The sequence below is a fragment of the Lemur catta genome, chromosome 11 (genome assembly GCF_020740605.2).
Source record: "Lemur catta isolate mLemCat1 chromosome 11, mLemCat1.pri, whole genome shotgun sequence".
In the NCBI taxonomy this organism is placed as follows: domain Eukaryota; kingdom Metazoa; phylum Chordata; class Mammalia; order Primates; family Lemuridae; genus Lemur; species Lemur catta.
The window spans coordinates 16,143,241-16,203,703 of NC_059138.1; the positions used below are offsets into that span (position 1 = coordinate 16,143,241).

The following is a 60,463-nucleotide window of genomic DNA, read 5'->3' on the forward strand; positions in this document are numbered from 1 at the left end:
CCTTTACCTCTAGATAGGAATGGGTGGTAAAAAGAGAATTGCAGCTGGAGGCTTGCACAAAGGACCTGTGTAATGCAGCAGCAGCAGCTGTTGGAGCTGCGGCCTGGTGCTGGGGAGCAGTAGGTATTTCTTGGTGCAGAGGAACATTCCTGCCCTCCCTCACAGTTCAGCTGTCCATGTCAGCACAGTCCATTTGGTAACTGGGATTTGCTTTGAATTAACATACAAGAAAAGAGAAAGAAGTCGGCCAGATCTGAGCCTAGAATCAGTGGAGAAGACATTCAGAGTTCCATGGTAAGGGAGCACGGATGGATACAGGGGAGGAGAAGAGTTTGTGGCCATTCCTGCAATCTACCAGACCATTGCCACTGGGCTAGAAGCAGCAGATGTCCCAGCATGAGGGCAGTGTCTGTGCTCGGTGGCAGGGGCATTGAGTCCTTGCTGGAACAATCCCACGTGTGGTCTGAGTCTTGTTCTCCGCTGATTGGCCTTCCGAGCTTAACTCTCTGGACTTCCCAAAGACTGTGTGAGCTACCTAATATCCTTTAACAAATTCCTCTTCTGTTTAGACGAGCTGGAGTGGTTTCTACAGTTTCTAGCAAACGGCCCTGACACTGATGGTTTTATAAGGCTGGAGCTCTGTGACTTTAAATACTCCGTGCTGAAGAAAGTACAACTTTTTAAAAATTTTTTTGCAAGTAAAACGTCTTGTTCACCTATTCTATGTATGTATTTATATAATTCAGTTGGGCTTGAATACACAGGCTCTGAACTCTCCAAATATCAAAGCAGATGGTTTGAGAAAAAGAGGAAAGCAAACTCCTATTTCTCCCACTAAGAAAAGCATACACTTAAATTTTGTGTGAAAAAAATCTAAGCTCTCTAGCTCCACTCAGTGTCCTGTTGAACTGGAGTGGCAACATATTAATAAATGAAACTTGCTTGCTGTAGCTTCATTGGACAACTTTATTCTTTCACCAGTTTTGAATGGATATCAATTTAAAATGTTTTTCAAACTAAAAACAGTATGGGATAGTGGCCTGGGCTTTGGAGTTAGATCAGCCTGGATTCCAGTTGTGCTGCAGCTATATACTAGCTTTGTAACTTTGGCTTGTCACTCAGCTGTTCTGAGTCTCCTCTGTAAGATGAGGATAATGAAAGTGTTCACCTTACAATATTATTGTGGGATTAAGCAAGATCCAAGACCTGGCTTAATTTGCCATTAGAAAACAACCCATAGGAGTTAATTAAATATACCAGAATGATAAAATTTAAAATCAAGAAATAAGTATTTTCAGAAGTGGTGCATTTTAGAAGAATCAAAGTCTCCCTCTTAATCTCTTTTTAAATATGATAGGAATTGCAATTCTCATGGGGATTATATTTCACAATAATGGAATGTAAATGTTGCCTTGGAGAGATTGTGTGCTCAAACGGTTGAAGCTCTTCAGTGGCAATAAGGGCTTGGACTACCGGGCTATTCCTCTGTTTAGTCCTTTTGTATTTCCATACATCCCACCATGGGCCCAGGCTGGCTTCTGCCGACCTCTCCAAATCCCATCGCCCGCCACTTCAGCCCTCATTACTGTGTTCAAGCCACACTGATCTTATCCGTTATCTGTTATATCCTAAACACCCTTTCCTGTGACAGGGCTATTGTATTTGTAATTTCTTCAGCCTGGAGCACATGCACACATGCACACATGCACAAACACATCCACACACACATACCAATCATTCAAAGTTTAGTATATATGAAACCTCCTCAGAGAAGTCTATCATAACCATCCTTGATAATATTTGATAGTTCTTAGCTGTACAAAATGGCTTTAGATATTTTGAAATCTTTTTTGTTATGAAGGTATATTTTTCAAGATATAGGAAATTCATAAAATATATTTTATATAGCAGTTTGTTAGCTTGAATGATATTTTAAAATATTTAAGTATTCCTTATAGCATTGAAAGCACCTAATTTTTTTTCCCTATCGGACATTTAAGTTCCATCCAAATGATGGAACTTAGGATGGTAAGATTAGGGAATCTTTTCCACTTATTTTAAAAACATTTATACTGTTACACTTAACTCTACAATTTGAATGGAAACAAAGGTTACTCCGTAAGTAACCTGTTTCCACACCATTGTAACAGCTGCCCAAGGAGAAAGGCTCTGACTGACAGCTTACCCTGCCTCACCTGCCTTCCTGCCCACCAGCAGCAGGGTTTCCATCTCTGCCTCATGCATTGGCTTAGTGGGAAGACAGCCACAAAGTACAGGTGGGTTAAAATCAAATGCTGGCTACGAGAAATATTTTAAAGAACAAATCTACAAAAATGAGCAGTTTAGCATGCAAGGTCGATGAAACCGGGGAATTCAGGAGAGTAAATCTGCATTACCTTGTCCGGCATCCAGACTTGCATTCATTGAGTTCCTCCGTGAACAAGTGAGATCCAGGGAAGGTGATCACAGGACTCCAGAGGCACCGACCAGCCCTGAAGGATGAGCAGGTATTCGGCAGGTAATGAAAGGAGGGCAAGGGGGAGCGGGTGATGGGGGATAGTTCCACACCAAGGAGACAGCGGGTACAAAGGCAGAGCCTAGAGCAGATGCTGGTGCCTCCCAAAGTCTGCGGGAGGTTCTGGGGGCAGAGCTTTGGAGAAGTCACCATGACAACGTTGGGAGAGGGTTAGAGGAATGGGAGACAGGGGATCAGCTACAGGCTGTTTAAATGTTTAAAGAGAGAAAAGACGAGGGCTTGCCTCAAGGCAGAGCTCTGTGGATGAATCTGAAAGGTAAGAGGAAATACACTTATATCACATTATGGGATATATGGAGGTTTTTAAAAATTTGACTTTATATAGAATGAAATTGATAGGCCAAGAAATGAACCTATAAATCAGCAAGATGCCACACTAATCAGAAGGAAAGCCAAGGCTGACAGCCACCCACTGGCTGAGCACCATGCGCACTGGTGGGGCCAGTTGCCAGACACGTCTCCAGAAACCAATGAGGACTCGGTATTAGTTTACATAGTATATGGAAAACCGCCTGTCTCTTTCCCAGGTTACAATCCATGGGGATCTGCGATGTTTATATTTACATTTTATGGTTACATATGTTGAGCTCTATAGTTACATAATCAGAGAAAGAAATCCCATCGGGGAGGAATTCCAGGCCTCTTTAGGCCTGACCTTTTGTAGTAAATAGCCAGAGGCATTTATGAATAAATACTGACCCCCAGTGTCCAGGTGCAGAAATAAAAGATTTTTTTTTTTTTTATAAAGTTGATAAAATAACAAAACTCCTGGGAGAGTCCCTGGAATTCCGGCTGCAAATAACATTCCCTGTAATCCCAATCCTAGCATCCTGGGGTGCTTCAGAAATAAAAATACTGCCTAGTCAACCTATGGCTAGCGGCAGCCTGGGAACTCCAGTGAGTGTTCTACAGAATGACTGTCAGGGTGGATTAAATGGCCTCAGTCATGGGCACAGGGCTATGTGCTGGCCTCTGCCCTCTCTGCTTCAGAAGTTACATATGTCAAGGTCTAGGTTCCACTACCCTAAAGAGTCTTCCCACTGAAAGGGTAGATTTTATGCAATTGATCTGACTAATACAAACTCCAGCTCTGTCTGATTTCCCCCCTAGTTCAACATGACATCCAGTGAAGTTTCCTCTCAAGCAGACACGGGGTAGCGTGTTTGAGCACTTCCCCTTTTCAATAGCTGTAGGGTTAGAGTAAATTCGTGAGACATTATTGAGTAAGCTCTCTGTGGGAAAATAACTCCTTCAGTTGGAGTGGCTTTATCATGAGAGAGAAAGTCACCATCCAACATCTTGGCCAAGAATTGCTGTCATTGCTAACAGATGTCTTCTATTTTATGAAGACTAGAACCTAGGCACTGGCTCTTTGGAAATATAATTATGTCACATTCTGGGATATATGGAGGTTTTAAAAAAATTAGCTTTATATACAATTGAGTTTACAGGTCAAGCAATGGGGCTGTCTTGAAAAGGTAGAACCTCCTTCAGGAAAATAAGATTTTTCTCTTTTAAAGCGAGAATAGACTTAGGTTTATATGGCCAACTACAACAAAAGGCAAATCTTAACGCCAACAGAATCCATTTGACTTCTGTGGGCCATTCATTACAGGCCACTGACCTTGGCAGTCTCCATCAAAGGGTGCATGGAGGAGCAGTAGAAACAATGGCTTTGGTCACATGGATTCAAGCTAGACCATGACACTGAGCTGAGTGATCCAGGGACACTTGGGAGGTGGCTGCTACAGGGAGCTAAAATTCAAAGAAATGAAGTCCCAAAGAGTAAGTAGAGTTTAGGAGCCAAATGATTGCACCAAGAAGGGATGCCACCTAAAGGTACAAGGGAGAATAAAATAGGTTTTTGATTCCATTACTATTTGTTAATGGCCAGGTGATGGCAGTCATAACCCTGTTTCTGGTTTGGTGTATTAGCAGACAAGCTAATTGTTAGTCTCATGCATAGTTGTAGCCTCTAAGATAATAGAAATGAGTGTATGATTTGTTTCTTGACAATTTAATAAAGACTTAAGAAGTTTTTTTCTTACCTAATAAGGACTGAGGTTTCAAGAATTGAAAAGTACAGAAACCGGGCACCTTTATCCAGTCACTTCATATAACACGTTTTAATGATTGTACTTAACAAAATTGATATACTTGTTCTTTGTAATGTCTTCTCCTGTCACTTTATTTTTCCCAGTTTTATTTTTAAAAATTTAAAACTTACAGAAAAGCTGAAAGAATAGTACAACATTAAAAACCATCTCCTCAATTTACCAATTAAGACATTTACTACAGTCATTTGTCAAATAATGGTATTTTGGTCAACAAAGAACCACATATGTGACAGTGGCCCCATAAAATTACGATGAAGCTCAGAAATTCATGATTTCATTGCTGACAATATGACCTTATATCTAGAAAACCCCAAAGATTCTGCCAAGAGATTACTGGAACTAATAAATAAATTCAGCAAAATCTCAGGTTATAAAATCAATGTACACAAATCAGTAGCTTGCATATATGGCAACAACAGTCAAGCTGAGAATCAAATCAAAGACTCAAAACCTTCCACAATAGCAATAAAGAAAAGAAAATACCTAGGAATATATTTAACTAAGGAGAGGAAAGACCTCTACAGGGAGAACTATGAAACATTGAGGAAGGAAATAGCAGAGGACATAAACAGATGGAAAACCATACCATGCTCATGGATCGGCAGACTCAACATTATTAAAATGTCTATAACTACCTAAAGTGATCTACAGATTCAATGCAATCCCTATTAAAATACCAACATTATTTTTTGCATATCTAGAAAAAATAATTCTCTGCTTTGTATGGAATCAGAGAAGAGCCCGTACAGCCAAAGCAACCTTAAGGAATAAGAACAAATAAGGAGGCATCAATTTATTAGACTTCAAGCTATACTACAAGGCTATAGTAACCAAACAGCATGGTACTGGGACAAGAACAGAGACACAGACCAATGGAACAGAATAGAGAACCCAGATATACAACCATCCTCATATTGTCGTCTGATCTTTGACAAAGAAGACAAAACACACACTGAGGGAAAGAATCCCTATTCAATAAATGGTGCTGGGAAAATTGGATAGCCTCATGTAGAAGACTGAAACAGGATCCATACCTCTCACCTCTCACAAATACCAACTCATGAATTGATAACAGACTTAAACCTAAGGCATGAAGCCATAATAATTTTAGAAGAAAATGTTGAAAAAACTCTTATAGACATCGGTCTAGGCAAAGAATTTATGAAGAAGACCCCAAAAGCTATCACGACAACAAAAATAAATAAATAGGACCTGATCAAATTAAAAAGCTTCTACACAGCCAAGAGCGAATAGACAATCTACAGAATATATAAATAAGTCAGGGAAATCAGCAAGAAAAAATCAAACTCCATTAAAAATTGGGTAAAGGACACGAACAGAAACTTTGCAAAAGAAGACATACTAATGGCCAACAAACATATGAAAAAATGCTCAACATCTCTAATCATCAGGGAAATGCCAATCAAAACCACAATGAGATATCACTTAACTCCAGCGAGAATGGCTTTTATCAAAAAGTCCCAAAACAACAAATGTTGGCATGGATGTGATGAGATAGGAACACTTATACACTGTTGTTGGGGTTACAAACTAGTACAATCTCTATGGAAAGTATTATGGAGACAACTCAACTAAAACTATCCTTTGATCCAGCAATCCCACTACTGGGTATTTACCTAAAGGCTAAAAAGACATTCTATGAAAAAAAAGATATCTGCACTTGAATGTTTACAGCAGCACAATTCACAATTGCAAAGATGTGGAAACAACCCAAGTGCCCATCAATACATGAGTGGATTAATAAAATGTGGTATAAGTATACCATGGAGTATTACTCACCTATAGGAAATAATGGAGATATAGAATCTCTTATGTTCTCCTGGATAGAGTTGGAACCCATTCTACTAAGTGAAGTATCACAAGAATGGAAAAATAAGCACCGCATATACATATTGGTTTCACTGATCATCACCTAAGAGCACATTCAGGAATAACATTAATTGGGTGTCGGGCAGATGTGGGGGGGGGAGAGGATGGGTGTATACATACATAATGAGTACAATGTGCACTGTCTAGGGGATGGACATGTTTGAAACTCTGACTCGGGGGCAGGGGGGAGCAAGGGCAATATACGTAACCTAAACTTATGTACCCCCACAATATGCTGAAATAATAATAAATAAATAAATAAAAAACAACCTGTGAGAAACCCTTTCCAGGTGAGAGGGAAGGTGAACTTTGAAGAAACTCTTACATGTTAATTGTAAAAGCATAAACATGAATTAAAAATGACACAGGGTGTAACAAATCTTCTGTCTAGTAAAGCTGTTTCCTCCACTATATTTTGTCAAAAATAGCCAAGTACTAGGAAAATAAAGAACTGCAATAACACGGTAGGAAGGCAGGGAAAACTACTTGCTCTCTTAACTTTGTCTTTCCTGGTGGGTGGCAACATGACCAGAAGGAGGATTTCTGTTTTCAGCCACCAAGCTGACCAATTGCAGTTCAATAGGAATTGGTTCTAATACACTCATACTGTGACCAGAAAAAGCATTCTCCCCAAAGCTATAGGGCATGGGAAGGCTTCCCAGGCTAGAAGACAAATAACCACTGCTATTAATATGCATACTGGGAATTGCATTTTAATAAAAGTAGTCATGAGCCAAGATGAGAGATAATTTGCAAATGTTATGCAAAAGACTCTAGCTGAGCTTGGAAATGGATCACATTAATCTTCCTTGCACACCTTATCAAAGAAAAATACATTAGACATAATATATTCTAACCAAGGATAATTTAATTCAGTGCCCAAACTGGTACTAGACAATACAAAACCCTTCATTTTCTGAGGCAGAGCTGTTCTTTTAAAAAAAAAAAAAAAAAAAAAACAGTTCTCAGTGAACTGGGGTACATTACTAGTGTGAGATATTTAACAGTTAAAACCCTGAGAGCCTCTCTTCTTGCTACGGCCTTTATCTTGCCACACTGGACCTATATACTGGGACAACCATTTCAGCCGGGGCAGAGGGGACATGTCCACCTTGTCCCAGGGCAAGCCTAAACTGGCAGCAAGATAGGCTGCCCAAGGACCAAATTCCTAGACAGTCTGTCTTCCTTTTCTTTAGGACAATTTCTGTCCTAGCCTCAGATAGAACAGAAGGATGCCAAGATTAGGATGCAGGTTAGGCAGCCTTCACGATTCCTACATCAGAAATTCTGGATAACCTGTTAACGATGCAAAGAAAATACGTCCAGTAGGTGGTCCTAAGGTTGAAGTGCTAGAGTTAAGACTAATTTATTTTTATTTTTATTTTTTTTATTCAGGATATTATGGGGGTACAAACATTTTGGTTACATGTAATGTGTTTGCCCCACCTAAGCCAGGGCTACAAGTGTGTCCCTCACCCATACAGTGTATTCTGCTCCCATTAGTTGGAGGTTTACCACCCCCAGCCCCGACCAGCACCCAATGAATATTACTACTATTTGAACACATTAGTGTTGGTCACTTAGTACCAATTTGATGGTGAATACATGTGGCGCATGTTTTTCCATCCTTGTGATACCTCATTGCGAAGGATGGGCTCAATCTCTATCCAGGATAATATAACAGGTGCTAGATCACCATTGTTTTTTGCAGTTGAGCAGTATTCCATGGTATACATACATACACCACATTTTATTAATTTACTCACGTATTGATGGGCACTTGGGTTGTTTCCACATCTTTGCAATTGTGAATTGTGCTGCTATAAACATTCGAGTGCAAATGTTTTTATTAGAGAATGTCTTTTTTTCCTTTGGATAGATGCCTAGTGGGATTGCTGGATCAAATGGTATTTCTATTTTTAACTCTTTGAGGTATCTCCGTATTACTTTCCCCAGGAGTTGTACTAATTTGCAGTCCCACCAGCAGTGTAAGAGTGTTCTGATCTCTCCACATCCATGCCAGCATTTGTTGTTTTGGGACTTTTTGATAAGGGCCATTCTCACTGGAGTTAGGTGATATCTCATTGTAGTTTTGATTTGCATTTCCCTAATGATTAGAGATGTTGAGCATTTTTTTATGTTTGCTGGCCATTAGTCTGTCTTCTTTTGAAAAGTTTCTATTCATGTCTTTTGCCCATTTATTGATGGGGTTGTTTCATCTTTTCTTGTTGATTTTCTTAAGTTCTATATAGATTCTTGTTATCAACCCTTTATCAGATGTGTAGAAAGAGTATGTGAAGTTCTTACAAATGTCTCTTCTGTTCACATTTACTTTAGCCAAGATCTCAAAAACACTAAGACTAAATTATATCAGAAAGTACTGTTACCAGCAAAAATCATCCCTATCTTGGGAAACCTGCAAGATTCCAAAGTGATTGGATATGATCGTTGCTTTGTATGCAGAAGCACATCATGCTGCCAGAGGGTCCCCTGGAAGCTGACACCTAGATGCAGGACAACGGAAGAATCCAACTCTAGGATCTTGAGCTGCATTAAGACTCGGGCACTAACCAGGCTGGAAAACTCAGAGGCTAATTCCAGAGTTGAAGTTATTCAAAAATGACCTGAATTACAGTGTAGCCATAGGTTTGGAATTCTAGGAAGATCTGGTAGTTGCATTCTTGACCCTGCTCTTTGAATTCTAGAGTATTAGTTTGTTAACCGAGAAAACTAAAATAAAAGGGCTACAACAGAGAAACCAGTAGTCAGTAATAAATGTAAGGCATCTACATTCCATGTCCTTATGCATCACAGATGTGGCCAGCTGTGAGCAAACCAGGTTTACCTCTTCTTCTCAGCCATCTTCTTCAACTAATTTCTAAGAGTCCTGAATTACGGATCAAATGCAGACCAAGCTGTAGCAGATAATTAGTCCTTCAAATGCCAATTTTACTGTAAAATAGATATAAATAATCTACTAATTAGAAACTCATGAAACAATGGTAAATATCTGTAACACCTATCATAGCTGCAAATGTTTTACATGACTTTATCACTGAAATATATGTGACTTGCTTTGAAATAGAGTCAACAGCTTAAAGGAATGATGACTCACATACCCCCAGCATCTAAAAACATACTGTGCAAAAGAGTATCATTAAGATGAATAAGTAATGAATTGTATCCATGGCCTAGCCTGACTACTCTATGCTACATACTAATGTAGCCCTCCACTAATGAACGACAGATATATGTGTCAAGCCCCAATATGCCATTCCCCTGCTCATGTTTATAAAATTACATGCACTATATTCTACCTTACTTGCCCTGAACTTCAATTTTTAGAAAATCATGAGTGTCTGTGTGCTGAAATAAGTGCAACTCTTTGAGTGATACAGGAAGATATGAGGCAAAGACTAGTTCAGAGGCCCACCTAAAATTCATCAAACACGTGGAGACACTTTGGGGATGTCATTTTCAGTCACAGAACTTTATTTTTAAACTAATTGTAAGTACCCAGAGATTAAAGTTCAAAAACAAAAACAAAACAAAAAGAGAACCTAAACAGCCATAGTTGTCCATATGCTGCTTTTCTAGTGGCCAAAGAGGATTTTTACTAAATGTCAGTCAAAGGATGTCTCTGGACCAGAAAACAAGTTTAAGGGCCTTGTTGTTGTTTGTGTTGTTGTGAGGTGGTTGTTGGCTTTCTTGGAGGAACAAATCTGTGACTTTCCCATTTAATGGGCCTCTAGTTTTAACTATCAAAATATCCCTTTTCCTACAGGAAAAGATTAGTAATAAATACTTACAGTGTATTATTTAATATTCATTACTATCATCCCAGAAAATCTTATTAAATATAAAAGTGAACTACTTATTGGAATAGTACCTGTCAGTGGTGACTCAATAATGACTTACTGAATGATAGATACCTTTAACTTCATCTCTACTTGTTACTCTCCTGTTTCAGAAAATTATTACTTTGATTAAACCCCACTGGTTACTAGTTTGGTGACTAACTCAGACAGGACTAGCAGGAAAGCTAACTCATAAGACTTAAGACATACACACTCAGGTATCCAAAAGCCTTATCTGGGCCAAGTTACCTAGTTACCTACACAAACTCTATCCCATGGCCTAGCTCTGAAAAATCTGGAAAATCAGGGGAAAAAAATAGTTTAGTACCACGTAACACATTGCATGCCACTCCTTTTGCATCTATTCCTAGCCAGCACTTGGGAAAGACTTTATTTTTTAGCTTTTTTTCACTTTTCCTTGATCCTCTACTTTCTTAATGGCTGCTTGGATAGCCTCCTGGTCACCAAGGAACTGGTGAGGCCCAACAGCACGCAGGTTTTCATCCAGTTCCAGAAGAATGGGGACTCCAGTAGGAAGAGTAATGTTGATAATGTCTTCATCTGAGATTCCTGTTGATCCGAAGAGAAAGAGACAAGGTGTTAAAGACAACTCAGGAGGAAGTTCTGTTTAATTATTTAACTGCACATTCATTTAATACCATTGAACTCTGTGCCTGAAAACATGCCAGGTACTGTGAGCGATTCCAGCCACAATTCCTGGAAGCCAAGAACCTTCCAGAAATCTCAAAAACAAACAAACAAACAAACAAAAAGGTTTAGAGATTCACACCAAGTGCTAAATCTTAGGACAGAATTCTTTTCTTTTGGGGCAACCCGTTCCTCGCTGTTTTCTATCTAAATTGGGAGGGAACAACAATTATTTTCTCCATGCCCACATTTATATATTTCCTTTTCCACAGGAATCATTTAATCTTGAAAAATCAGAAAGTGAACCAGGAGCATTTTCTGTGTTTTTCCTTTTATATGTTTTCGCCACGCTGGTACTAAAATTAGGACTTTAATCTCTAAATCTAGTTTATTTTATTAGAATATAATTTATTTTCCAACACTGAGTAAGTTTGGAATACCCTGGGCTAGATCCAGTCAAGCAGAATGCTTTCCTAGATGCTTAGGGAGCAGAATCAAGGAGAATCAGGAAAAGGTTTTACAGTAAACAGCCCTTATTTACAGGCCTTGTAAATGGTCCTCATTCTCCTACTGTCCCTTAACATCCCCAGAGAGGAAGGTATACATAATAGTCAAATCAACTTTAATCCTTTTTAAAATACAACTGATTACAGGTAATTCAACTTTGACCAGAAGAGCTGTAGTTGTAGTAGTAGCAGTGGTAGTAATACAATTTTCATTATTAGAACTACTTTTAACAAAAGACAGCTAATATGTCCTGAGTACATACTTTATGCCAGGTACTCTTCTAAGCATTTTATATGCATTAACTCATTTAATCATCTTTGCAATCCTATGAGGATGTGAGCGATTAATTCTCCATGGAACAAGTTCTGACAGACAGGTTAAGTAAACAACTCAAGAACACATAGATAATAAATGGCAGAGCCTAGATTCAAACTCAGGGGGTCTGTACCTACTGCATAACGTAATACCTCTCAAGTTTCTCTGAGTTCAAAATGGGCAAGGAGAAGGCAAAGAGATGGAGTCAGCAAATTCAAAGGCAACTGAAAGTATTCAAATTATCTATTTTAAAAACATACCTTTATTAATTATATAGACTTCTAAATTCTAACCATATGCTTCTGTTCTTTAACAGGAAAGACCTAGGTGAAGCAAGTTCTGAGGAGAGCCAGGGTTTGTCTTTACTTGATGGGGGCACAATAAGTTGTCACCAGTTAGTTACCAATGCACTTTGTCATTCTAATTAACCATTGGTCCTAACTTTGAGCACCAGCCAAGAGTCACAGAATCATGGCACTGGATCCTTACCACTGGGGTGGTTCTTTATTACAATTTCATGTCTAGGTGCAGAGGAGCTACTTAGTAACTCTTATACACAAACTTACGTACTCAAACAGCTACAAAACAATGGAAAGCATCCTAACTTGGAAGATGGTGTCTCTTCCAAGTGTGCTGCCCCATCGCCTCTCTCATCTGTCCCACCTCAGTATGGTAACTATCTAACTGTAGTGAAGTAACCTCTCTGGACCTCCAATCTCCTGGCCAAGTTAAAAAAAGAAACACACTCTTCCTTTTCCAGTATTATAAAAGATGCAGGATAGGAGGGGTGATTTAAAAGAGAACATACATGAAAAAGCATAGCACAGTCAGTCTTTCTTCTTTCCCTACTAGGAATTCCCTTCTAGGTAAAAGATTTAAAGGGAAAGCTGTGAAGACACTACTTTGCCCTGCTGAGCCTCCACCCCTACACTGAGACCTTACACAAGATTATCATCACCAACTACAGCTGGCAAGAGGAGGTCAATTCAGACCAGGCAACAAGCTGTTTAGCAGGAAGATGACTGCCCTAGATTCTAAGAGCCCTCTCAGGTCAGAAATGTCAGCTGGCTGCGCCAGATCCCTCAGGAACAGCAGGAGTGGAATTAAATGGCATGTTGGTTTGAGCTAGGTGGCTGCTGAGGCTTTAGAATCCAACAATTCTCACTCCCAACTCCAGGGGAAGCTCTGAAGGTCCCCGAGCCTAAAGGGTCTTTTATATGCATAATACTCTGGGCAAGGACATGTATAATCCTGGCCAGGATTTTGCATCCAATGATCTATGTCTTCATTTATAAAATGAGAGAAGACAATCCTTTCTAGAACCGAAGTTCCTCTATTTTATTCTTAATGGTTAAGAAAAAGTAGTGGCACAAGAAACATGGAAACACTGAGTACTCAATACAGTCTATTGTGAAAGGATTATGTTTGATCTGTTTCCAGTCTGTGAGCACATTGCTCATTGAATTGGAGAGAAAGATGGATTTTACAGATTTCTCCAATTAATCTAAATTTTCACTGTAAAAATTGATTTGTTAGGACATGACTAGTAAAAATGACCATGTTTGCCTAAAGTTTATCAGAAGTAAAAACTATGAGTGCAGCTATCTATCGGCATCTTAGATTCATCACTCATAGACCTGTGACTTTACAATGTCATCAACTATTAAGGACCTAGGACTTTAATTTAAAATGACTAAAGATTCTACTTCCATTCAACATTGTATTGGAGGTTCTAGCCAGGACAACTAGGCAAGAAAACAAAATAAAAGGCATCCAGATTGGAAAGGAAGTAAAACTACCTCTACTTATAGAAGACATGATCCTACCAACAAACTATTAGAACTAATAAATGAGTTTAGCAAGGCTGCAGGACACAAGATCAATACAGAAAATTCAGTTGTATTTTTTATACAGTAGCAATGAGCAATATGAAAGTGAAATTAAGTAAACAATTCATTTATAATAAGATCAAAAATAATAAAATACTAAGAATAAATTTAACTAAAGAACCACAAAACTTATATACTCTGAACACTATTAAACACATTCAAATTAAAGAAGATCTAAATATATGGAAAGATATCCTATGTTTATGGATTGGAAGAATTCATATTATTAAAATGATAATATTCCCTAAATTAACATCAATGCAATGCAATTCCTATCAAAAATCTCAGCTGACATTTTTGCAGAAATTGACAAGCTGGTATTAAAAATCATATGGAAATCCAAGGCACCCAGAACAGCCAAAACAATCTTGAAAGTTTCTGATTTCAACCTTACTACAAAGCTACAGTAATAAATATAGTGTGGTACTTGCATGTGGTATGTGGCACTCACAGAAGGATAGACCTAGATTAATGGGATAGAATTGACAGTCCAAAATAAACTCTCACATTTTTGATCAACTGATTTCCAACAAGTGTGCCAAGATAATTAAATGTAGAAATAATAGTCATTTCAACAAATAGTTCTGGGATAACTGCCTATCCACATGCAAAAGAATTAAGCTGGACCCCTACACTTCATATCTGATATAAAAAGTAACTCAAAATGGATCAAAGATTTAGATGTAAGAGCTAAAACTATAAAAGTCATATAAGAAAACATAGGAATAAGTCTTTATGGCCTTGAATTCAACAGTGGTTTCTTAAATATGATACCAAAAACATAAGCCATAAAAGAGAAAATAAACTAGGCATATAAAAATTTAAAATGTTGTGTTTCAAAGAACACCACTGAGAACATGAAAATACAACCCAGATATTGGGAGAAAATTTTTGCAAATTATATATCTGATAAGGAACTTTTATCTAGCATATATAACTATTGTACTTCAATAATGAAAAGATAAATGACCAAATTAAAAAGTAGACAAGAGATCTGAACAGACATTTCTCCAAATAAGATATAGAAATGCACACAAAAATATGCCCAACATCATTAGCTATCAGGAAAATGCAAATCAAAACCACAATGAGATGCCACTTTGTACCCACCAGGATGGCTACAATCAAAAAGTCAGATTATAAACAAATGTTAGTGAGGATGTGGAGAAACTGGAATCATGAACGTAGACTAAATTGCTAAATCCTAGTAAAAATGGACCTAAATTCTGGTCATGTGACTTATCTATGGTTATTTTCACCACCACCACGGAAGGAGAGAGAAGAATGTTTATATGTATGCTCTGCTCTTGTTCAGGCTGGGTACTAACTGGGCATCTTCTGATACACCCAGGGTTCCCGGCACTGGTAAGGGGCATGAACAGGTTTGTGTGATCCCCTCACAATACCTAACACACTGGGATCATGATGGGCCTGGCTTAGGGGTCACTGTCTGTGACTTTAGAAACAAGTTCTAGGTCTTCAGCAAGGGCTAGGCTAGGAACAGACATGGGACTCATTTGTTTGATCGTGGCTTCAGATCTAACCAGATCCAACAATTCCTCTCTTTAACAGCACCAATCTCAAACTCTTATCTAACTTGTGTGGGACCAAATTGAAGAGTCAACCTAAACAAAGGCCACCAGAACTGTAATATTTCAACTACAAAGGAAAGAGAGTTTAACAAAAATAGAAATGTTTCCAATAAATAAAGCCAACAACATTCCTCTTTAAAGACTACTTAAGCCATTCACACAGCAGACTAATTACTTACAAATATTTAAAATACTTAGACTGGTTAATAATCAGTCAATGTGACTTCAGTGACTGAAATTTTAAAATAGCAAATTAGGAAAAACCACAGTGAAGCTATTACTCATTACCCAATTTTGGCATAAGCTACATTCATCATCCTAAGAAAATTAAGCAAGTAAAACTCCTAAGGCTAGAATAATGCATCTGAACTGGGTTAAACCAAACAGAATTAGTGCTATATTATGTAATATCCCATTACAAAGTCATTCACTGGGACATCATATTGAAGTTAAAATGATACGCAGCTCCAGGACTCTGCAAATACCCAAATACACGCATGCAAGTTCAAGTTGGCCCTCTGGAAACCACATGCACAAAAAATTGGCCCAATCAACTCATTCCACTATGAGGACACACTTAATTCATTCCCCATTCATTCCCCACTTCCCTTCCCACTCAAGTAAGTCACATTCAAACCTCACTGACAGACTATTTGTGATAAGAGTTCTGGATTCTTGTATGGCCAATAAGAACTGAAACAAGAGGTTCTGAATTTCATAGATGATCCACCTATTTTTAATTTTAATTCTTTAAGGTTTGAATGTTATATATGTACAACTTAAAGATAGGCTAGGGCAATTTGAATATTATAATATGATGATAGAATAACAGCCTCTAATTTACAATAAGGTAGAGAGAAGAATCCATTCTACATTTAATTTTATAGTTAAAATAGACTAACTATATTGTTTAAAAATAAAGGTTTCTATAAATCAATTATAAAAAAGAAAGCTTAAGCACACCACCAGGCAACTATTTGCCTCACATGAGAGAGGCCTAAATTGGTTGCTTCTGAAAATATCACACTAAAATGCCAAAGGTGACCAACTCGTCAGTCCCCGTTCCCATAGCTAGTCCCAGCTGACCTTTCCTTCCCGATTCTCTAATTTCATCTCATCATTTCTTTGCCTGGTTATACATGCAGCTGCATGCAATTCTTTGGGGATCAAGTCTGTCTTGCATGAGTGTCTTGCGTGCCACTCTTTTTTCCAAACTTGGAACTGCTTAGTTCTATGCTTGAACCCAGACTAAACAATACACTTCCTCTGGCAAGACGCAGACTTCATCCGATGCTTTAGTTTGGTACCTGGCTTTTTCTTCAATGCAGGCCAGCAGGAAACAAACAGGAAGTGACTATGTCAACCACAGAGAAAGAAACACACGCCTGTCTGGAATGCTACAGAACAGGATGCTTTTAGATACTAGGCCTATGTTAGAAGTTTTCATAATAGTACTTTTGTGAGAAGTGTGTCTGAACCAGTTAGGAGTGGGCCCTGATTTAACTAACATGGATTTACTAGCACGGTATAGGTAATTATTTTTGCTTCTAAAAAAATCAGCAAAGCAGTCCCTTAAGTAGGAATTTTCTTACTATATAATATTCTATATGTCTTGTCTTCTTTCTTCTGAAAGTATTAAGAACTACTAGCAGCTTAAAAATAAAGCAACCTCAAAATCCTATACAGTTTATAAGCAGAGATATTATATAAACAAGTCATTTAACAGGGTAGAGGCCAACTTTATCAGTCAAGAAGGCTGTCCTAGGCTTTGACATATGGTTCCTATGTTTGCAATTCTTATACAAGAGTGTTCCCTAACTCTGAATCAGTAACACTTGTCTCTCACTGTACCATTCACCTGCATTGACTCCAGGAGGTCCTTGCTGACCTACTCCTAGAGCAGGTGGTTGTAAGAAGGAAGAAAAGCAAATGGAAGCCCCAGTTAAGGCTACAGAATTTGGCAGCAAATAAGCAGAGGTAGTTCTGGGATGGAAAAGCCTTTATTAGAAGAGCTCACAATCAGTAACATTACCAAGACTCTCAAACAAAATTCCATGGTCCAGCAGTTTATACACAACTTCTCATGAAGAACGACTCTTTTTTTAAAAAAGTCCTTCCCTATAGTGGCCATGGTTTAGTGCTAAATAAAGTCAGCACCAGATAGCTCAGATAGCTCCTGAAGCCTTGAGAATTCATAATAAATGCCCTCCAGGTTAGTTTTCAAAGGCACAAGCAAGTGTATGTAGCAACCTTCACTTAATTTTGCTAACTGACAATCAAATAAATCTAGTCTATTATTTTGTGGAACAAAAGGTTAAGGGTCCCAATTAAGCCAGTGGTGATTTCACTGGACAAAGAAGGTCTTTTTTGAGGTATAATTTTCATACGGCAAAATTCACCCTTTTCAGTGTGCAGTTCTATGAGTTTTAATAACTGCATATGGTAGTATAATAACCACCAATCAAGATATAAAATAGTCCTATCACCATCCAAATTCCCTCATGCTCCTTTGCAACCTGCCCTTTCCCCACTGATCTGTGTTACATTCTGATAGTTTTGCTTTTTCCCTAATGGCATATAAATGGAATCATACAATACATAGCTTTCTGAGCCTGGTCTCTTTCACTCAGCATAATGCAGTTGGGAGTCATCCACGATAGTGGGTGTATCAGTAGTTTGTCCCTTTTTACTAAAGCAGTTTCTTTAAGCAAAACAGCTTAGTGATCAATGATGGATCAAATGAAATAAAAAATATCACCTGTATCCACTAAACAAGAGTAAAACACAGCATTGAACCACAGCTTTCCAGTGAGCTCAGAGCCATCTTCTAGTTCCTACATAAAACAAGATACGTATATAAAATGTCTAGAACTGTGCTTGGCACATAACATATGCTCAAAAAGGCCACCTTGTATAGTTGTGCCAGGGAGTGCCATTCACAGACCACAATGTTATGATAACAGCAGTAATAATTTAAAACTCAATTCATTTCATTAAATTATCTTTTTAGAGTTTACCTGCTAAGGATGCTTTTGACTCCACTTCTTACAACACTGTATTCCAAATAAAGAATAGATCAAGGGAAGGACTCCTTTTCAGAAAAAAAAATTAAAAGGCCAGGTGATAACAGTGTGTGGAGACTTTGAACTGGGTTTTGGGTAGACTTCACAATTCCCATTAATTATCATGACCATGGCCAAGTCATCTGAAGTCTCCTTTGGGGTTCATTTTCCTTTAACACGGCTTGTCTTCTTTCCCGCAAATGGAGGAAGTATCAGTCAGGGTTTGGCAGCCTATAAGGTAATGTCATAATACCAAATACTTGAGAAACAATGTAACATCTTAAGACTCGCTCCATGGTTGAGGTACAAGGATGATACCTCTAAGAGTCGACCTGAGAGAAGATGAGTAATATTAGTATACTCTCAGTAGAAAGCTCTTAAGGCACTTTGTGATTTCAGGGTAGAATAATATTCTAATTAGTTATTTAACTGGGGTCATTATTCCTCCCATCCCAAAGTTACAGTTTTTAAAGTGAGACAGTATATTTGTAACAGGACAGTATGCTGTCATTGATTCTATCACTTGCCACACTCTACCCTGGCAGTAGGTAAAACACTTGAAGTTTGTCAAGCAGTTAAGGACAAAATAGGGAAAAATCATCCCAGTTCCTTGAAACAGTCCATATTATAGGGGAGAATTTTATATAAACATTTCTAGAAAGCATGACTAGAAATCAGATGAATACAACCACAAGCATTTTTGCTTTTATAATCAATGTAAAGAAATTTAGCAACTTTTGTGTTTATAGGAAATATGGAACACTGGTTATATCCATTTCTGGAATTAATTCTTTATATTAATAGTAAGGTAACCACATAATTTATCATCCAACCTGGGGCACTTTTGAAAATAAAAGGAGGTACTATTAATAACTGCACTGGGACCACAGGTAATAACCAGAAAATGGGTGTATGGTCATATAACTTTATAGTAAACATAAACTGGTAATTAAGGCGGTAAATTTTATGATATATATTTTTTTACCAAAATAAAAACATACATGCAAATGGCAAGTAGTCCTTCCCACAAGAAGAAAATCTTTATCTTCTCCCTAAAGTAAGGGAGAGTCACTTAATTTTTGGAATCTTAAAAAGTTAGCATCTAAATTCAATGAAATGTTTTCAGTTAGACTGGGAATTTTTCAGGTACCACATGGAGTCCTGTAACTTGAGCTGTTGAAAACAACAGGACTAACATAGGTGTTCCTATTCTGGTGAGTGTATACATCTATACTAAATTTTAAAAGGGATAAAATCTCACTAAATTAACAGAAATGATGTAGAAAAATAGTATACTTTATTTCTTCTGATCTTGAGGAAGTCACTTATGCTTAATTCTCACAGCTGTGCTACAGAATACTTAGACCTTATTTTTCAAAATGCATTGTAAGGGGAACTTTATTAATGCAGATTGGCATTTAGAACAGCAGTCCCCAAACTTTTTGGCACCAGAGACTGGTTTCATGGAAGACAATTTTTCCATGAAAAATTGGGGTTGAGGGGGCGGTGGAGCTCTGCAGCCCGGTCCATGGCCTGGAGATTGGGGACCACAGAAAAGGACCCCTAAGACAAGAGACAACTGATTTATGAAGTGATCCTAAAATCCAATCCAGCCTATTTCATGCACATGACATAATTTCTTCCATGTTAGGCGTGGGAGTTAAGTCACGGGTGGGAATCATAGCAACATCTAAGAACTATATGAATCTTAACAGCAGTACCAGCAGCGGGTACTATAGGCCAGAAAGGAACAAGGTTGTTCTACCCAGGAGGGGTGAGCCACCATTACAAACTACCTTTGTTATTTTCCTGTGGACAGGTCTCAATCTTCACATCCACTCCATTTGGTTCCTGGGCTATGGGCTTAAGCCAAACTGCATGTTCTGGCTTTTCTGTCAATTTTTTCCACTGAATGTCTGCCATCCTCCCTGGTTACCAACGCTACATTTCCATTTTCTATTTAGCGCATATACACCTCCCTCCTCCTGCAGACATCTTCCAGCCCTGTGCCTTTGTCCATGTTCACATACTTGCTACTCCAGTCTCTTCCTACAATCTGCCTCCTCCCACACCAACCCCAGTGTTTTAAATCAACTATCCCCTAAACAAAAACATTTTCTATAAAGTCTCTTTATAGTGATAGGGATAGGAGTTACAATGTAAGGCTACTTTAATTTCATTAATCTGTGAAAGGTCATTTAGTTTCACACACCCAGCTTAAAAAAAGACCTTCAGATGAAGGACTGGAAGCAGCCTGAGGACTAATACCTGCTCATTTCTTGGCCAGCCCTCTAAGTTCACTTCTGTGCCAGTGGTCAAAGCTGCAGTTTCACTTTTCTCTTTATTCTACACTACACATATGTGCATTTCTGCTTTATCACATCTATATATTTGCCCTAAACTATTGCTTTCTAGGCCAAACAATGACAAATAGTTTAACCTTTCCATTCCATTTATTAAATTTTTTGCGGCTTTAACAAGATATAATTTGCATACAATTCACCCATTTAAAGTGTACAATTCACTTTTAGTATATTCATAGAGCTGTGCAACCATCACCCCAAGAAGAAACCTTGTACCCATTAACAATCACTCTCAATCTCTCCCCATCCCCAGCATTAGGCAACAACTGCTCTACTTTCTGTCTCTCTTGATTTCCCTATTCTGGACATTTCACACAAATGGAATCCTATAATATGTGATCCATTGTAACTGGCTTCTTTCATGTAACATAATGATTTCAAGGTCATCCATGTTGTAGCATGTATCAGTACTTCATTCCTTTTTATTGTCAAATAATATTTCATCATATGGGTATACCACATTTAATTTATCCATTCATTAGTTGATGTACACTTGGGTTGCTTCTACCTTTTGGCTATTACAAATAATGCTGCTATGAAGGTTTGTGTACAAATTTTTGTGTGGATATGCTTTCATTTCTCTTGGGTATTTTTATGGGTTGAATTGTGTCTCCCTCAAAAAGATAAGTTGAAGTCCCGACCTTCATATCTCAGAATGTGACCTTATTTTGAAATTATCTTTACCACAGAAAATCGAGTAAAAATGAGGTCACCAATTCACTATCATTGGTAGCCTTATAAAAAGGGGAAATTTGGACTAGAAACATACACACAAGGAGAATGCCATGTGAAGATGGAGGACTGGAATAATGCTTCTATAAATCAAGAAACACCAATGATTGTCAGCAAACACCAGAAGCTAGAAGAAGGAAGAATTCTATCCTAGAGCCATCAGAGAGAGCATAACCTTTGACACCTTAATTTAAGACTTCCATCCCCCAGAAAATAAATTTCTGTACTTTCTTACAGTGGCATTAAAAAACAAATCCAGGTATATACCTAGGAATGGGATTGCTGGATCATATGACAACTCTGTTTTTAACCCTTTAGAGTAACTGCCAGGTTGTTTAAAAAACAGGTATACCATTTGATTAAATTATTTTTCAATAAATTAATAACAGCTTCAAAAGCTCCCTCAAATATAAAAAAGTAAGCTTTTCATGTCCAAACTTGTTCTCTACATGTAATTCTCTCTCTGCCCTCACTATGGTGACAGTCTTTTTTACTACCATTTCTTAAACTTTCCTCCTATTTCCCTCAAAAAGAACATTAACAAATAGTTAAACCATCACTACACTTGAGGAGGGGTATCTAGAATGCACTGCGTTTGGGGCTGCAGGATAATCTCAAGGACATCGAAACCTGAAGGTGGGTGAAGAGTAAATGGTACTAAATAACGGGAAACTTTTTCTAAAGGGAGGACTTCCTAGCTAAGGGGTGGAGTGGAGAAGATCTTGAAGGAGATGGTGGCATTTTCTTTAGGGAAGAGAGCCCGGCCACAGGAAGACCTAAGTTCCATCTCTGGAAAAAGGAGTTGGCGCGATCAAATACAATGCATTTTCTCACAGAGACTCTGAAATTCTGAATTTCAGTTTCTTGCTGTCCTAATAGGAGCCTTATTACTTCTTCAAACAATAAAATATTATAGTCCATTAATGAAGTTATATATTATTTAATCAAATATCTGATTATCCTGAACAAGAATAAAACCTTTTATGTAGCTGAGTAAATATGACACACAGACACACACACACACACACACACACACACACACACACACACACACCACGAACAGATCAAGTGCCACGTCTAGCCAATAAAGTTTTTAATAGCTAATAAAGTCTGTAGATTTTAGATCTCTGCACAATTAATGGATGTCAGCTATACCAGTAAGCATTTGGCTCTTGGCCATGTTATAAAAATTAGGGAAAAATAATCACATGCTAAAGATCACTTCATTTTGTTACCAATAACCTATTTCACATATAAGGTCAACCTTTTCAGTTTTCACAGCCTCTTATAGAAAAATAAAGCAGAATGAAATGGAATGATGGAGAAATGCCTTCTATTTAGTAAGCTACCTGCTGACAGTGAACAAAGGCAGGAAAACACCAGACAGAGCAGATCACTCAAACAGCACAACCATCTGAGATTAGTGAAGGAACAGAGGGGAGCAAGAAATCCCCAGAAGGTGTCACAGTCCAAACTGAGACCCCAAATTGGTGAACTTGAGTCCTCTAAAGAGTTCATTTAGTTCATTTTACTTAAGAAGCATGTAACAATACAGTACATTTTAGGATACATTTAGAACACAATATCAAGCAGTTAAAATAAAATTAAGGTTACTGATGATCTCCAAAATTTTAGAGTCAAGATAAATAAATAAACCAACTATCCTTTTATTTTCCTTTTCCCTAACTTTCTTGCAATCAATGACTGAGCCTGGTCTGGCAAGAGAGGATGGGAACAAGAGAATTGCTCAGGAAACCTAGGTCTGGAAACACAGTAATTATTATTCAAAGCTGGGAGAAAGTGGACAAAACTGAAGTCTAAATAATTTACTTAAGCTGAAAAACTCAAATTTACTTTCAACACCATTTCTACAATTCCTTCCCTTTCTGGCCTCCTTTCATTGTCCTACAACAAAAGCTATAGAATCCTTTAGATCAGTGCTTCTCAAAGTGTGGAACCCCAAGCAGCAGTATCAGCATCAACTGCAAACTTCCAAGAAAAGCAAATTCTAAGACTGTACCCCAGACCCACCGATTCAGAAGCTGTGAGGGTGGGCCCAGAAACCTGTGTTATATCAAGCTCTCTAATGCTCACTAAAGTCTGAAAACCACTGCTCCAGATAATATGAATGGAAAAGGCACAGGAGTTTTCAGTTATAGAACAAAGATGATTCTTACGTCTGAAGTGACAAAGGGGAATGGAGAAGGGAAGTCTATTATGTAAACAGTGATTAAATTAATTTCCAGATTAAGGACCAACTATAACACTTAGCAATAAGTAGTGCATAAAGCTGGTACCTTCCAGATGTTTCAGGAGCGCCCTACTGCTATTTCCATGAGCAGATATCAGAACGGTTTTGCCACTTAATACTTCAGGAGCAATCTTTTCATTCCAATAGGGAAGGAGTCTCTCCAGAACATCCTTTAAGCTTTCAGATCGTGGCAGCTGATCCAAGGGTACATCACACACTTTATACCTCCGGTCATTGTGGATTTCATGGTAGTAAGGATGAGATTCCTCAATGGGAGGTGGGGTCACGTTGTAGCTTCTTCTCCAGAGCCTCACTTGTTCTTCACCATGATTCAAAGCCATTTCCTCCCTGTTAAGACCAATCAAGGCTCCATAGTGACGTTCATTTAAACGCCAGGAGCTTTCCACAGGAACCCATTCCTGCCCCAGCTCTTCCAGGATCAGCCAGGCTGTGTGGATGGACCGATTAAGGACAGATGTGAATACACGATCAAACTCAAAGTTCAGTGCTTTGAGTTGCTTCCCACAGTTCCGGGCTTCCTCCATTCCATCACTGCTAAGTTTCTGATCCACCCAGCTACAAAAACGATTCTCCTTATTCCAAGCACCCTCTCCATGTCTTAACATAATAAGTTTGTACTTGGACATGCTGATGTTTGAGCTTCTTTGGTGTTCTCAAATGGGCTAGTGTTCAAGGACAGTAATACATCTAGAGAAGAAACAAAAAGTTTAAGTTACATTATTCATTCAACTGACTACCTGGAAATGGAAGCACAAAGTTACAATAGCCAGTTTCTAACATAAACTAAAATCCCTTTGAACAGTTTTGACGTCAGACATCCGGTAACTCACACACTATGGCATATACAAGCATATTCTACAGATAATTAATTACAGGGAATGTAGTTGACTTAAATTTTCTGATGGCTGGATAGTAGTATGGCAATTGTATGATACAAAATAACAGAACACTTCACTTTAATGGCATGCTGTGTTTCCACCAGATAAAAAGGCAGTTCAGGCTTACAGTCAAGAGGATTTAATAGATTGAGTTATAGATGTCTAAAAGAATGACTAGTACCTGGGAACTCCCAGCTCTTAGCAGCTGACTCTGGCTTTGCTTTTCCTCTGGTGGAAAAAGAAACATTGTCTCACGTTCTTGTTACTGACTTGCTAAACAAGTTAACTCAATGAATCTGCACATATATCTGGTATGTATCACTGATTTGTTGCAACCAGCTCTTCAATGCCACAGGCTACAACACAAACAAGAAAATTCTAAGGTATGCAAGACACAAGGCAGTTCAACATTCAAACAGCATTAAAAGTGATTTAAAGTGACATTAACACTAAATGTGGTATTCACCTAAATAATCTCTCACCTGCCTCAAGATATAACTTTTAGCAGGAATAAATCCGGGTGAAGAACAAGCTATCAAATGTGAGCAGCTGAGAGATGCTGCCGGTAGAAACAGGTTATCAGGAGCAGGGCTGTAGGAGTGATAAGGAGGCCCACCTCCTCCTGCCCAGACCTTCGGACATCCTGCACACACCAGCCACATGTTAACACAATCCAGTCAGGTGGGACAGGCACTCCTCCAGCGATTCTGAACTCCTTCCGTTTAAACTACTGGCCAAAAACCTGCTGGGCCCCCATGCCCCGGTGGATCTGCAGACCTTACTGCTCAGCCAGCCTTCACTCTCTTGTGGTGGACACGTCTACACTGACGAATGCTGCTCAGTCTCCATGTCCACAGGTCTCCACCTTCACCCCAGAGTTTTCCACACTGGGGAGTCAAGATTATATGAGTACTGGGGCCTGGTCTTCTGCCACTCTTGGCAACTTCCATTAACTGGAGATTTTCTGTCCCGCTTGAAACCTCAAAAGCTCCTTGTAATAATAAATATTCAGCAATTAGTTAAATGGGAAAAGTCAGTTGATAGTACATTCTGTGTGATTCACCCACAGTTATATAACAATCAGTGACAAAGTTAACTGGAATCTACATCTGGTTTCTACCTTTCTGTAGTGATTCCTAGAGAGTCTAAAAGGAAAGAAGCCTTTAAAATAAGGCTTTTTATTTCAGTGGAAGGCAAATAGAGGATCTAAGGAAGGAAATCAGATTGAGGTGATTTACAAGTAGTCATGCATAGTTTAAGGAAGGGGCTATGTTCTGAGAAATGTGTCCTTAGGCAATTTTCTTGTTGTATGAACACAGAAGGTATTTACACAAATCTAGATGGTATATATACTTCTATTTACATATTTTTTTATATGGAAAATCAAGTGTCCCAGCGCCATTACTGAATGTCAATCATTTCCCCTAATTGATCTGCATTGCCAATGTCAAGTACCATGTATTAGATTTCTATATATGCTCTATCATAATTTCATGGGACCAATGACATGAGATCCATCATTGACTGAAACATCGTTATGTGGCACATGACTACAGTTGAAAGGCCACAGAAGTTAGGATTAGGATTCCCCTTTTTTGTCAAGCATCAGGTTTGAAGCTTCAGTGCATATGGAGCAGGGAAGCACCAGGGAACTCTGGAAGTGTCTGAGTTCAGGGATCAGGTGAAGGCATCTCACAGAGCTGAGAATTCCCAGGGAGGGAGCACGATGTCTCTACTCTCAGCCTAGGAGGTGCATCTGGGTGGCAGAAGAACAGAGAAGGGGACAAAAGATATCCGGGCAGTATTTTGCCAGGTGATTACATATGCCCAGGGGCAGAATAATCACGAGGCTAATGAAATGAAGCTCAAGCTCCAGGGCCCCTCACCTGGGAGAATTCCCATGGATGGAAGGGGGTGTGTGTGTGTGTGTTTAATCTGCAAAAGATAGATATTTTTGTATTGTTTCTTTATAAAGTCCCAATCTGCCAAGTAGTAGGAGCTTTGGGCCCATCAAAAACACTCTTTGTAACCATTTATTGTTTTGTTTCTTCTGGTGGTAGTAGAGGAGGGGGATGGAGGAAAAAGAAGCAAGCTATCAACTATTCCCCTACCTCAACCCTTAGTTTATCTTGTCAAGCAAGAAGCCTCCATAAGCTAATGAAGCCATTTGCCCTTCAAATGAAGAAGGGTATAGTAAACAAATTTTGGAGGCAGAAATACTTCTCTATCATCTTTTGATTATACACTACATCAAGGGAACCAAAGGAAAAAAAAATAGCAATAACAACAGGAACACTCAGGCACTCACCACCAAGCTTTATAGTATCATTCTGCTATATTTGCTTACTTTGTTTAAAAAAGTAAAACAATTTGTTTTCTTTTTACTCAAAATATATATAATGGAGCACAGGAATAGTACTACAGCCACAAAAACTATGCAAATACACATCCTTCCCTCATTCTGATGTACAGGAATACATTCACTCAGATGAATACAGGATAAAGTACCAAACTAGCATGTCTAGCTCAGGTAAACAAAAACTCACTTTGCTCTTTCCTACCCGGTACTATCAACTGACTTTTCCCATTTACCTAATTGCTAAATATTTACAAAGGAGCTGCTGAGGTTTAAAGTTTGCAAACTTTAAAATTTCATTCAGCATCTACTGGAGCTGGTTTACCAAGTGTTTACCAACAAACACACAACACTGTAGCCAGTTTGGTTTAAAGTTTAAAGCATGGTCTGCAAACTCAAACGCCTACACTGCCAGACAGATGGGTGAAGAACAGTGCAGCTGGACTACGGGGAGCGGGGAGTGGTGAGAACAGTGGTTAACTGCAGGGAATATACATGCTTCTCTGATGGAGGCAACTCCTGTGTAAACAGACAAAGCTTTCCTATAATCTCATTTTGCTGAACCAACAGCACCGTTCTTAGAACTTTTCCAGAAAACAGAAGATGTGACTGCTGACACTGAAGACTAGGGAGAATGCAAGACCTAGAGGCAGACTGTAGAGAATCTATGGATTCTGTGAGTAGATAAATGTCTTTAAAAAAAAAACTAAACTAAACTAAAACAATCATTTCAGCTCCTAAAAATCGATATATAAAATAAAAAGAGTACCTACTATTTAGTTCTAGCCCACTGCCCTGTGATACTGAGGAACTGGGGTTTCTAGATCTTTCAATTTTCAAGGAAAAAAAACTAGAAATATGCATTTTTATGTGACATCTGATTTAAATATTAGCTAATACAAATAGACTTGTCAAATATGAGCTAAACAAAACAAATCTGCAGGCTAGATTGTGTCTGATAGCCTATGACCAGATGAATGATGAGGCCTTCAGGCCCTAGGAGATGATCAGAACCCAGGCCTCCAGGCCTCTTATCCCAGCTTTCCTCTGTTATTGTTTAACACCCCCTTTCAAAGGACAGACTGTGTACTCCCCATAATGCTCTGGGCTTCCTTCTTCCTGACCCACCCTTACAGCCCCCTGCTTCACCAAACCCTTCTCTGTTACCCTGCAGAGTTCCCAGCTCTGTAAACAAATTCCCACTCAGCTTTCAGGTTCAATGAGCAGAAAATGAACTGAAAACTACCTCTTCCCAAGTGACACCACTTCTCTCTCTAGTGGGGAGTGCTCAAGCCTCATACTCTAGGGTGAGGGTCAGGTGATGGGCAAGGTCCTGCTCCCTCTCAATGGTACTTCTGGACCAAATGACCCCTCTCCTACCATCTTGGGGTGCAGGAGGAGCTTTGATCCTGAGAGTCTTGCTATATTCAGCTGTAGCTCTCTTGCTCTCCTCATTTATTAGCAGCAAACTTTTTGAATATTGAGCATTTTATTTAAAAGCCCCACTTCTTCCTGTTGATATTAAGATAGAGTTCAAAATCCTTAAGGTGACTTGCAAAGCTTTGGTTTTCTTTCATTTCCTTGAGCATGACAGGTTCTTTCTTGCCTCAATAGTTTTGCGCATACTGAATCCCACATAGGACATTCACCCATCACCTCCTCCCCTCCACTACCACTTCAGTCCCACCCTGCTTCAGGTAACCACTATTCATCCTTTAGATCAGCTATGTCCCATCAAACTATAATGCAAGCGACAAATGTAATTCTAAATTTTTTAAGAGCCACATTAAACAATAAAATGAAATAGGGGGAATTAATTTTAATAACATTTTATTTAATCCTATGGTCCAAAATATTATCATCCCAACATATGATCCATATAAAAATTACTAATGAGGTATTTTACATTCTTTTTTTTTTTTCATAGTAAGTCTTTGGAATCTGGTATTTTATATGGAGAGCACATCTCCATGTAGACTAGCCACATTTCTAGTGCTCCATAGCCACATGTGACCAGTGGCTACCACACTAGGTAGGGCAGCTGTAGAGCTCAGCTTAAATGTTATTTCCCACAGGCCAGTGGTTCCCAAACTTTAATGTGCATCAAAAATCACATCAAACAGATTAATGTAATTAAAACAGATTGCTAGGCCTTCCTCCAGAGCTTGATTTAGTAAGTCTGGGGTAGGCCTGAAAATCTGCATTTCTAGCAAGTTTCCAGGTAACGCTGACACTGCTTGTCTGAGGACCCCCATGCTTTGAGAACCTCTGCTCTAGGCAGACTTCTCTGCCCTTTCTCCTCACCCACTGGGAAGGAGGTCAGGCTTGCCTGTTACACACTCTTGTAGCATCCTGCTTTACCACATTTGGTGCCCTTGTGATAGATCGCTTGTGCCAGATTACTTGTTCAGTGTCTACGTGCCCTGTTAGACTGGAAGCTGCACTGAGGCAGGTATTACTGCAATCTCTCTAGAACCTAGCATGCCACTTGACACATACAAGTCATTTAGCAGATGTGCTGACTGAATCAAAGTCAGCCAAAATAATTAGATTGTGCTAATGAGCCTAAGGCATGACAGTTTCAGGGGTAATTGCCAAAGTAAAAACAGTCAGTTGGCAGGGCCAAGATGTTAGGAAGCATTAACTCAAGAATCCCTGTGTATTTAACAGCAAGTAGTAGCCAAGAATAATTATCCACTATAGTTCTGTACCCTGTACTTTTGTTCTGTAAGTTTCATATGTTCATGGATGGCCATTATCTCCACAGAGAAAACATAGATTCCGATTGACTTGTTCAAAAACATATGGTCACTACATGGCAAACTGGGTCTGAGATCCGGGTCTTCTGCCTCCAAACCCTGTGCTCTTTCTTCTTCACGACTGGAGATCTTAGAGTCATGGTTTGAGGATCTGGGCTCCCTTGGCTTCACAGGAGCATCTCCAGTCCCAACTTGTCCTTTTAAACCCAGGCAGCCATTTCATGAAACACGAGCAAACAAGGTGAGCATAAAAGAGGGCTCAGCTCATTACTGCTCTTGGGAAAAACCTCAGGGCAACAGTCAGGCAATAGTCACCCCAACTTATAAGAGGTACCTTACTAAGAATGTATACTCCCTACCCCAAATTAGAAACTATTCTTTTTAAAATCTCAAACTTTGGTGTTTTCTTTTGTTTTTGGTAAAACCCACCACCCTGCAGTTGGTTCTTAAGGTTCCTCATTTATCCCACAGCAGAAGATACTGGCACTTGAATTAAGTGCTAGTTTTAATCAATAATTTACCATATACCAAAAAGGGGACATATAGGTCATTGAATCATCATTCTGTCGGGTTTGTTCCTTTTTAAAGTATGATCTGGCTTAAAGAAAAAGTTTACTAAGCAAACATCTTTTGCACAGCTCTGTATCTCATCCTCCCTCCCCTTCCTCTTCACTGTTTTTCTTTCCTTCTAGCCGTTCCTTTTTCAGTCCCGACACCTACTTTGTGCCTTTTCCACTCTACTGAAATAGTCTCTCAAAAGACTGCAGATTAGCTACTTTTAACTAAGTAGAAACCATCTTCTCTCAGGATTCACTCTGCTTTGACCCCCTAAAACTGACTACTTCTATCAAGGAAAAAAAAATCCACTAAGATTTTGCTGCTGCTTTTTTCCTAGCTCTTCCACTGTTACATCTTGGTCTTGGGTCTCTACTTTCTTAACCACCTGTAACTGTATTATGATCATGATGGTATTAGTCACAGCAGCTGACATTCATCGTGTGCTCACTGTGTACTTGGCACTGTTTAGATCCTCAACCACCATTCCATGAAGTAGGTACTGTGATTACCCCTATTTTCCAGATGCAGAAACAAGAGGAGAGGTTAATTTGCCCAAGGTAACACAGGTTATAACTGGCAGAACCAGGATTCAATCTCGGTCAGGCTGGACCCCAAAGCCTAAACCATTCTGTTACACTGGCACACTGAAACCCAAGGCTCTGTCCTCAATCTTTGGAAACCCTTTTCTCACTACCTTAGTTACATTAAAATGGATGACTCATAAATTGAAAGCCTGGCCTAAACACTAGGTAGTCTCCCCAGCCTGATCAATGAATTCATTCTTCAAACATGTGTTGCAAACACCATTTGGGCATGGCCCAGTGCTGGGTTCGTGAGGAATATGGACTCCAACACAGATTATGTGTTCAAAAAACCATTGGGAAAAGGTGACATGTACATGTGTTTGTGTCATTAAAGCTCAAAGTAATTTACACCATGAGAAAGCACTTCATTCATAAAAGGGAGGCGGGGAGAGATTATTTCTGAGTAGGGCTTCATGGACATGACACTGTTTAAACTGGATTTGGAAAGATATTTAAGATATATATTTACAGAAAAAGGAAAAGGAATTCTAGCCTAAAAGCACAGTCAGTGGAGGCCAAAGACCAGATGCTTATAGAGAACCCATTCAAACTGGCTGGGGTATATGAGGGCTCTCCACAAAGTATCCAGCACTGTTAATATTAATATAATAAATGTCTCCATTTGCCTGGATACTTTCTGGACAGCTCCCATAGGTAGGGTGACCATGTATCCTGATTTGTCTGATTTGCAAAAAAAAAAAAAGAAATATTGTTCTCATAAATGCCATCATAAAATTGAAGTTATGTTTCAAGATTAGCATTCTTTTCACAAGGCAGGGACAGAGAGGGTAGACAGGAAAATGATGCACATGCATCATTATTATAGAACAGTATTGTTTTAGGCCTGTTTCCCCACCATAATTATTACGAGGGCACCTTTCACACTTAAGTGTCCCATTTGGAAAATAATATGGTCACCCTAAGTATAGGGTATAACAGGAAGTTGGAGGAGACTAGCCTAGAAAGATAAGACTGAATAGTGGCTCAAGAAGGGCCTTGTGCCAAACAATGTAGGTTCTTCTATAAATATTAGGACATCATTAAAGGTTTAATAACATGCATTTTAGGAGTATCAGGCAGCATTTACATATACAGAGACAGAGATGGGAAAAACCCAGGGCATAAATACTGGCTGTGAGGTTTCTGTAATAATTCTGGTAACATATAATGAAGACCTGACCAGGATAAGGCTGTTGAAATGGGATGAAGGAGAGAAATGTGAAAGACACTATACCTTAGCTCACATGTTAGCAACTTTTTCTGTAAAAGGCTAAATAGTAAATTTTTTTAGGCTTTGTGAGCTATGTGGTCTCACAAAGGCTAAAATACGTATAATTATGCACAGTTGTATAATTCTGCCATTGTAGATGAAAGCAGCCACAGATAATATATAAATGAATAAATGTGGCTGTGTTCCAATAAAATTTTATGTATGGACACTAAAATTAGAATTTCATATAATTTCCATGCACATGAAATATAATTATTTGATTTATTTCAACCATTTAAAATATAAAAACCATTCATAGTTTGTGGGCTGTTCAAAAACAGGTAGTAGGCCAATAGGCCTTAGTATGTCAGTCATTGGTCACTGGATCCCACACTCAGATCTACTAATCACATTAACATTTTTAACCTTTAAGCATACTGTCATAGGTAGTTACAATAAAATCCCCAGATTTCATTCTTGGCCAGAACCGCAAGTACCTTGAATAATAGAGTCCCATTCACAATTGTTTTTATCCCTCACAAAAGACAATACTGAGCACATGTAAGTCAGTCTGAGTAACTGACTTTTGTTTAATTAAATTATTTAGGAATGGATTCAAGATAAAACTACAGGGAAAAAGTGATTCACCCTATTACCCTCCTTCAAAAATATGATCTGTCATTTTAACACACTTTACCCCAATTAGACATCTTCATAAATTATGTCACAGTGCCTCACACTCCTGGTAAATATACACTTGCTCAGGAGTAGGGGGTATGCAATTGCCTTGGCAATAAACAAATAGGTGAGTCAAAGAACACACTTCGCAGGTAACTTATAACCTTCAAAGACCTTTCACTATATAGGTATTGAAATTCCATCTAACTTAAATATAAAGCAAAAAATATTCTTTCAATATCTTTCAATAAATGCCACCATAAGATTGAAGTTATGTATCAAGATTAGCATTGTTTTGGCAAAGCAAGAACAGAGAGAGTAGACAGGGAAACAATGCCCATGCATGGTACTGCATTAACTGAGGTTACTCCTCTATTATTTTTGGAATTTCGAATCTCTAAGTAGTTTCAACAAATGCAGCACGGTCATCTTGCTGTTGCTTCCTGCTCCTGCTCTTCATTAGACCGTATAATTTCACATATGAAATTGGGTGAAATATAATTTTACATGATATTTCCCCCACAACTGAGGGTCCCCTGTTATAACGCCCCCCATAACTGAGGCTTTTCTTGTCTTCCAAACTAACACTCCTGGGACTTTGCTTCCTTCCTTATGTGTTTGAAAATTAATAATGTCTAAGACTCTAGTATCGCAACTCATGAACAGGTCAGGGCAAAGTTCTAAAAATGTAATTTTCCTTCCATTTCCAAAAATTGAGCAAAAAATTTGATCAACAATATAATGTTGAAGTAATATAAAATACAGGACATAGAACCAAGAGTCACTTTGACCCAAAGCTTATATTTAAATATTAAATATCCAGTTGCTACTCTGGACCACTCAGATGTTTTCCTTGGTCCAAATCCTCACCACATAGCTTTGAGCAACTTTTAACCCCCAGTGCATTAGGAATCTAACTTTATAGAAGATGGGCTGACTATGTTTGAGGACAGACAGAAAGAAAGTTAACTATGTCTCTGGCAAATTAATAAGCAACAGCTCTCAAGAGAAATGAAATCTAGGGCTCAGTTCTTCATAGCTTTTCGCGTCTTAACAAAATGTGCCTTCCTCCAAAATCAAGTTCAATATTAAAAGTTCAAACATGACTGTACCTAAAAGTACCTAGTATTCCATAGTCTATTACTTCTCCTAAAGCTTTGTAGTAACTTTTCCATCGTATTTGCAGTCATAAGAACATCTTTTTACCAAGAGCAAATTCTACCACTCACAGGTGTTTTCCAGACACTATAATCCTTTCATTCACCAAACTTACATCCATTAACATCCCCTACTGATCACTTGTTATAAGAGTAACACACCACAGCAGGTAGACCCCTAATCGCAGGGAAAAGCTATAGATGTGTAATGAAATGTGTATTTTCTTGGGTCATGTTGCTTGTTCTAGCCTGCATGGCATCACCACTGTGCACAACACCCACTCATGATACCTCCTTCCTATCTCTGGTCATTTTCTTCCTCGGGATAACAGATATCATCAACACAAACTGTTTCCACCAAATCCTAAAGGTTTGAAGCAAAAAAACCTGGATATGAACCCAGCTCTGCTATTTATTGACAGTGTGGTCTTGAATAAGTTATTTAAATTGTTTGGACCTCAGGTTCAACATCCATAAAGATGAGTATAATGTACTGTCCTCAAGGGGCTATTAGGAAAATTAAATGAGATTATAGAGAGGCACTCTACCAAAAGTGAGAATTAGAATGGAACAGATTTTGAAGAACTCATGAAGAATGGTACAGATCTCAGGCTCATCAAAGCAATCCTACCTTGCCAATGGTATGAATAGAAGCAAAAGCTGGAAATAAAGTAGAAAGAGGGAAGAGTTAGAAATGAAAAGCTTAAATTAGTGTTGGAAGGAGGAATGCAATCAAATTGTAATCAAATACTGTGGTGTGGGAGAGGGTGATGGTGAGGTACAGTCCTAGAAGCATACCAAATACTAAGTAATATTCTGCAATCCATATGCTTTAGTGATATGGTTAACACTTAATTTCTATTTTATAAAGTATGCTTTTCCTATATTTGTGGCCAAGTTTCAGTGAAAGAGTTTTGTTATTAATACTTTTTGTCCTATTTTGTCCTGTCACCCATATAAACATCCCCTCACATCAGATTCATCTCAAGGATGTTTCAAGAAACTGTTCAGTTCAAACATTTGTGTGTCCTCTGTTCCCCAGGCACCAGACACACAAAAATGAAGGCCTAAGTAAATTAAGATGTATTAATCATTACTTAAAATAAAAGTTGCCTCTTAATCTCAACCAACCATAGAAGGCAAAAGAAGAAAGACTAAAAGATTTACCCAAAATTAACAGTGGTTGCCTCTGAGTGATGGGATTAAGGATGACATCTGCTGTCACATTATACTTCTGTGCTTCTACAATAGTTTGTGATTTGGTTTAAATATGAACACAAAAGAACTTATTCTCGAAGCTGGGAACTTTTACTTGCTAACAGATTGGTATAGAATTTACTGCAATGAGATCCTGCTTGTATGCCTGTGATGAAAATTGTCTAATCCTTTTTATTTTAAAACAGACTTTTACAGGCAGGGACCTCAGCAATAATCTAATGCAACATCTGCTTTTAAAAATTAAGAGTCCGAATTGAAATGATTTGTTTAAGATCACACAAATAGTAACAGTTTCAGGACTAAAACCAAGGTGTCTTGACTTCTAACTGAGAGCTCCTTCCACTATGCCACTTGTTTGAACTACGCTTCTCTTAAGTCCACCGCCATCTGGGGAGTATCTATGGTTTATGAGATGCTAGATGAATACAATGATGGATAAAACCTAGTCCCTGGACTCAGGGGAGACAAGTTGACACAAGTTCTGCTTTCATGGTATAAAATCTTAGTAGCTACTGGTGGTGAAACAGCGTTTGATTGTTTTTTCCCCTCTGAAGGAATCTGCACTCAGTCAGTTAATATTGTAGTTCCACTCAAAAGCTATAAATCCTCGATAATTTGGAAGTGAGGCAGTAGGGAATGGGAGTTATAATAAGTTAACTAACAACCAATTATCCTTCAAAGCTTAACTGCAAACCTAACTTCAAGAATGCATTTTTATTGACCTTCTCTAGTGTAATACCAGGCCCTGCCCCTTAGAAAAGACGGAAATACACTTATCTTTGTATTTTTAGTGGTTCTAAAAACCTGTGATTTGGCCCCAGATTTCAGTGGTACATCAAACCACTGCATATATTCACCTCCTTCTCCTTTCATGGCATTCAAGTTTTTCCGTCTTCTTACACAAAATGATAGGGCCAGTCTGCCATCGCCCTAAATACACCAGCATAGCCCTGCTTCTTTCCAGGAACCTTGCTACCTACTCTGCAGGCTCTGCCACACCGTGCCTCAGACGTCCAGGAGAGAGAAGTTCATCATCCCCTTCAACTTCTATTTATCTTGCCTCAAGACACCACTACAAAGGCGGCTTTCTCCTTTCAGTTGGGCGAACTGTGACTGCCTGAGAGACTCATGCTGAGAAAGGGACAGCGGAGGGAGACCCGGGGGACACGGAGAGTCCCAGCTTGAGGGGGTGGTGTGGGCACCAGACTCCCACCAAAGATTAAACCGGGGTAAGTAAAGGCCTTCCCTACACCCCAAAATAAAACACCACATCACTCAAAAATGGAAACATTCGCAACAGTAATATTCTAAAACAAGAACACTCACCTGCAAAGATGCCGGCAGTGGCGGCAGCGGCGGCGGCAACAGTGGTGGCTCCTCGGGGACGCCTAGCAGCCAGCACCCACTACAACTCATCGCTGCGGCCGGCATCTACGCCCTTTTCTATCCCCGGAGCCATAAGGGGCAGGTCCCGGGGCTCTGCCTATTGGAAGATAGAGCCGTCAGTCCCTCATGGCCGCCCCCTACTCCCGGGACAGGCAGCGGTCTCTTCCGTTTCCCATAACCCTAGAGTAGAAAAGGGAGGCTCTGATTGGCTTGCTGCGGGGACGAACACACACCTGGACCAATAAGGGGCTGGGTACGACGCCGTTGGGCGGGCTTGGGCCTAGGGAAGTAGAGCGTCGCTGGGGCAACAGAAAAACCTCAGGCTCAGGGAGCTCCTCAGTTCTTGGGGTTCTAGAAGGCGTTTGGCGTCACAAGGGAAAACTCCTGCCGGTGAAGAGCGCTGTCGGCGCGGAATCTTGGGAGAAATGAGGTGATGTTTCTTTTATTCATGGGCAATTTAGGGATTGAAACCTAGGGAGGAAGCCGGACAGCCCTCATAGAAGAAAGTTCTTTTGCACAGATACTCGTGGTTTTAAGTCTTAAATCGTGATTAAAACGAAAGACATTAAACTGCCCGATTTATAGGCAATAACTCATCCTTTCTTTCCCTTAGTACTTTTGTAGGGATTTCCCCTTAGGAAGTTTCTCAACAGTATTTTAAGTGGGGAAGAAAAGCGATGAATGGAATGCACTAAAAACTTACAGTACAGAGGAAGGGAGGATGGAGTTGTAGGAAAATTACAAATTTGGAAGCAACAAGTACAGAACAAGAGAAACCTTTGAAAAAACCCGAAACCTCGCAGAAGGCGCTCTAAGCTACTAAGCAGCCTTGAGCAACCACACTAGGTTTTGAAGCGTATGTGTCAGAACTTTTGAGTGGGCAAGAAAGATAAGGAATGGTATATTTCGTGAACACGTGGGAAATTCCCTTCTTGATTTCTAGAAGCTGCCTTACCTAGAGTTTAGTGTCATCCTTTGAGTTTTTCCTGTTTCATCCTCATAACAAGTCCAGTAGGTTTGTGACCGCAAGCAGGTTGTCATCATAATTATAAATACATTTGGAAAGATCATCTTTTCACATTTTTAACTCTATGACACATTATATTGAACTCATTGAGACCTAATTGTTTGTAGCTAGTTCTGTATCTCATTTATCCATCTTAGAGCATAATATTTACTCCTGGGAGTTCTAAGAACAGAACTTTACTTCTGGCAGAGCAAAAATCTGAGGTGTGACAGGTCCCAGCAGGTGATAGGTCCCATCTGGTGATAGTTAGAATTTAACTTAGACAAGATTAACTAGAGTTCAGGTCAGAATAGACAGAGGAAGCAGCCTCCAGTCTTGACTCTCAGGAATACAGCTTTCAAATCTTACACGCTTGCCCACTTGCTCTTTTCTCAGTACCAGATGAGGACAAAATAAGGAGAAAGCTTTTCTACTGCAGTATAATGAAGCTTTCTACTCAGAGTGCCCACCATCCGTACACTGGAGGATAAAGACAGCCACTCACAGTTTGGCAGTGTCTTATGGCATTTGACATTTAGGGTTACTTACTTTGGACTTAAAGGTACCTACTCACTGGATTTAGTTTTACTGTTACAGATATACTTGGAATGGTAGCTTGTCATATAAAAACAATGTCAAACATTGCCTGCCTTTTGGAATCATTCACAAGAGTATTTAGGTTTATAAGCTATTTTGATTATAAGATGGAATTTTATCAGTGGTTCTGTCGAGAAGAAATTAAAGAGCAAATTTTACTCAGGAGCAAGCGTAGTCTTTGTGAAACAAGTTTGCATAGAGGCTATCAATTTCAGGAGTCACTATTGTTCTATGGCAGGACTGTTTTCCATAATTATCTATGTTACAGTGTCATCTCTTGGACCCTGTGTTCTGGTCTGTTTGATGAGCTGTCTCCCTTATGAACTTTAATTTTTTTATTTTTATAAATGGGATCTCACTCTGTTGCCCAGGCTGGAGTGCGGTGGCACAATCGTAGCTCACTGTAACCTCAACTCCTGGGCTCAAACAATCTTCCCTCCTCAGCCTAATAGCTGGGACTACAGGCACACACCACCATGTCTGGCTAATCTTTAATTTTTTTTTTGTAGACTCAAGGTCTCTCTATGTTGCCCAGGCTGGTTCCAAACTCCTGGCCTCAAATGATCCTCCCACCTCAGCCTTCCAAAGTGCTGGGATTACAGTCATGAGCCACTGCACCTGGTCCTTATGAACTTTTAAGTAATGAGATCATGGCTCACAAAGTTGGTAGTAAACCCATTTAAGGCAAAGATGAACTCCAAAGGATATTAGACTTATACAAACTTACTGCCTAACCAGGCTTTAGAAACTAAACTCTAGTCCCTCATTGTACAGGTAAAGACACTGAAGCTTAGGTGATTTGCTCAGAATTGCTTGTTTGGGGGCAGAGCTGGGACAAGGACTTAAAGTTGCTGATTCATAATTCTGGGAAAATGCTTCCTCCTGCTTCTGCTGTCTCCCCTCCCCTCCCCCCCAAAAAAAGCAATGTATTTTTTTTAAATCAAGATTATTTTAGGATTAACTTCCATAAAGATTAATCATGAGAAGTTCAATTCTGATACAAGAAGTAGTTTAGATACTATGAAAATAACTCAGTGTCATCAAACAACTTTGGTGTAGCCTCATTTTCATCCAAATAAAAAATGAAAAGCAATAAATTATTGTAGCCATGTTGTCTCCTTTTCTTTGTCATGAGTGTATATCGAAGAAGTCAGTATTAACCCATATGATACTTTAAGGATAAGTAGCAGATTGTCTTATTCATGACCTGAATAAAGTACTCTTTTATGATAGCATACATACCTGGTCAAAATAATTTCACAGTTATGTACACAGAGCCTCTAGCCTTTTCTACACAGGGCTGAGCTGGTCCACCATGCATCAAAACATCGTCTCCTGACCTAGGCTATTTTGCTGTTTGCTAGCCTGGCAGAATCACTGGCTCCCTCTCTCTAGCAAATTCTAGAGTTAGGTAGTCCCATGTCCTATGTATAGGACTATCTCTCCTTGTCTTCCCACTGTCAGGACACACCATGAGCTGGTTGTTTGCTGCCAATATCTAGTCTCTAACTATACTCTATCTTCTTCAGGGTCAGATTGAAATCTAATGTAATAGGCCCATGTATGGCCCCCACCACTGACCTAAGTATAGGATTCCCTTTACTGAAATTAAAAACTGGAAATGTTTATAGATTAGCCATGCAGACTCTCAAATGGGACCTTAAAGCCATCTGTCCTTTTGTTTTAAAAGCTAAAACTTAGAATCTTCATCTACCTCACAGAGTAGTATGAAGAATAATGGAGGCAGTTTTGAAATAGCTTTGCAATCTCTGGAGTACCTTACGTCTGCCACTTTTTAGCTCTGGGAGCTTAGACAAATCCTTTGACTTAGCCTCAGTGTCTTTATCCATGAAATAAGGGATAATACCTAAATGGCCAATGTGTAAATTAGATGGGATAATGTAGCATGTGCCTGGTACATGGAAAGCATTCAATAAATGGTAGTTGTTATTCTTAAAGATTGATAATGATAAACATAACGTGTTTGAACTACTTAACAAGTATTCTTGTAAGGATTCAGGAAAGTCTTGGCTTTGCGCTTTCCTCTCTTTCCTGCTCTCTGCTCAACTGGAGACCTGGATTCCTGCAGAGGACATAAGACAGGGATTTCCTCAGCTATCCTGCAGCCACCCAGAGAGGTGACTGGCAGGAAATGAATGCTGAAGAGGACACAGACCCGTTGGCAGAGCCAGGAGCCTCTGGTATCGGAAAGTCTGAACTATGTGAAAAAAATTCCCCTACTTTAATCCTCAACATTGAATGAGCATCTTGGAGTAGGAAAAGAGCCAGGTTGATTTTTTTTTTCCTACTTTCAAACTGGGACGAGGACAAGAGAAAAGGAAGAAAGTTGAGAAAATCAAGAGAGGCACTTTTCTCTTTTGCAGATTCATCCCACTCCTCAGAAAAAACCCACATTTCTTTAAATGCTTGTTTTGCTGTGGTAGTAAACACAATTTCTGCCCTGTGGACTTATTTTTAAATGCGGTCTCATATCTATTGTATCTTTATATTTAAAAGTATTTATAAGGTTTAGAGGCTGGGCGCGGTGGCTCACGCCTGTAATCCTAGCCCTCTGGGAGGCCGAGGCGAGTGGATCGCTTGAGGTCAGGAGTTTGAGACCAGCCTGAGCGAGACCCCCATCTCTACTAAAAATAGAAATAAAAATTATCTGGACAACTAAAAATATATATAGAAAAAATTAGCCGGGCATGGTGGCACATGCCTGTAGTCCCAGCTACTCGGGAGGCTGAGGCAGTAGGATCACTTAAGCCCAGGAGTTTGAGGTTGCTGTGAGCTAGGCTGATGCCATGGCACTCACTCTAGCCCGGGCAACAAAGTGAGACTCTGTCTCAAAAAAAAAAAAAAAAAAAAATATTTATAAGGTTTAGAAAAGAAAAAACTTACAATATCCATAATCCTACCATTCAGAATCTATCTTTAACATTTCATATATCCTTCTATTTTTCCCCAAAATCAATTATTTCATAAAGGTTGGAATCATAGAATATATGCTGTTGTGGCAATATTTTTTACTTAATTTATTATGAGCATTTCCTGCTGTCATTTAATATTCTTCAGTGTATAATTCCCTTATGCAAATGTGCATCCACATATTATGTCTCACAGTGCAATCAAAAAAGTAGTCTTGGGCATTGAAGTTGTTTCAGTTTCTTGAAAAGATTCAATGATTTGAATGAGTTGCTTTCTGTAAATCAGCAGTCCCAATCTTTTGGCACCCGGGATCAGTTTCACGGAAGACAGCTTTTCCACGGAAGACAGCTTTTCCACGGACAGAGCATGACGGGGATGGGTGGGGATCGTGGGGCAGGAGGAGGTGGTGCAGAGCTCAGGTGGAGATAAGCAGCCCATTTCCTAACAGGCCACAGACCAGTGCTGGGCCAAGGCTCAGGGGTTGGGGGCCGTAGCTCTAAATGACAGGGTGCTCTCGGAATGTGTAATGAACCAATAGCAATGCCTGCTGGCTCCAGCCCTCATTCATGGAGACTGATAAAGTAGCCAGGAATTCTTTTCTGGCTAAGAAAGATTACGACAATTAAGCCTGATAGCTACTGGAGGGTTTCCCCTTAACCCCTGTCTCCCCAGGATTTCCTATTCTTGAACCTGAAGAAAAGATGTTTAGGTAAGGAAGAATGGGGAGGGGGCATGGAAATCAGAGGTCCATCAATAAAGCCTCTCAGAACTCCTCACATATGTATCTGCATTTTACAGATGAGGAAAGTGAGGATGAGAGAGAGAATTTGTCCAAGACTGTACAGCTAGAGAACCAGAGTTTGACTCCTAGCCTTGGTTCTAAAATCTTCCCACCATGCATTGTTCCTAAAAACTGACAGATATAACCTCATTGTTCTTTTTTGTGAGAAATTTGTTGTCAATCTTCTATTTCTTATCTGCTCCCTAACAATAAAAAAATCCCCTCCTGACTGTCCAAGAATGCCTTCTGCTTATGGGTTTCCCCAGTTGTCTAGCTATTTACCAAAAGAACACACTCTTACTCTTGGATGAAGAATCAGGTAACTTAGCTTTTCCCCCACGTTATTTGCTTATTTTCTTGAAGAAGTGACCTCACTGTATCCATTGGAATGTCATAATCATAAAAAGAAGTTCTTATAAATCCTACATAAAGAATATTACATGTATTTGTTTCCTTAGCTTTTGAGATTTATTAAGTCATCTCTATAGCAATGTGCCTGTTTTTCTGGTTTGCCTTTTAAACCGGTTCTGAAGGAAGTTCTAAAAGAAGCCTTTCAGAGTTGTTTAGAGTCATGACGTATCATTGAAGTGGGTATATAATATGACACTTTGAAGGCAATGACACTTATTTGGAAGTGTAAATGCTGGAATGTTTTGTTAAAGCATCTTTACACAATCTAATCAAAATCAGTTCCATTCAAAGTGTATGTTTCAATACTTTTTTCCATCTTCTCCACCCCGCTCACACACATACCCCTACACACTGCCAACACCCTGGCCCAAGCTACCGTCACCTCTTACCTGCATTTTCTCAGTAGCTCCTAACAAGTCTCCCTGAATCCACTTTCATTCTGTTTTAGGCAGTGGGGTGATACTAGTAGAATATCTTTGTGATTGTGTCACAAGTAACCCCCACTGTCCCCTAGCTTAGAATAGTGGCTTCCCATTGCTCCTCATATGGATCTTCTTTCCTTCTCCCTATGGTCATGAGGACTTTATGTATGTGTTTTCCCTGCCTACAATGCTGTTACCTTCCCCTCCCGCTCTCCCTCCTTCCCCCATCTTATCCCCTTGGTCTAATGAATTCCTATTCAACTTTGATATTAGTTGAGTGATCATGTCCTCAGGAAAACTTGATGCTACCTGGCTCATATCTGCTAGGTTAATTACATGTTGTCAAGGCATCATGTACTTCTTTTAGAACTTTACACAGATATACTACATCTGTCCATTGGTGCAAGCCCCCTAAATACATGGACCCTGTTGCTTTGGTTTACTATTGGTCCACATTATCTAGCATTAGGTGCTCAATTAATATATATTAACAAACAAATGCATCAGGGAAAGAAACAGGAGATTAAATTTCATCCACCTTTTTTTACTAAATAGTACTTCTTATATATCCACTCACACAAATAAATAAGCACATGTCTTTTTTTAAAACTATGCATGTAGACCTTAGGAGCTTAAGATAAAATGTGATATATGTAAACTTATAAGAATAAAGTTAAATTTTGTGTGTAGACTCAGAATGTGAGCTCTGAGAGAAACAGTGAAATTGCAATTCAAATTACTTATTTTACAGTTGAGAAAATAGAGGCCCAAAGTGGGTGAGAGAATGGCTTAAGTACAAAAGCGGTCAAAGCACAGAGTAAGAATGAAAGTTTTCTAACTCCCAGGCTCAGTCTCTAATGCAAGTGTATTACTGGGGACTAGTCACAATCCAACAAGAGGAAAATGTGAGTTAGGGGTTCCAAAGAACTACAGCAGTGCAGTGTGTAAGAACATCAGCTATAGAGCCAATCTGCCTAGGTTCTAATACCAACTCTGTTCTGTACTAACTGTGTGATCTTGGGCAACTTGTTTAACATCCCTGCCTTATTTCTTTGGTTATGTATTGGGCATAATAAGGGTACCTACCTCACAGAGTTATGTTATTTAAAGAAGTTAATATATGGAAAGAGCCCAATAAATTACAGCTTTCAAAAGTCTCAGTGATAGATTAAATACTCAGTATAATTTCTAATGTATAGGAAAATAACCTTGTTATTTTCTCTTGTTTTCTTCTAGAGAAAAACAGAGCATGCAGCTGAGAGGCCTTCCTAAGGCAGCAAAAAGCTGGTCCTAGCTGATAAGGTTTCCGGGGCTGCACTGGATAGAGAAAGGCATGTGATTATTTAGTCAAAACAAATGCCAGACCACAGATGCTAGTCAGTTGACATAACATAAGCCTAAGGGGTCTGAAAAATACACAGAGGGAAAAATAATGTAAAGAAACCTAAAACACTTGGTATAAAAATCAAAACAGAGAATACAAGACAGTCTATTTAAAGAAGAAATCATCCTAAGCTTCTAAACTATGCCCTTATACGTAAAATACTTTTTCCTTGGTTACAAACATTTTAGAGGCTAGCTGATGTTCTAGGTAGCACCCTCATTAAACAAAATGTTCTCTACTGGCTTTGAGAGATGCTGTTGTTTTTTTTTTTTTTTTTTTTTGAGACAGAGTCTCGCTGTGTTGCCCGGGCTAGAGTGAGTGCCGTGGCGTCAGCCTTGCTCACAGCAACCTCAAACTCCTGGGCTTAAGCGATCCTACTGCCTCAGCCTCCCGAGTAGCTGGGACTACAGGCATGCGCCACCATGCCCAGCTAATTTTTTCTATATATATATATTTTAGTTGGCCAGATAATTTGTTTCTATTTTTAGTAGAGACGGGGTCTCGCTCTTGCTCAGGCTGGTCTCGAACTCCTGACCTCGAGCGATCCACCCGCCTCGGCCTCCCAGAGTGCTAGGATTACAGGCGTGAGCCACCGCGCCCGGCCTGAGAGATGCTGTTTGCATAGCTACTTCTAGTGGCTATTTTCTGTCCAGAGAAAGGCTACTTTCTTATAGATCTATGACTCCAGCATTAGTGGGACAAAGCTCTTCATGTTTCTCATTTGAGTCCTCCCAGAATCCCTATAAAGTAAATTTAGGAAATAGCTTGACTGGCTTTATTTATTAATAACTTTCAAGTAAGGAATAATGAGAATAAATAATTCATTAGTGGGCTTGTATCATCAGTCAGTACCACCAACTGAATTTTGATTTCTTCATGCCAGGTGAGTGTCCTAACTAGTCTCTGACATCGTCACTCTGTGAGGTGTCACCTAAAAGGAATAGATAAATCACTGTTGGCAACCAGAGGATGTAAATCAGAAAGAGAAGAGAAGTTACTCTCACATGTGGTGTTCTGTTTACTAGTTATGATTTACAAGTGAGTAATGACAAGCTCCAAAGTTCGATGATTGTAAGATCATGTACTGAAATTTAGGTTGTTATCCATGATTACTCTGATAGCTGAACCAAAGGACTGCAATGCCAAATGACCTACATTTCTTCACCATCAGAACACCAAGCAAATATATAAAGGCCAGGCATCCGTATCTTTAATAAGTTTCCCTTCCATAGAGAATTATTTTCAGGAGCAATAGGACCTGTGTCCTCAGCTCCAAACCCAATTATATTAGGCAAAACAAAAATAGACCAACTTTTAACAAAATATTATGGATAACATTTTCATTTTTATTTAAAAAAAAGTTAATGTAGTACATGTGTATGTATATTTTCCTCTCTTTCCAAACTTTCCTTATGCTTTGTTGCATCTCCATATTCTCTAAAGTTGGGGGATGGTAAATATGATGCCTCCTAATTTGTTCTTTTTGCTTAAGGTTGCTTTGGCTCTATGGGGTCTTCTCTGGTTCCATAAAAAGACTCATTTTAGTGATGTAGTGTGGTATAATACACAAGCATGGCCTGGAGTCAGGAGACTTTGGTCTACTCCCATTATCTATTATAATATACTGGCTGTGTGACCTTAGGATAGATAAGTTGCTTAAAATTATCATCCCAGTTATTTGTGTGAAGCTGTTAAACTACATGACATCTAACAATCTTTTTAGCATGGCAGTTTTGGATTCTAAAAGGTACATAGGTGCTTATTCTTTGTTGAATAAACAATATGGGAGAAATACAGTCCTTATTCTCAAGAAGCTTATTTCATAAAAATATCACTTATTTTAAGTAGATAGCTCTAAGGCAACATTTTCTCTTTTTCACTATTTATAATGAACTTAGTTCAAGCTGTTCTAGCCCTATTTATGACTTAACTTTTCTCCATCTATTCTGTGAACCTTATTTCTAGCCCTCAGAAGAAGCAGCATGGTATAATTAATCATGGTTCAAGAAACCAAATCCTGCTATTCAGCACCTCTGCATGGCTTACTACTTACTTCTTACTTCCTCTTTTTTATTCTAAAGTCACAACCTTCAACTGATATAGATAACATTTTCACTTTCCATTCACTGCTAGGATTCTGATGGACTAGATAGAATGACTATCCCATTATGATGTGACTAGAGTCTGGATGAATTTCAAATATAACTTTTAATGCATTGCTGACAGAGTTTTTTTCCTCCTAACAACCAAATAACGTGATATCTTTTCCAACACCGCTTCTCTAACTTTCTGACACTGACAACCCAGAGTTAGTGCAGACCCCACAGGTTAAGGGCTCAGTTCTACAAAACTACCCTCCCAGCCACCCCTCCATACACACACACACACACACACACACTCACACACACACTGTAGATGCCAGTCATAAGTCCGGGTCCTCCCACGCTTCTGACTGACCAGCTATAAAGCACAGGTTCCCATGACCTCTCCTCAGGTTTGATGATTTGCTAGAACAGCTTGCAGAACTCAGGAACACCCTTTACATATTGTTACTTGTTTATTATCAAGGCTATAACTCAGGGACAGTCAAAGGGAAGCAATACATAGGGCGAGGTATGTGAGTGTGTGTGGAGCTTCCATGCCCTCTCTGGGCATGTCAGCCTCCCAGCATCTTTATGTGTTCAACAATCTGGAAGCTTTCCAAATCCTATCCTTTAGGGTTCTTATGGAGGTTTCATCTGTAGGCAATTAATTCATCCTCCAGCACCTCCCCAGATATTGGGGAGAGAGGCAGGGCTGAATGTTCCAAGCTTCTAATGAAGGCTTGGTCTCTCTGGCAACCAGCTGCCATCTTAAAGCTACCTAGAGGCCCACCAAGAGTCTCTTCATTAGGGGAAAAGTAAGATTCTGCTATCACCCTTATCATTCAGGAAATTCTAAGAGTCTGAGGAGTTCTGTGCCAGGAACCGTGGACAAAGACCAAATATCTTTCTATTAGATGATATGAAACTGAGTTACAAGAAATAAGGGCTATTCTCATGTGCCAAAAAGGGAAAATAAAAAATAGCAAAAAATAGAATGATGAGCAGTTTAAACAAATAAAAAGGCTAGAATTGCCTTGGGGAAAATGTCAGTGCCAGCACTGGGATACCAAGACTAAGCCTTGGACCTTCTGCAGACAGGAAAATGAGATTCTGTCATTATTAAGTCAGTGTCTTTGAAGAGTCTAGAGTGGTTCCAGATCAATAGCTCTCACCTTGGATCCTTGAAGAAGCAAATGCCCAATTAAGTTCTTCTGATTTGAAAAGACTAAATTCAACCAAATACAACTTATAACAAAATAGTAACAAATATATCATGAATGAAAGGAGAAAACAAAAACAATACTATTAAATTCTTGAGAATTTAAGATATTGAAATTATTAAGTACAGTATAAAATATGTATCAAGTGTTTTAAGAAATTAAAGATGGACTAAAAACTGCAAAATGATGAAAATATAAATCTAATTAAAACACCAGGCATATTTGAAAAAAGTAAATTAGAATATTTAGAAATAAAAATAATTATATTTTTATTTCTAAATAATTATTCAGGGGATGAATTAAGCAGCAGAATATCTGCAAGGAGAGAGAGAATTAAATCTGAAGGAAATAGTCAAAATACAATACAGAAATAGGAGATATTAATAAAAATGAAAGAGAAGTCAAGCTACATGGAGGATGGAATGAATAAATACAACACATCTAAGTGGAATTCCAGAAAAGATAGAGAAAATAGAGGAAAGACAACATTTGAAGATGTATAAAGACTGAGAATTTTCTAGAACTGATGAAAGGACATGAATCCACAGAAGAAACGAGTTCAAGGTAAAATAAATAAAAAGAAACCCACACCGAGATAGAAGTTTAGTAAAACCAAAGAATATCAAAAACAGAGATCTTAAAAGCAGGCAGAGAAAAAAGGTAGAAAACTTACAAAAGAGGACAAATAGGTACCAAGTTTCTCAATAGCAACAATGGAAGCCAGAAGACAGTGGTAATAAAGACATTTTCAGATAAGCATATTGAATGTACTAACAAGAAACCTTCCCTAATGGAACTTGTAAAGAACATACTTCAGAGTGGAAAAATAATTCTAAAAACAAGTTCGGGGTAGCCACATGCAGAAGAATGAAGTTGGACTCTAACCTCACTCCCTGTACAAACATTAACTCAAAATGGATCAAAGGCCTAAAATGTGAGAGTTAAAATTTTAACACCCTTAGAAGAAAACAGATAATTCTTCACAATCTTGGCCTTGACGATGAATTCTTAGATATGACACCATGTGCACAAGGCACAAAAGAAAAAGTAAATTGGACTCAAAATAAAAACTGCATTAAAGGACATTGTCAAGAAAGTGAAAATACAACACAGAATGGGAGAAATTATTTGCAAATCATATAAATGGTAAGGATCTGGTACCCAGAATATATAAAGAACTGTTACAGCACAACAACAAAAAGACAAACAATTCATTTAAAAAAATGGGCAAAGGACTTGAATGGACATTTCTCCAAAGGAGATATACAAATGGCCAAAAAGCACATGAAAAAATGTTTAGCATCATTAGTCATTAAGGAATGTAAATCAAAACCATGATGAGGTACTACTTCATACCCACTAGAATGGCTATAATCTTTTAAAAATAGAAAATAACACGTTGGCAAGGATGTGGAGAGATTGGAATCTTTGTAGATTACTGGTAGGAATTTAAAATGGTACAGCTATTGTGCCATTAATATTGTATGATTGTGTTTATATGAAATATCCAGAACACACAAATCCATAGAGACAGATGGCAGATTCCTGGTTTCCAGAGACCAGAGGGATGAGGGAGGAATGGCAAGTGATTGCTTAATGGGTATTGAGTTTCCTTTTTGGGTGATGAAAGTGTTCTAGAACTAGATAGTGGTTATGGTTGCACATCACTGTTAATGTACTAAATGCCACTGAATTGTACATTTTTAAATGATTAAATAGTGAATTTTTTATGTGAAATTTACCACATTAAAAAAAAAAGTTCACAGATGCAAAGAAATTAGCAAATATGTAGTTAAATCCAGACATTGTATATTATAATAGTAGATGATGATGGTAATGTCTAATTTGTGTTGTTTTAAAAATGAGAATTAAAATCATAGGCAGCACAAATATGTGAATTGAGAAAAGGGTAATCAGAGTTAAAGCATTTTAAAGTCTCTATGAGGACTTACGAAAGCCATTGGCTCTCAAGTGCTTTTGACTTTGATCCATAATAAGAAATGTTTTACGTTTCTGTGTGGTGTACACACATATGTATATGACTGAAACAAGAATTTCACAAAATTATACTTGTCATAACTGTGTTTGTCATCTAATGTTCTGTAAGCAAGCATAGGCAAATGGTGAATTGGCTGTGTTTTCCAAAATCTTTTGAAGATGTCATTCTGTTTCAGTATTATAATCTCCTTGGGGCAAAAAAAAAAAAAAAAAAAAAAGAAAAGAAAAGAAAAGAAAAACAAATTCTACTAGTGCACTAGAAACCTTTTAAATATTTCTGTATTTGTATAGTGTTCTGTGAATTACACAGATAAAATTCTCTTGCATTATTCAATATGGATGCGGCTCATGGAAAGCATTTCAGATTCATGCACATTGTAAATAGTCTACTTCAATTTGAAGAAATCAGAAGATCTGAGCTGTGGTCTTACCTTTTGTCACATTGAACAAGTCACTTCTATTGCTTTTTGTTTGTTTGTCTTCAGTTTTCTCTCATTCATAAAATTAAAGGGAACTTTTAGTTCACTTCCTAAAAAAGAAATCTGTAATTCACTCTAACAAGTCTACAAAGAGCCCCAGTTTCACACACATATGCATACACACACACACACACATACACACACAAATGCATTGCATTAAGATGAAGGAAATCGAATGTAGATTCTTTTTGAAACACCTGCAGCATTGGCATTAATCTGTTTTAAAATATAAGTAGGATAATTTATGGAGCACATTTCTCATATATTTACAGACAATTTTTATTTATAAGACATTTATAGTTTTTTTATTAGTTGATTGGGTGTGGTGTAGTTAAGTTACTACAATTTCAGGTGCTTTACCAACTTAAAAATGGGATTATACTGGTCTGAGCCTGTACCATTAAACATGTCCATATTCTATGGTAGCTACATGACTCATATTTAAATCCTTGTTCCAGTTGTTGCCAGGTACCTCAAGTAACAATATTTGATAAATTATAAACATCTGGGTATAAACATCTGGGTTTTTTCCACCACAATTACTCATTTATGTTAGCTAGTCATTGTAACCATCTATGCTCTAGAATCAAATGTGACTAAGAGATTTGGTGTTTTTAGTTCACCACTGTCTGGGAAGATTCCTGTAAGATGAAAGAATGGAAAACACATTCTCTGCTCCGGCCATACTGAACTATTTTCAGTTTCCTGAAAGACTTTTGTTCATTTTTGTTTATTTTCTTTCTAAAAACATTTTTTGTGGAAAATTTCAAACATAAATAAACAGAATATTATAATGAATACCACTTATTCATTACTGAACTTCCACTATTGTCAATATTCTACCTCTCTTGTTTCATCTGTATCCCCATTCCCCAACCCCTCCATCTGATTGTTATTATTTTTACAGTTTTTAAGGTAAAATTTACATACATTGAAATGCACAAGTATTGACTGAACAGTTTTGACAACTGGATACACCTGTGTGCCTACACCCTTACCACATTTCCATCTAATAAGAAAAAGTCCTCCATTAAAATGATCACCCAACCTTGCAAAGGCAACCACTGATTTTTTTCACCTAAGATTAGTTTTACCTATTCTAGAACTTCATATAAGTGGAAAAATACAATATATACTCTTATGTATCCAACTTCTTTTCTCAGCATTATGTTTCATTCATGTTGTTGCATGTACAGTAATTCATTCCTTTTTATTGCTGAGCACTAATATACCACAACTTGTTTACCCAGTCTCTTGTTGATGGACAATTGGGTTCTTTTCAATTTTTGACTACTGTGAATAAAGCTACTATGAACATTCTTATACAAGTCTTTCTGTGAACATATATTTTCATTTGGATAATTACTGACAACTGCAATTGTTGGATTAGAAGGTAAGTGAGTATTTAACTTTATAAGAAACTTCCAAACTCTTTGTCAAAGTGATTATATCATCTTATAATCCCATTAGCAATATATGAGTTCTAATTTTTCCACATCTTTACTAATACTTGGTATTGTCAGTCTTAAATTTTAGCTATTCTAGTGGGCATGAAGTAGTATAACATTAGGGAAATCACCACTTCAGACTCAATTTAGACTCACTTTAGACTCAATTTTTCTATCAACAGAATAGGGCAATAAAACTTAGAAGTCAGTGTATTTTGTTAATGTCTTTTGATCAATACAAGATAATATCATCTTGACAGAAGCTGAGGTACAAGATGCTCAACATACCACACAGAGCTCTAGGTATAAATATAGAAAGAAAAAGATCAGGCTGGGAAATAAAACATGTTACTTTTTTTTTATTTCAGCATATGATGGAGGTACAAATGTTTAGGTTACGTATATTGCCCTTGCTCCCCACTCCCCGCTGAGTCAGAGCTTCAAGCGTGTCCCTCCCCCAGACAGTGTTCATTGCACTCATTATGTATGTATACACCCATCCCCTCCTCCTCCCTCCCATCTGCACAAAGCCCAATGAGTGTTATTCCTATATGTGCACTTAGGTGTTGATCAGTTAAAACCAAATTGATGGTGAGTACATGTGGTGCTTATTTTTCCATTCTTGGGATACTTAGTAGAATGGGTTCCAGCTCTATCCAGGAAAATACAAGAGGTGCTATATCACCATTGGTTCTTATAGCTGAATAGTACTCCGTGCTATACATATACCACATTTTATCAATCCACTCATGTATTGATGGGCACTTGGGTTGTTTCCACATCTTTGCAGTTGTGAATTGTGCTGCCATAAACATTGGAGTTCAGATGTCTTTTTTATAGAAAAAACATGTTACTTTTTAAACCACTTTCTTATTGTTTTCCTCCTTGAAAGTTAAGTATGGGAAAACAAATTCAGATAATTGGTTAACCGGAACCCCATTGTTCAAGACTTCTAATCACTCATTCTAATCATCTAACTGGCATCAAATAAATGTTAACGCAATGAAGTATCTAGTTATGCATTTCTTGTAAGTACATGAATGTGCTTTTATTTTCCTTTTAAAGAACTTATGATTTATTTGAGAAGGCGTGTAAATAATCAATATAATATGAGAGGTGTCTGGAAAGTATGCAGCCATGTAACCATTCTCATTATATTAACAATGGCTGGATACTTTCCGGACAGCCCTCATATCTTCAGGAATAATCTGCCTTTGATCTGTTACTGCTCAAGCATGCTGCAGAGGCTTCCAACCAGCCACCCACCCCTACCACTTCTATCAGCCGTGGCACTTCTCATATTTTCATACTTAATAATTACATTTATTTACCATTAACAAAAACATAGCAACCACATAAAGATATTTTATTTGAAGCAAAATATTATGCTACTTGTAGAGCTTTTTCTTTTTATATTATTAATTGGCATTCAGTGCTGCCTTTCTGTCCTCACTTTACCAAAAGGAATCCTTTCAGCGAAGTTAAGAGGTAAGGAAATCAGCTGCATGAGAACTAATTTTCTAGAATCAGCATGCACCATTGTCTTTTTGTAGTTTCCTGGAACCTTAGGATGTGGGGAGGGGGAGCAGCACACTCTCCCTTCCTGAACTTTTCCCTGTTTCCCAATTTAGGAAATTAAAAATAGCCTAAGTCTTAATTGTTCATTCAGTTTGATATGATGAGGTACAAAAAGCTTCTAAGCCTGGTGACATTCAAGGGGAGACTAGGGCACCCATAAAATCTAAAGAGGAAATACTATGTGAAAATTGTGTCTGAGGGACAGTAAACACCTTGGCTTCAGCATTTCCCTTTGAAAGGATAACTCCTTATGGCTTTCAGCATATAGAGAAGTAGGATGACTAAAATTTACAGCATGAGAAAGAACTATTATTTTCTTGGAATACAGGCACTACTTTACCATTAGTTAGAAAGTCATTGTATCCTCTTGCTGACTGTGCTCTGTAAAGCTCCTCCCCTGACCTGTTCTCAGTGTCTTTTTTTCAGGCCTCCCTTAGCCTGACCTTCAGTGATTGCTTGGGGGTTGAGGAGAAACATGCAAAGACCCTGTGTGGGAGGAAAGTAGCATTACAGTTTATGCTTTCCATGTCTTGCTACCCTTGGTTACCTGCCTTTTGGTTTTCTCCCATTAAGAGCAGGTTTTAAGAGTGTGTTTCTAATCAGTTGTGCCTCTGAAGTTGGGGCTTTTAGTGCTTGGTGCATATCTCCTTGCACTCAACATTCCTATACACACCGATAGCTCTCTACTGCAAATACCTGCATCCGTTGGCCTGAGTGCTTTCTCTGACCATGGGAACATGCCGGGTGCCAGAGAGGCTGGAAGTACCAGGGAGTTAACATCCCTGGGAACAGCTCTCAAACTAATGACAGATGATAGTTAGTAGCCAAATTCTCCAGCTTTCTCATCCTTTGAGTGGGATGACTCTGAGGCATGCTCTTCACTACTTCCCAGAGTTGCCCATAGAAACGAGCCCCAGATACCACAGCTGTAAGCTACTCATTAACGCATCCTCTCCTGGCTTCCTTCTCTTCCCCGTCTCATTGTCCTTCTCCCCTACCAATGCTTCCTGGGACCACCTTCTAAATAAAATACTAGTACTCTATTCTAGTCTCAGCCTGTTCTAGAAAAACCCAACCTAGGCTAACTTAATATCAAACTGACTAATAACAGTAGGATGAACATATTGTTAGTAAATCTTGTGATACTCTAAATATGCCACTTCACATCCAGCATTCCTAAATACCTAGAACTCTTTAAGAAATATCTGGTATTTTCCCCCAAAATATTATTAGAGAATTCTTAGGTAAAGATCTAGTTTAAGGAGTAACCCCAAAACCAAGAAAGTGTGTCTCACATATTTGCATTCAGATGGTTAATCACTACTTGATTTCTCAAAGCAAATTAGTATAATGTATAATATTGTTCCCTAGCATATTAAGATACTTCTGTGTATAATGAAAGACATCCTCAACATGTTGATGTTTTGGTTTTACTCACTTTTCTCATTTTTGGCAAAAAACATGGAAAGCTAGAGTAATTTTGCTGAAGAAAGAGATGGCTAATGCTGGCATATGTATATGCATGTATGTATAAGTGGACCAAGGAGTCTTCAGTGTCCCTTGCACTCCACACTCTCCTTCATTAACAAAACAACACCTAAAATTTTCTGGTAAGTCTGGGTTTATGGATGTGTCGCAGGTTGATAAATTTGGCAAATAGCATCACATAAAATTTTTATAGGTCAAGAATCAGATTATTATAAAAAAATTGAAAAACTGTCAGGTTTTCCTAGCTTAGGAATCTGCTGGTGCTGAGATACTTTTGCTTCCCTATCCATTTAATTATTTCTTCTTAAATCTCAATTTCATGCCCAGAGATTGAGGACAGAAGCCTACTTCCATAGCCAAAATAATTATCTTCCAGGTACTATAAATTTCACTGCTGCCTCCTAGTGCTATAGACTTGTCATGATACTTTCAGAGAAATTCTTGAGGTTCCTTAAATCTCTTATCTCACTTTGCTTATAACATATTCTCAAGATTCTTGGAATTTAGGATCATTTGATTTCTTAGCTAATTACTATATAATGTATTCCTAGGACAAAATTAAACGTTGGAAGTTGTAAGTAAAGCATACCCATCCTTGGTTAAATCTAATTCTCCCCTACTCCATGCCTGCACCCAAGCAGCTGAACATGGCTGGAGAAAGACACAGTCATGCTGACTGTTCTTGCTTTACATTTATTACTACTAACCTCAAGTGATCCTTTAGTGCTGCTCGGCCATCCTTCCCCATTTCCCTCATCTGTTCCTAATCCTGGATGACTATTTCACATCTCCTCTCTCCTCCACCATCACCTCAACCCCAGTCATCAGTTACCAGCTGACTTCCTTGCTTCTGTTAAAATTATTTCCACTAAATAATAACTAAATTATTCTCTAAGAAGAGAATTTCTACACTCTCCACCATCGGCGTGCGTCTGTGACCACACCCACTGCCTTCTCTCTGTTACTATTGGTGAACAGTCCCTGAGGAAGCCCCTCCCCCCATTGTGTACAAGATCCCATTCTCTCTCACTGCCTTAGTCTGTTTTGCATTGCCATAAGGGAATACCTGAGGCTGGATAATTTATAAAGAAAATAGGTTTATTTGGGTCATGGTTCTTCAGGCTGTACAAGAAACATGGCACCAGCATCTGCATCTGGTGAGGGCCTCAAGCTGCTTCCACTCATGGTGGAAGGCAGAGGGAGGGGAACCTGTGTGTTCAGATCATATGGTGAGAGAGAAGAGAGAGAAGGGGGGTAGATGCCAGGCTCTTTTTAACAAGCAGCTCCCAAGGGAACTAAGAATGAGAACTCATTCACTTCCCAGGAGAATAGCAACAAGCCATTCATGAGGAATCTGCCCCCAGAATCCAAATATCTCCCAATCAGGCCCCACCTCTGACATTGGGAATCATATTTCAACATGAGACTTGGTGGGACCAGACATACCATATCCAAACCATGGAACTTACTAAGGATAACATTTCCATAATTTTCCTTTTTCCACATCATCAATTTTTCTCTCTTGACTGGAACAATAGTATGTTGATAGGATTGAACCCATCAACCATACAACCATACTGCAGCATTTCCCATCTTAAAAACACACACATACACACACACACACACACACACACACGCGTGCGTGTGCTCCACAGCCTCCCTTTTGACCCCCCTCCAGTTACTACTCTATTTCTTTACAACAAAATAGTTTAAAGAGTTGTCTATGCAGGCTGTCTCCAATTTTTTTCTCTTTTGAATCACTACCCATCCTGAACCACACCTCCAATACTCCTGTCAAGGTCACCAGTGTCCTCTAAGTTCCTAAATCCAAGGGCCAATCTTCAATCTTCACCTTACTTGACCCTTCTGCAGCACTTGACATGGTTGATCTCTTCCTCCTGCTTGGAGTGCTCTTCACTTGGATGCCAAGACTTCACTCTTTCATTTTCACTGACACCTCCTCACTGGCCCCTCCTCAGTCTCCTTTGTTGCTTCCATCTCATCTTCTTGACCTCTAAATGCTGGAGTACTCTCTGACTTCACTCACTCTAAGGGCGATGTCAGACAGTCTCATGATTGGGTACCCTACCCATATCTCCTCAACACTCACCTCTACATACAGAAGGCTACATGGTAGGAATGCTTCTGATTCTCTGCCTAGGTGCCTTTTATTGGCCCAGAGACCACTGCACTTTCCTGTGGATAAGCTGGAAATGCTGAAGGGTTAGTGCCCCCAGAGCAGCCCTCAGCCAAAGATGGTGGCACTTTGGTGGATGATTACCTATCTTTCTGGTCCCTGAGTTAGGATAACTTTTGGCCTGTTCTATCTACACTCTATCCTAGAGTCCCACAATGGGACTGAACTTCTGTCACCTGCATGAGTAACTTACTTCATAATGTACGTTTTATTGACTTCCTTCCTTTTCCTGCCTTACTTCTTTACTGTATACCAGTATTTCTGGGACTCTCCTCCCAAATAAAGTATTTACACTCAAATTCTTCTCAGGGTCTGCCTCTAGGGGAACCTAAGCTAAAACAAATAATATTTATATGCCAATGACTCCCATGTTTATATCTCCAGTTCAAACATCTCCCAAATTCCAGAATCATATATTGCTTACTAAGGTGCCAGAAATGCCTCTAAATGCTTTACAAATGTTAAGCTATTCAATCCTTAGTCCTGCGATGTGGGTTTTGTTATTATTGCCATTTCTGGTGAAGAACCCGAGGCACAGATTGATGAGGCAAATTTGTGACATTGGGTGTCACCCACAGCCAGTGGGTGAAGGAGTCAGGATTCAAGCCTGTGTTTCACACTCTGAATGACAGTGCTACACTGCCTCTGTGAAAAAAAGGGGTATATTTTAGAAAATGGGTTTTTTTGTGAGTGAGGGGGATGGAGAAGGGCAGTGAATCTCAGATGTTGGTACACTAGTCACAAAGAGTAAGTCATTCCATGGTAAATTTATTTTCACTTTTGATAGAGCTTCAGGACTGGAAGAAGGAATGAATGAATGCCGCACAAATTGTGCATGTGGACTTGAACACGGTATTTGGCAAAGTCCCTCATGATTTGTTTTACAAAATGTGTCTTAATGTGGACAGGATTTTAGATCAATTATATGAATTCATATCCAATTGAATGACTGTACCCAAATAGTGCTGCTTAATGAATTTCCTTTCAGCCTGTTAAGAGGCTTCTGCTGGCAGGTCACAGGGCTTTGTGTTGCCTCTTGTCCTGTTTAAACATTTTAGCAATGTCTTCAATAAAGGACATCATTGGAAAATCAATCTAGTTTTCAAAAGATGGATATGGGGAGTGGCAATGGAGCAGGATGGTTGATGTGCTAAAGGCTAGAATGGAGAAAATGAATCTAACAAGATGGAATTTAATGGGCATAAGAAGTCCTTTACTCAGGTCTAGAAAAGCAAACAACTATCCAAGATCTGGGTGGAGGGAGAGATGGCTTAACAAGCATCACATGGGTGAAGAAAGGCTCGGAGGTTTCCTTTGGCTAGAAGCTAAATGTGAGTCAACACCAAGCTGTGGCTGCTAAGCCAAACCAAACCAAGCAAAACAAAACCCTAAAGAAATATTAATACTTAGCCTGGAAAAACATAATTGTAGTATCTAAGCTGAGGTGAAGAAACCCTCTGTTTCTCCTTCATTAGTCAGCCCATAACTGGAGAATTGAGTGCTATTCGAGGTATTGCATCATACAGAGACAGAAGCAAACCATAGGTGTCCAGAAGAAGGGGACAGAAAGGGGGAAGGATGAAACAATCTCATATGAAGAATGTCTGCAGGAATGGGGAAAGAAATTGGTGGGAGGATATGTCTTCATTTATCAGCATGGGGGGATGGTCAAAGAGGGAATTTATAGGACAGAAATTGCTTATTCTGTAGGAAAAGGACAGGAAAGGAACTTAATATTCAGTGTCTACTGTGTGCCAGGGAGTGATAACCATTCTACATGTGTTGTTACATGGCACCCTTATGCAACTCTCTGAGACAGTTATTGATGTATTTCTAACACCTTTGCAGCATTCTAATTACTGTTTTCCTTTTGATGATCAAAAAAGGGAAAAGCATTTGCTTTCTGATGTAAGCATGGTGTTTTGATCCTGGACTTCAGTACTCAACTTTAAGATTAAGTGATCAACTTCAGAGAAGGACCTTTTGCACCCAGAGACTGACACAGAGGTACTTTCTGTACTCAGATCAGTATCAGACTGGGGTGGGGTGGTGGGTGGACTTTAAGGAAAGAAGGACTTATTGGAGGCACCCAGATTCAGAGGTGGTACCTGAGTAACGGGCACCTGCCTGCTTCCACCTCAGCTATTGCTCACTAGTAGACCAAACAAGAACGTTAGGCTCTCCCTGTTCCCTAAGTCCCTCCCATCAGAACAGTGCTGCAATAAAGTGTGTGGGTATCTTTTTGATATAATGATTTATATTCTTTGGGTAGATACTCAGTAGTGGGATTGCTGGATTGAATGGTAGATCTATTTTTAGTTCTTTGAGAAATCTTCATACTGTTTTCCATAGAGGTGGTAATAATTTACATGCCCACCAATCGTGTATAAGCATTCTCTTTTCTCCACATCCACACCAGCATCTATTGTTTTTTGGCTTTCATATAATGGCCATTCTGACTGGAGTAAGTGGTATCTCACTGTGGTTTTAACTTGCATTTCTCTGATGATTAGTCATGTTGAATACTTTTTCATATGTTTCTTGGCCAATTTGTATGTCTTCCTTTGAAAAATGTCTGTTCATGTAATTTACAAGATGGATTGAAGACTATAAAAATTCTAGAAGAAACCCTAGGAAAAACTCTTCTGGACATTAGCCTAAGCAAAGAATTTATGACTCAGGCTTTGTTTTCCATTATATCCCTACATGTGTTCTTTATTTCATCTAAATTAGATTTCTCATTCCTAGTATCATACTACCATGCCTTTTCCTGTTGTTCCCTCTACTTGAAAGGGCTTGTTTCTCTGTATCTTTCAAAGTCATACTCAGCATGTCAAGTTCCTTTAATGTATCATCTCCTTTACAAAAACTTTGACCAGCAACCCCGCACCCATGGATGAGATATCTATGTCGTGCTTTGAGCTCCATAACACATTGCCAAAACTTTTGTATGGAACTTACTTCCCAGTCTCTAAAAACAGTTCACATAATACGGTATGCAAGTTTAACATATTTTGTTTTCTGTGTTTATAAAGACAGAACATCTGGTGGTTTCACATTGCATGATGGCTTATTTTAACCCATTTCCTAAATGGAATAAACAAGTCAAAGAACTAGGAGGCAGCAACACTGTTTTTCACTACAACACTTGTGCAACTGGTTATTTGAAGTATCTCTAATTGGTGGTGTATACAATGAGGAAACAGCCTATTTTTCTTCCACCACTGCCTTCAAAAATATTTTTGGCTCTCTTCCCTGTTCCTTGGAGGTATCACAGGCAGATCTAATGGCTTCTAAGTCACTTTTCATTCACTTATGGGTCCTAAAAGAGTCTCATTTTTCATGTATTAAAAGGTACTATATGGCTAAAACTTCAAACTGTAATACATTTCAAAGTGTTTCCTGTCCCTCGGTTCAGAACTGAATTTTGGTTGGAGGACTTAACAGTGGGAAGAAGAAGTTGGCCTATACTTTCATTCTCCTTGCTCTCGGCTTTCTCTTCTCCCAGCTTGTCCTGGCAAGGACACCTAGAGACACTCCTAATAAATCTCCTTGAAGCTTGGAAAAAATGATGCCTGAAGTAAATGGCGTAGAGATTCTGGAAATTCCTTGGTAGAGGAAGGAGTCAAAAGGCTCAGAGAGGTAGACATGTTAGAATTGACTTATTGTGCACTACCAGAGAACGACTAGATGATTATGTTTCCCAGGAAGACCCAGAGGATGCTTGCTTCACAATAAGCAATAAGGAATGAAGCCAGGGTTAATAATAGGAGATACCAGGGGACACTGGGCTCCCTGGTGTCAGTAGGGGTGATAGGATCTAGAATGGCCAGTTGACAGCATAAAACTGTCAGAGGGAAGATAGGATTGGTGGA

At 38.8% G+C, this 60,463-nt stretch overlaps 1 protein-coding gene across 3 annotated transcripts; it reads right to left on the bottom strand.

Moving 5' to 3' along the window:
• Nucleotides 1–10,004: 10,004 nt before the first annotated feature.
• Nucleotides 10,005–36,719, bottom strand: BPGM (bisphosphoglycerate mutase). Of its 3 annotated transcripts, XM_045564428.1 has the most exons (4): nucleotides 36,505–36,719; nucleotides 25,436–25,649; nucleotides 23,806–24,467; nucleotides 10,005–10,970 (listed from the first exon to the last, which is right to left on the bottom strand). In XM_045564428.1, the coding sequence occupies exons 3-4, from the start codon at nucleotides 24,404–24,406 to the stop codon at nucleotides 10,798–10,800; spliced, it is 774 nt and encodes a 257-aa protein (XP_045420384.1). In that variant the 5' UTR covers nucleotides 24,407–24,467; nucleotides 25,436–25,649; nucleotides 36,505–36,719; the 3' UTR covers nucleotides 10,005–10,797. The 3 variants fall into 3 exon arrangements, with proteins under 3 accessions (XP_045420384.1, XP_045420383.1, XP_045420385.1); XM_045564427.1 differs by lacking the exon at nucleotides 25,436–25,649; XM_045564429.1 differs by lacking the exons at nucleotides 25,436–25,649; nucleotides 36,505–36,719 and adding an exon at nucleotides 24,840–24,933.
• Between the last annotated feature and the right edge of the window lie 23,744 nt (nucleotides 36,720–60,463).

Bases quoted from the DNA above. Each gene is read 5' to 3' on its own strand.
- BPGM (XM_045564427.1), bottom strand. From the start codon at position 24,406: ATGTCCAAGTACAAACTTATTATGTTAAGACATGGAGAGGGTGCTTGG. The intron at 10,971-23,805 runs GTACCAGCTTTA...TCGGATCAACAG, and splicing joins GCTCCTGAAACATCTGGAAG to GAATCTCAGATGAAGACATT.